This window comes from Gymnoscopelus braueri, assembly GCF_963280865.1.
Source record: "Gymnoscopelus braueri genome assembly, chromosome: 4".
NCBI lineage: Eukaryota > Metazoa > Chordata > Actinopteri > Myctophiformes > Myctophidae > Gymnoscopelus > Gymnoscopelus braueri.
In genome coordinates, this window is record NC_137605.1 from 29,208,546 (window position 1) to 29,266,277 (window position 57,732).

At 41.5% G+C, this 57,732-nt stretch overlaps 4 protein-coding genes across 7 annotated transcripts; 2 read left to right on the plus strand and 2 right to left on the minus strand.

The window, feature by feature from the left end:
• Positions 1-445: 445 nt before the first annotated feature.
• Positions 446-8,431, minus strand: pbx2 (pre-B-cell leukemia homeobox 2). Of its 2 annotated transcripts, XM_080425651.1 has the most exons (9): positions 8,045-8,431; positions 7,232-7,305; positions 6,576-6,820; positions 6,047-6,237; positions 5,404-5,539; positions 3,885-4,026; positions 2,423-2,452; positions 1,948-2,045; positions 446-1,242 (listed from the first exon to the last, which is right to left on the minus strand). In XM_080425651.1, exons 1-9 carry the CDS (start codon positions 8,281-8,283, stop codon positions 1,162-1,164), a joined length of 1,236 nt encoding a protein of 411 aa, XP_080281777.1. In that variant the 5' UTR covers positions 8,284-8,431; the 3' UTR covers positions 446-1,161. The 2 variants fall into 2 exon arrangements, with proteins under 2 accessions (XP_080281777.1, XP_080281778.1); XM_080425652.1 differs by lacking the exon at positions 2,423-2,452 and having other exon boundaries at positions 8,045-8,367.
• Positions 8,432-8,848: 417 nt separating this feature from the next.
• On the plus strand, positions 8,849-12,523 carry gpsm3 (G protein signaling modulator 3). Its single transcript, XM_080427757.1, has 5 exons — positions 8,849-9,454; positions 9,988-10,491; positions 10,816-10,984; positions 11,239-11,474; positions 11,655-12,523. Exons 2-5 carry the CDS (start codon positions 9,997-9,999, stop codon positions 11,787-11,789), a joined length of 1,035 nt encoding a protein of 344 aa, XP_080283883.1. The 5' UTR covers positions 8,849-9,454; positions 9,988-9,996; the 3' UTR covers positions 11,790-12,523.
• Positions 12,524-15,530: 3,007 nt separating this feature from the next.
• On the plus strand, positions 15,531-24,096 carry dnase2 (deoxyribonuclease II, lysosomal). Its single transcript, XM_080425497.1, has 7 exons — positions 15,531-15,662; positions 16,059-16,156; positions 16,462-16,633; positions 17,541-17,637; positions 18,313-18,477; positions 20,483-20,701; positions 21,167-24,096. The coding sequence occupies exons 2-7, from the start codon at positions 16,059-16,061 to the stop codon at positions 21,601-21,603; spliced, it is 1,188 nt and encodes a 395-aa protein (XP_080281623.1). The 5' UTR covers positions 15,531-15,662; the 3' UTR covers positions 21,604-24,096.
• Positions 24,097-24,286: 190 nt separating this feature from the next.
• Positions 24,287-52,551, minus strand: rgl2 (ral guanine nucleotide dissociation stimulator-like 2). 3 transcript variants are annotated; one of them, XM_080425495.1, is made up of 20 exons: positions 52,248-52,551; positions 49,456-49,625; positions 40,061-40,108; positions 39,424-39,507; positions 38,904-39,070; positions 36,216-36,272; positions 35,287-35,483; positions 34,542-34,651; positions 33,737-33,952; positions 32,520-32,623; positions 31,452-31,536; positions 30,079-30,138; positions 29,838-29,924; positions 29,684-29,716; positions 29,167-29,288; positions 28,982-29,065; positions 28,140-28,233; positions 27,510-27,734; positions 27,149-27,263; positions 24,287-27,007 (listed from the first exon to the last, which is right to left on the minus strand). In XM_080425495.1, the coding sequence occupies exons 2-20, from the start codon at positions 49,612-49,614 to the stop codon at positions 26,826-26,828; spliced, it is 2,229 nt and encodes a 742-aa protein (XP_080281621.1). In that variant the 5' UTR covers positions 49,615-49,625; positions 52,248-52,551; the 3' UTR covers positions 24,287-26,825. The 3 variants fall into 3 exon arrangements, with proteins under 3 accessions (XP_080281621.1, XP_080281620.1, XP_080281622.1); XM_080425494.1 differs by having other exon boundaries at positions 30,076-30,138; positions 52,248-52,550; XM_080425496.1 differs by lacking the exons at positions 49,456-49,625; positions 52,248-52,551 and adding an exon at positions 42,402-42,651 and having other exon boundaries at positions 30,076-30,138.
• Between the last annotated feature and the right edge of the window lie 5,181 nt (positions 52,552-57,732).

The following is a 57,732-nucleotide window of genomic DNA, read 5'->3' on the forward strand; positions in this document are numbered from 1 at the left end:
TTTCTTCAGTTTCTAATAGAGTTTTTGGGACTCCGTTATTGACACGAATTACATAAGCCCTTTGAAAAGAAATGTGAATTCAATAAGCATGACAATTCTTGCAAAGGCTCTGGCTTAGGGGCCCCCTGAGCTCTTGTGCCCCAGGGCCAAGGTCCAGTAATCCACCCCATGGACAAGTGTAGCAATAATACTATCCAAGTTACTTGTTAAAAAAAATTGTTTGCAGATTGCCCACGGTGTGAGCTACAACTAATGTGCTTGTAAAATAGCATATTATATTTTGTAGATGCAAACTGAAGCGAAAACATTCTATTTGGTACACTCACCAATCACAGCGTTTTATCACATTCAAGCAGATTTAGCAGGGATAGCCATTTGGCAGTGCAAGAGTCACACTCTATCGTGACTAATTGAATACTTAATTAATTTACCCATCCAATCACTGTGAAGTTTTGAATACAGTCTTTATTGTAAAAGAGGTAGAGAGAATACAGGTGTTTCACTGTACAGAAAAGACAGCACTGTTGATATACTCATTCAAACCGTTAATATGGACACAGGCACACGTCATCCATTATAGGGACATACAAGCCCAGTAGGAAAAAACAAAACAAACAAGAGAAACAAACACACAAAATCTTTGGATTTTCTCTATTGTCCTCTCATTCACCAAATGCATTCTCTCTAAATGAGCCTTAAAATGAAAACCATAAAAGACTTATAGCACTACTAATAAAACAGCAATAATATAGTGTGATAAAAATTATAATGCAGTTTTCCCCACACCCCTCCCCACACACACAGAAACACACACACACACACACTCGCACACTGAAGTAACATGTCAAAGTAAAGCAAAACTGACCCAATGCCCGATAATAAAACCACACGTGCATGCACGCAATACACACATCTGCATACTCATACACACACATGCACACTTTCACTCGACCATTCCCACACTCAGCTCATCATATTAACATAACAATAAACGACAGGGAACATGAAGTAAAGCATACGTACATTAAAAAGAGAACAAACAACAAAAAAGAACATACAAAAAACAACTGCAGCCAAGTGGGAAAGAGTCATATCATTCTTTCTGTCTTTTCCATCTGCAATCTTTCTGTTGCTGTCGTCCAATGCCAGTGGGCGAGGCAATCAGTCAGAGTTGTCAGATTGGTCACTCCTGGGTGAGGTGGCAGCGGGTGACGTGTTTCCACCCTGCCAGTTCCCGTTCGTCTGCCAAGTGGAAAGAGAACGTCATTTTCAGACAGGTGGTGACACATTCCTGCATGACAGTTGTTTGTGTATCTATCTACCTATAAAGCAAGACATCTCTGCATGAGTGTGTGTGTGTGTGTGTGTGTGTGTGTGTGTGTGTGTGTGTGTGTGTGTGTGTGTGTGTGTGTGTATTCCCTTTATGGAGATCCCCAAACTCTCTCAAGGTGATGGGTTGCATTTAGTACATTTTGAGGTATTTTTTTTACTTAAATGGAGTATTTCCAGTTTTCAGTACTTTTACTTCTACTCCATTACATCTCTGAGGCAAATATTGTACTTTTACTCCACAAAAATTATTTGAAAACTTTTGTTACTAGTTACTTTGTAATTTTGATTATTATTACAAAACATACATAAACCACTTCAGCCATATATACATTTCGTCCATTTGAAAATAGCCGATCTAAAAGCTCAGCTATCTGCTATTTTCAAGATTATTTGACATTTTACACATTTTGAAAAATTGCTTAACATTTTTAATTCCGGACTTTTACTTGTAACAGAGTACTTCAACCTTGCAGCATTGATACTTTTACTTAAGTAAAAAAAATTGTACTTTTTCCACCACTGGTATTATATGTAACTCAAAACAGTACAAAGACCCAGTTTGTGTAAAAAATAAATGTATAGATGTGTTGGAAGTGGAAGTGATGTTTAGTATACCTGCTGTGCTCCCACTTGGTAGGCAGGCTGCTCTCCATTCATTGGTGGAACACCAAGAAAAAGGTCAGCTGACCCAGACAAAGAAAAGGACCCGGACCCTACAGGGAGGGAGAACAATGTTATGCTAAAGGCCTGTACGCCATCACAAACTTAGGCAGCACTGACAGAATGAGGAGAGAGCGATATAGAGACATGGACGCAATTATTTTATGGAACACACTCACTTCTGGCAAAAGAACATCATAACTGATAAGATTATTATACAGACATCCTTTGTCATCCTACCCAGTATGGTACATTTATTTCCTCTCACACAGGTGCAGAATAATGCCATCAGCCTATTTGTATGCTGTAGTGGATTAACTTCAAAAACCTTTTAACAGTCAGGAGATGTCTGACAAGACAGCTTGGTGTGTACAGGCCTTAAAAGGAATACTTCACCCAAGAAATGACTTTATTTCTATTGTTTATTTACCCTGTGATGTCTTTGACTCGTGGAGAATTTCTGTTTGTAAAACTTTGGTGAATGAAGAATCCAAAAATGAAGAAAAAACTTGATGAATGGCCCAATTTAGCAACAGCAAAACAATATGAAAAATCTGTTCATACAGTCCAAAACACAGCTCATGTTGTGCGTCAAAGTGTATTCTGCCATAATCCGTTCAGTGCCTTTCCAAAATATAACCAAAGAAGAAGTAAATAAATGTTTTAAACATTTCTGGGCTAAACAGTCTCATGCTTGAAAGACGCACACGCCTGGGTGTTCGCGTGCGTGTGCGTTCGTGCATGTCACGGTTCAAACTGTAACGGAGTGTTATACAAATGGATAGTAGACATTTGGGACGCTTCTACGAACTGTGTTTTGGAGTTTACAAACAGATTTCTTATATAGTTTTGCTGTTGTTAAATTGGGTCTCTGATTATTTCCATTCATCAAGTTTTTTCTTAATTTTTAGATTTCTAGACATCACATGGTAAGTAAACGATAGAAATAAAGTAATTTCTTGGGTGAATTATTCCTTTAGGGTGCGGTCACACCGAACTTTAATGCTTTTCAATGGGAACGGAGCGGAAACGCTCCGTTCCCATTGAAAAGCATTGGCAGAATCCGCCCGCATAGGCAGAATTAAAGTTTGGTGTGACCGCACCCTTAACTAGCCTGGTAAACCCCCCCTCCCTCCGGAAATCTCATTTGCATTTGGTTTCAGGAAGGAGGGTCTGGGATTGCTCACAGAGTAAAGCTGCCCGAACTGCTGCGCATCCGAACCAATCAGCGGCTGCTAGGGGCGGGATCATCCAATCACCTGCCTAGTAGCTTGAAAAAATTAAACTCAGTCTGTCATCGATTCTGCGCCCGGAGTCTCAGATGCAAGTACGCTGTGAAACAAAATGTGTGTCGCAAGCTTCTTCCATTTGACGGAGTGAGGTTAACCCTTAACATGTTAGCCTGATTACTTTTCTTCTAGATTGTTTTTTTGACAGTCTTCAAGTAGGTAATTTTTTGACAAACACTGTGAAAAAACATAATTTAGAGTCTGAGCTTATAAGAATTATAATGGACTGGATGTTGCCATATTAAAGAGAAATAAAAGTGCAAAGATTTGGGGGTTGATTATACCTGTACGTCAGTAATTCATATATGGCTATGGGATAGAGAAAAAAAACGAAATAGAGTAAAGAAAAAACAAAAGTCTGGAAATCAAGGCTAGCAATTGAGAAGCCAACATTAACTAAAAAACTAAGAAACACAGCAATGACATTTTTACCAAAGCATTGTGATTGAAGTGAAAACAAAATACCATTATGGTATCGTTTTTAATATTCTAATTAATTACACAAACTTCCTCAAAACCCCCCCTCAAAAAACTTCATGGAGCCTGTGAAAAGGGAGTTACAATAGCCCTACTCCATACAAAACTAGGATTGCCTTTTGATACCTGTGGAGTTGGGAGTGTGCGGTGAGTCCTCATTCTGTGTTGCCACAATTGCGGTCTTCACGGCATAGAGGTTAGCCTCCTCCTGGAACTTGCCAATGTTCTTCTTGTAGCGAATTCTCTTATTGCCAAACCAGTTGGACACCTGGCATTGTATTGACATCAAAATGTCAGTTTGCACACGCACACGCACACGCGCACACACACACACACACACACACACACACACACACGTATGTTCATGAGTTACATTGTATATAACTGTGTATTTTAAAGAGTGTCTTTTGAGCTATAAATGTATTATTATGCCTTATGGTAAATCATCATGATGATGATAAATTGCCATGATAACCATAAGGTAAAACATGTCAATCCCATTCCCAGTCATGATTTCAACATTTTCATGAAGAAACACACAAACAAAAAAAGCGTTGTCAGTGCTGCCATCTACAGGTTGAAATTTCCACCCTGCTGCACCCTTTTGCCCTGCATAACATCACTCTTTTGGAGACTGTGGCATCAACAGTGACAGTGGGTGACTATTATTATGGATATTAGGCTACTTTGACTATTTATTTATTACTAGGCGCACTGTTGTAAAAGTAAAATAATTTTGAAGTACAAGAATTTCACTGTCTATACTGATGCTACCAACTGTACGTATTGTATGTGACAACAAACACCTAGCCTGGAATCCAGCCTTAGTCGCTCCGTTCAGCAGATTTTTTTTCCTCACATCGCTTCTCAGTCTGGTAAACCTTTTATTTCCAAGGGGCGGGACGGGCTCACGGGCACAAACGGGCTGCAGCTTGAAATCGGTCTGTGGTTCGGGGCAGGACTAGTGGCTTCAATGTAAAAGTCTGTGTGCGGGGCGGGACAGAGCTTTCCAATGTGAAATTCGAGTCACTTCCTGAGTTGCCCGCGTAGTTTGGAAATCCAGCTCAAACAGGATGATAGTCAGACTGAGAAGCGAAGTAATTTTTTTTTAAACAAATGCTGAACGAGCGCCTCCGTCTGGATTCCAGGCTAATAAACACCATGAACCTTTGCAAAGAACCTGTAGCGGTGGCAAAACAAATCAGCTTCTTAATCTAAACATGACGGGACTCTTACTCTGTCAGCATAGCATTTGCTTTAAAATGGTTTCAGTTCAGTCTGGCATACCAGTCTGCTAGTATGTCTATGCCCGCCCAGCAACGAGGATAAATCTGATATTCCATGTTCACATGTGGTTACACTCACCTGGAGGGCAAAATAAAGCCTACTGCGTCAACTGTTTTTACCACACCATTAGCCAAAATGCCGGCTAGTTGCTGTTCAACAACATTGGACACAGAACAATAGTTCTTGAGCTTCTCGGAAGCAAATACTATTTGACTCTCACTGTTTTAGGCCTACCTTAAAACATCTACTTACAAAATCTTTGATAACTTTTTTTTAAAAGCTTATTGTTATTTCTGTTTTGTCCAACCAGAAACAGCTACCAAGTTAGCACCGGTTCTTGTTAGGTACCAATCCCTACCTGAGACACAGTGATTCCACACGATTTGGCAATTTCTTCTTTGGCCTCTTCACTAGGGTAAGGGTTGGAGAGGTGGGAGTAGAAATATTCATTCAGGACCTCTGTGGCCTGCTTGCTAAAGTTACGTCTCTTGCGCCTGACAAGACAGAAATACATGAGAAAACATTTTTTATGTTTGTTTTCTGATGACATTGCTACTTCAACATCCATTATTCATGACCTGCAACACTCTTACATCGGTCATACACTAAGACAGTTCTGCTTATTCACTCCCACATTCACACTCACACGCATATGCTTAAGACATATAATAGTTATGCTGTGGCCCCAACCGCATGAATACCCACACTCTGGATTGTACTGTTCCACCAATGAAGTGCCATTAAAACATAACGTAGTAGCATTTTAGCTGGGTTCGGGAACATGTCAATGATAATTACACCAAAAAGTGTGTAAATTCTTACGGACAGTTATTACAGCTGTTATCAGGATCAGGTTAACAGCTGTTATCAGGATGTTATTCCCTTGACGCATACTGTCTATCATTCTCCGAGAATACCAAGCGTGCACACCCATCTACACACCCATCTAAACATACACACACACACACACACACACACACACACACACACACCACACACACCTTGCATCAAGGAACCGGGACCTCAGGATCATGACAGCTTCACATGTACTCTGTTTGAGCTGGGTCTGGATGGAGCTGAACTTGCGGTGGATGATGTTCACCATGCGCTCAATCTCCCTTGGGGACACAGGGCGCGTCCGGGACTGCTCCCTCAGTAGGTTCATGACATGGGTGGTGAACTCGCTGCATGCCTGGACAAGAAAAAAGGTTGACGCTATAATAAAATAAATAATAATAATATATGTGTGACCTATGTTGCATGTCGTTCCTGCTCTCAGTCTCTACCCTAAGATTAATTTCTCTCTACACTATCTAAAGATTAAAAAACTGCCTGACAAGAATTATCTGTAAAAGAAGGAAAGAGACGAGGGGAAAAAAAGGTCACAAACCGGGTCTTTTTCCAACATCACCAAATATGGCAGTACCCTTATTTTGTCTGTGGGTGATCAAAATTAGCTGACATAGCTTTCCCATTACAAAAAAAAAGGAAAGCCATAGCGTTAGCCCCCTGCAGTGACATTATAAGTACCTGTTCATATTTCTCCAGCTCGGTATGGTAGATACCGCGAATCTGGCTCAACTTGGTTTTGTAGTCGGAGTGCTCCAGTGAGCTGTCGGGTGACATCCCTCCCGCGCTGGTGGCCGCAGACACGGCAGCTGCAGCCCCACCCCCTTTCTCTGGTCCCGCTACGCCCTCCGCCAGCAGCATGTTGTCCAGTCGAATTAGCTGCGGATCCTGGTGCTCCTCCTCCTGGGCGTTCCTCATCGATAGACCTGTCACAAAGACAAGTGTCAAATTGAGAAGGATTTTGTAGGTGAGATGTCAAGATGTCAACAAGGAGAAAAATGAATGTGTACATTCTATGTGGAATCTATGTGGAATCAGAAGCTGGTTTAGGCACTTAATAAGAGGAGAAAATATAATCACATTATGTCTTAGGCAACATGAGGTTAACTTGTTATTACTGCATTATTATTATTATTCCAATGTGTTAACTACAGCAGGTCAAATTCTGCAAACTGATGTTTTGGTCATTGCTAATGTGCAGAATAATGTAAACACAGTATAGTGGACAAGAGCCCGAAGCACTTAGATTAAAGGTTAATGGTTAAACTTTGGAAGAGTTTGAAAATATAACCAACAATAGTTTACGACAGGGTCAAAACTCTTTGTCATAACGTTACCAGTTTTTTCCTTGATCTCGCACAAAACGCTGAACAAAGCAGGTTTCATTCGATGACAGTTCAATGCATGTTTCCTGTGCAGGAAGAACGACCATGGTGTTTAGCCAGCTTGGTAGAATGATTGGCTATAATAACTTTAGATCAAAACAAAACAACACAAATGAAGTGACAAACCAGCCTCCATTAGCATGCTTTAATTTAGCAAACATTAGCTACTGGCTAGCTAGCAACGTTAACATTTGCCCTTTAAATCCCGTCTTTTCATCTATGCGATGATGTCAAATAAAATCTACGCTATCAAGGGGTCAAACGACGTTGATAGCTAATATAAATATAAACATGACTTAACATACAAGCATTCAAAAAGTTAGCCAACAGCCCAGCAATGGCTGAGCAGTTAGCCTAAACTAAGGGCTAATTTATACTTAAAATAAATACAAAATAATAACGTCTTTTCAACTGAAAAGGTGTTGACTTGAGTTGCTTGGACGTTTTTTTCCAATAAAAAATGACGTAATTTTTGTCGAGCGGAGCTAACATTAACTAGCTAACAATAGCTAACATACTCTTAAAACAAATGCGTGTTGTTTACAAATGGGAATAACTAAAATAACTAAATAAACCACACGTTAGTGGGGAAGGGGAACAGACATAACACTAACTTCCTTTTCATTAACGTTATAACTCTTATTTATTAAAAGGAAACAATAGGTTGAAGTTCAGGAAACTTTGACTCTAGGGAAGGAGTCAGCTAACTAACAACAACAAAAAATCTAAATCAAATGACGTGAAATAAAAAGAATAATCACAAACTTTGCTTGCGCCTCGTCCAAACTTTGGTCGGTGATGGTCATTATTTGTTGCAAAATATCACCAATATCTCTGCGGGTTTCATGTCCATTCTCGGTGCCTTCGAGGCCCGGGTCTCCGTCCGAGCGGCGCTGGGAGGACTGGTGAACCGAGTTGAGGCCATGCATCCCGGGGTGGCCGCTGACGCCCAGGCCCCGGCCGTTGGAAGGCCCGTTGCCCGTGAGAGGCTGCTGCTGCAACATGTTCAGCGACGCACGATGGCGACGACTGCTGCCCAAATGTGCGCACAGGCTCACACACACACACACACACACACACACACACACACACACACACACACACACACACACACACACACACACCTCTAAAGCATTCTTGCCACCAGAGTCCCCTAGCGCTGGATTGTAAAAAAGGGAAAGTCGTATAGTATTTATATTATTTATAGATGGGTCTGCGTTGCGAAATATGTCGCAGCGGCAAATGAGTTCAAATGTTGACTGAACATCACATTCACACTTTCAAAAATAGAAATGTTGTATTTTGAGTGCGTGTGTGTGTGTGCGCGCGCAACACACGTGCACGTGCACACGCATGTCTTTGTTTGGTATGCACATTAGCCTACTATGTATGCTCTTTTCACAACACTGAGGTACATCCTGTACGCGCGTGCGTGCCATCTGTGTGCGCGCACGCGTGCGTTTGTGTGTTAACTGGGTGGGGACTGGGTAGCTATAGTGACCATGCAGCATTCTGATCTGATCCGGTTTCTGGTGGTCACGCACTCATTTGAGTAGGCCTACCTATAACTAAAATGAGTTAACTTTTATTTTATTTTGTATGATTAAATGTGACAGTCAGTCTTATTATGACAATTCTTTCACTTGTCTGTGTCTACTTCTCTTTTAGGTGCTAGTCAACAGGATGTGTGCCAAAACCACAGCAGTGTCAGAAGAACAGGCGCCTGTTTCAACACGTTACAGCTTGGTCTGACATATAATTCAAAGAGCACTGCAAACAGCTGCTGCCTTTTACAGCTAAATCAGTTTTAAGGTAATCCCTAATGGTAAACTAAACTCTTTCTCTGGGGAACAACAAGGCTATAATGACACACACTTTTGTCTATTATATTTAAAAATAGAATTACACTGAAAGATATGGGCCATATAGACTAAATAAAGAGGTGGGTAGGGGTAAGAAGAGGAACAGGAAGAGAGAAAGAGAGCGAGAGAGAAAGAGAGAGAGAGAGAGAGAGAGTTAAGCAAGCAGATGCATCGGCATGTGAAGCTACACTCATACCTTAAAGTTTTTCATGAAGATATTTGAGAACTGAATCAATGGAGCTCTACTCAATCTACATGGACTTCAAGTGATCATGCTTTTCACGTTTTCAGGGATTAATTACACAAGATAAAGGTAAGATAAATTGAGTTATTACATTGTAATTAGATTAAACTTCAAAACCCAATATTTGAGACAACTTTTGCATGTTCCTGCTATGGGGAACTTAAGTTTAACTTAAAGGAGTAATCAAGAAGACTTGCTTAAGTTAGACTTAAAGAATATCATTTATTTAATCAACAAGGCAATATGTAGTGAGTGAGCGTGTATAACATGATAGTATTGATCAAATTGTCAAAAACGTTGTTTACTGTCACAGCCCTTTGAAAACATTCCTTTCCAAAGGTTGGAAAATGTGACTGACATTCAGATTTTCAACATAAACATCTGCAGTCTACTGTCTACATGTTAGAACCTGTCAATCTGGTTTCAAATACATTTCCTCAGAAGGATTAAGCTTACAGCTGCATGCCCACAGTCTGTTTTGCAGTTGAGTGATAGCTAAAGCTTGATGTTATGTTTATTATTAAATGGGGGCATGTTGTCAGTGTAAATGTTTCCCACACTAAATTATCATTTATGTGTATCTTCCTATCATGTTTGTTTAGACAAAGCTTATGTCGATGACGCAAGTGAAAGCTGAAATGGCTGAAGAGAAGTTGGAACCTCTTGTCATCATTGAAGAGGGGGACGCTGAGGGAGTTGCTGAAAGACGGAGTGTCAGCCTTGATGCAGCAGTGGTTCTCAACAATAATGGAGACTCAGCAGTGAAAAAGGAAGATGAACATTCTGAAAAGGAGCTAAGTTTAGACATTGTATCGAGTGAAATGCCTTTAGAAGCACAGAGCCTGCCAAAGCAACATCCCATCACAGAGGAAAAGCAGAGAGGACTGCACGCTGGGAATGAAAAGGATGGAGTTGCGCAGAGGCCAGAAGAAATGGACAATGCAATGAAATGCAACAAAGTACCTGAGAAATCTACAGGACACACAGACACGGAGGCAGAGCAAGACATATCCGCAGCAACAGGCCATCAAGTGGACACAAATGGACTTACTTCCTCTGACCAGCTATCTATGGTGTCAGAGAGTCCAGTGGGTGCCAGAAAACAGGTTGGTGGATTCGATTTCACTTTGATCTAGAGTACTTCTGCCCCCACCTCACCTTTACAGTAATTCAGTTAGTAATTTATGTGGTGAACAAAGGACCTATTCTTAGATTTCTTGACTTTAAACTAACCACGGCACGCACAGAGGCCAATCTTTTGGCAGAGTAACAAGGAGTTGAACTTTGTGCAACAGTGCGTGTGGGTGTACATAGCAGAATACTTTAGCAGTGCCAACAAACACAGCCGGTACCACTCACTGTAAGTCTGAAACCTCTCCTCTCTCGCTCGTACTCTCTCTGCTTCCCCTGTCTTTCTTTCTTCTCTATAGGCTCATCACAGGTCAACTCCTGACTTCCCAGAGGCACTATATGAACTGCTGTGCACACTGCAGGAGGGAAGGAGGCTCAATGACCAGCGCTGCTCCTTCAGTCTGGAGAGTGGATTTGGAAGGAGGAGGTGCCACTCGGAACCTAATGCCAGAAAACCAGCCAAGAGAGGTTATAGGCCAAATAATGCAATAGTACAGTACATAGTAGACTGTAAAATCCTGAGTTAATTGAACTCTGAGACCCACACAGGTCCATGTTTACACTCTCGGATTTAATGTGCATCAGTTAATAATTAAATTTTGAGCTGATACTATAATCACATATTTTCATGTTTTTTCTTCGTTGAGGTATAGCCAGCATCTCGTCAATTGCCTGTAACACCTTCCTATTTTCTCCTTTGTCCTCCTCTTCATTCCCCGCAGTCATCTTCTCCTCCATGACTTCATTGCAGAGAGAGGAGTTCTATACGCTGGTGGCCACAGCCCAAGCTCGCCGCCTAGATGACCAGCGGGCTGAATTACAAAGGTCCCCACCCCCAAAGTCAAGAGCCAGCAGATTCAGAGGCAGTATTAGACAACTCACAATTGTGAAAAAGCCTGCTCCTGTCACTGCTCCTGTCAGCAACGATGACCTGTACAATATGATTCTCACCACACAAGTAAGTAGACTGACCCCTCTAATATTTTAGATGCTTTCCGTCACAGACAGCCTCTTGCCTTGTGGAATTTCAACAGTCTCTTGTAATGGACCCAGCAGAGGTATCACACCAGTCATTTCCATGAGGCATTACTCATTTCATACATGAAGGCATTGCATAACAATTCAAACCCATTTCCAGGCCCAAGGCAGGCTGGAGGACCAGCGCAGCGCAGCCCCTGGTCCCGTGGACGATGAGGACTTCTTCTCCCTCCTGCTGAGGGTCCAGGGAGGTCGCATGGAGGAGCAAAGAACCGAGCTACCGCTTAAAACCTGAAACAAGAAGATGGCCGAGCCTGGGAGCCCCAACATGTGGCATGGCTTTAGTTTAATGCCTTTTTAAAAAGGGATTGTCGTACACCTTTGTTCAAACATTTGTTTTTTCTAGTTCACGGCTTGTTGACCAACTTGTTCTATGGTCTTTTGATAATATTGCTCTGTGATAAAACTGTTTAGCAAAATGCTAATGATTGAGCAACAAAGCTATTCATGTGAATGTCGTCACTTCTGATGAAATTGCAAATTCTCTGTTGCGATGAAATTGCTTTACATTGTCCTTAGGCCATGTTTTTCTAAATTATTAATACCGGTAATAATGGTTTCGCTTCTTGACAAATTAAAACTAAAACTAAAAACTAGGAGGATCACTTCACATCAGCCAGTGAGGAGGAATAATCCAGTGCTTCTCAGATGTAGGACGATCCAATGATTAACAATGTTCTGAAGAACACGTGTGCTCCAGTCTAGAACTTTATTAATTGTTTGCAAAAACAAAGTCTAAGATGTCTGACTGAGTGGTTGTTTGTGTACAGTATATGTACAGAATATCCTGTTCCTTCAGAAATAGACTGTTATATCTCTTGATATTTCCCTTGTTGTACTGTATACTGTACTTGACAGCGAGTGGGTAAGCAGTGATGAGAAATAACACCACAGATTGAGTATCAGATCTTGTCAAGGCTGCATTGATTAACTGTATTTGGATAATAAAATATGCATCTGAGCCTTTTATACACATTGCATTTATTTCATGATGTTTTTATTGGGTGGTGAAAAAGGAGATTTGAGCTGCTCTAATTAACATATTGATAGAAATTATTATTTGCTTGTATTCTATATTTACTTACCCAATATATGGCAGTGGAAATGGTAAGTAAAAAAGTAAAACTACAGTTCCTTAAAAGGTTGCAAGGCCAGGTCGTTTTGATCAAAACACATATTGGGAACAAGAAATCAGCCAGCAGAAATCCAATTTTATGCAGCTGTTTGTTCCTCCCTAACTGCTGAGATTTGGGATGTTACAACTTCTCTTTTCTGGCACACAGTAAAATCTTTAGCGTTAATTCATCCATTTGTAACTCTGACTGAGAAAGTAACATTTGTACACATTGATGATTTTACTGTGTATGACATCCTTCAAATGAGCAGCTGGCTCAAGGGCTCACTAGATCCCGCAGCAGGCAGCATAAATTCTGCTGTATAGTTAATAAGATCTTCCAAGCATCACCTCCTGGCTGCTAGTTCCCCTGATAGTTCAGGATGGACAGAGGGGAAATTGAGAACCAACAACATTAAAGGACTACTTTGTTTTTTTTACAACAAGGGTTATTTTATTAGTTTGTAATGATAATAATTAAAATATGAGTGTTAAATCATGTATTGCTTTCTATCCTTAAAGTGATTTTAGTGATTTTTAACTGGGTTCAAGAGTTATAGGCCAAAACTGTTACAGCGCCACCATGAGGCTGATTTGAAAATGTAGGGTGGCATTTCTTCCATGGCCTAGTGGGGATGTGCATACAAAGTTTTACGGAAATCGGAGGCTGCGTTCATGACTATTTACCAATGGACAGAATGCCCCCGCATTCTGTCCCCCAGTTAAAAATCACTAAAATCACTATAACGATAGAAAGCAATACATGATTTTTTAAAACACTCATCTTTTAATTATTATCATTACAAACTAATAAAATAACCCTTGTTGTAAAAAAAAACTAAGTTGGCACCTTGATCAAACCCTTTTCCTTCACTCATTGCAAGATGCTCCATATAACAAAAATGCCTCAAATGTAAACTCAAACACCAGACAGGACCTCTGGATACCATGTGACAGTGCAGTTTCTGTGAAGACTGCTTTTGGAGGAAGTCCTAGGTTCTCTCACATCAGGTGCGGTTGATGTGAGAGAAGACGATGGGTTACTTCCTCAAATGAATATGTTATTGTATAAATACAGCTACTTTATAATCTACAGTAAATACTATAACAGTGAATGACTGTGTTGGTTTCAAGTGTTGGTTGTAAATTGTTTTTACGAGATAGTATGATATGTTATTCAATTAACATTACAGTGGTATAACAGGCAAAAGTATTAGTGGAGATTTTATTGTTATAATAGCCAAGTGTCTGGTCATTTTACGAGATAATACAAAAGGGAAAATAAGGGTTAATTCTGTAACAGAGAGATCACCATGCCTTCAACTGTTATATCAACAGAAAAGTTGGGGATCTTGAACCACTTACCAAGTGTCCAATCTTTCCAGATACGTTTAGCTTGAAAACCTGGTCTGTGTCTGACATATTGTGTTGTAGATCATCACATGTCTACAGAAAGAGAGAGAGAGAGAGATGGAGAGACTGACTAACCAAAGGCTTCAGGTCTCTTTCAAGAACAAGCAATTATTTAACACTGACAGTTATGAGAAATTGAGAACTTAAAGATTTGCAGAGTTGTAAAACAGAAGCAGGGAAACTTTTGGAGATTACTTTTGAGAAAAGATGTACTGCTGCACATGGGTGAATAGGCTATATGGGATAGGCCTATAGTTTGGTTATGAATGTTAATTTAAAAAAGTAATAAGGAGAACATTTTACGTTTAAAATAGTGCATAAGACTGCAAAGAGCAAGTCAAGATGTGAAAGAGTTCCCCTTTTGAGCTGCAACTAGCAAGCTGCCGACTGCAGTCAAATGTTTGTGGTGTGCTGGTGTTATTATAGATTACCATGGTGACAATGGCTGAATCACACACAATCTATAGCATATAAAAAAAGAAAGCGGGCACCCAGTAGAGTGTATACCTAAACTCCACCAGACCACCACAACTATGCAGTTGTCAACATATGCCATTTCCACTAGAGATATGACTTTTGGCCTTACTTTAAAACACAGAAAAAAGACATGGTGCAACGTTTCGCCACAGTTGGCCTTCATCAGGGGATGAAGGCCAACTGTGGCCCAAACGTTGTACCATGTACATTTCTCTGTGTTTTAAAGTAAACTAAACACCTTTTTTCTTTTGAACTGTCACTGTGTCCAGCACCAGCAACAAAGTGGATGTGAGCAACCCACTGTTTTGAAGTAATTTTGGCCTTCCCATTCATTGTGATCTTCACCTCTGATGTATTTGAATGTATAATTGGAGCAGCCTACTGATTATTCCCACAGTTTCATGCAATCCAGTCATAGTTTATAAAGTTTTGTTTTTTTCATTATAGAGAAAAACAAACAAACAAATGGAATGGGTAAAACATACTCTCTCGCCATGCCTTTCGGCCTGGCGGAGACAATAACAAATATTGTTAGGGATTTGTGAAGTCTTGTAGGCTACAAGGTGCATGATGCAGCTGACTGCTTAAAACGTGGAACTACCATCTCTGAAGCAATCTGGACAGAGGAAACCTGTTTATGTCCCTCTCTCAAGGACAGAAGGCCAACAATAGCCTCAAGAGGATAATTTGACCATTTACTGAACTTTATCTATAAGCATCTCATCAGTAATGTTCATTACTGCAATGGATAATGCTGAAACTAGTTTGCTCTCGCAGGGAATTGTTTTGATATAATCTGCATTATACTTTACGAAGCTACATGAAAAATAAAAACAAATCGCATCAAAGATTATAATACATTTGGTTTGATAAAACCTATATTACAACACTATGGATAAAACCGATAAAACATGCAAAGGAAAGGAGCCAACAAGAGTAGGCTGAACTCATGTGACGTCATCGGTCACTTGACCAAAACAAGGATGTGGTTGAAGTTTCGACTCGCATGGCTCATGGATTATGTTATAAGAAGAAGGAACCAACTCTCTCTCCATACACTCCACTTCGATTTTAATCAAATGTGGAGAAAGCCGTCTTTCCGAGGTGAGTAGGTCTCGACGGGTTTGTTTCACAACAGACATTTTTACCTGTTATACGATACGAATAAGTTACATGTCTCTTTTTAATAGAAGCCTTCAGTTGGAACAGGGGGGGAAATATATAGGTTTTTGTTTTACATTTATACTTGCAATTACTGATTCTTAAATGGCAGCTGTGATAAATTGAATAACTACACATTTTTGTAGGCTACTTACAAGCGTAAAAACTAATTCTGCAGACGCATTAAATTTCGTCTTTCTGTTAGAGCTGCACATATTCTAGCATATTCCGATTCTATATTCCTATTCTATTTTTGCACAAGCTTTAATAAATGTTGTACATCATTGTTAGGAAACGGACTTAACATTTTTGTCTCCCGTGTTTTGAAACTTCCATCAGATGTATCCATTCTTTGTCCTGCTGATCTTGTACCAACCGCTAGAGGGAGACACTTCACCAATCACCTGCTTCAACGACAATGGAGAAGCTGTTGATTGGTAAAGTTCTGATCAAGTCTAGTTACTTAGAATGTTTTTGATTTGCTCAAGTCAATGCAACAAGTTCAAGAGACAACCACAGGGGAGCGCTGAAACAATTTAACATATTTTTCTGCTTAAACTACACAATATAATTGTTGCTGTTGTGGAAAAGCCCACCATTGCAGGTTAAAGCAAGCAGAGTAATATAATATATTTTATTTATCCCCTTCAATAACATTCATTTTTAAAAGTCGGTACAAAAGGAAAAACCAAACTGCATCAGTATGACTGCCATTCTCTGCATTCTCTCTCTCCACCGCCAGGTTCTATGCTTACAAACTCCCTAAAGAACATGGCAAACAAACCCACTATGATGGACTGAGGTACCTGCTGATGGAGAGAGGAACTTCAGGATGGACAGCAGGGAAACAGTCAGCCAATGACACCTCTGGAGCCATCGGGAGGACTGTAGGACAGCTGTATCAGCAGCAAGAGGTCTGATTATTTGTTTCTTGATTGGCCTATCTATCTTTGCATCCGACGTGTAAAGAGAGCATAGATTAGATACTCAGATAGAAGTGACTTTTAATTCAATGAAAATTGTACAGATATTACAGTACAGAAATTATTCAGGTGACAGTCACAGCTCGCTGAAAGATGTTCAAGCAAGTAGTTACTTTTAATCATGGGATTCATTTTTTTTTTTTTGTCATTAGATGACAGCTCTCATTCTGATAGTCTTTCACATGTAATAATAATAATGCTCAAGAGCAGGAGTAAACACACCAGATAAAGTCTAATTGTATTACACAACATCAAATAAAAGTTAAATATGGGAATTAGATATACTAATTAGTGCAATTCAGATATTTATTTACAGGATAAAAAGAAAAAAACAATCAACATAATATATTCAGTCATAAGAATTCAAACTATTAACAATATGAAAAGATTACAGTAAATCAATAAACACAATACACTAAAGGCAACAAAAAAAACAGATCGTATAAAGAAGAGTTAAGTGAAGAGAAGTTCAAGTGAAAAATGTACTTTCTCATTTACTGAATGAATGCTGTTATTCTATGTGATATTCTGATAAATGTATCTCTTATTAATTCACCGATCATAAATATGGAACTGGAAAAGTTTGACTCATCTACTTGCAGTTCTGCTGTTTTCTCCTGACACCTGGTAAATCTAAGAACAAGATTCCCTCAACTCCTCACTTCCTCATTCAGTTAACAACCACATCTGCTTAATGTGTGTTTGCGTGCGTGCGTGCGTGCGTGCGTGCGTGCGTGCGTGCGTGCGTGCGTGCGTGCGTGCGTGCGTGCACATAAACACACAGGTGTACACATGAGTCTTTGTTTGGTTTGCACATTACTATGTATGCTCTTTTCAGAACACTGAGGTAGCATACATCCTTTACAATGACCAGAGGCCACCCAAGGACCTTGGTGACAGATGGCCTTATAATAGGCAAGGGGGGCATACTAAAGGTGAGGACAAGATCATTGCTGCTATGATAATCACATAATTAAGCTTTGAGGCTATAAGTGATTTGACTGAATATGTCTAAACAAAACACAGCACTCCGGCCCATGGGGTGATTTGGAGAAAAAGAAGAGTAAAAATATAAATTAACAACAAACAAATAGCCCACTGCTCCTAATAGTTGGGATGGGTAAATGGAGAGAGTTAATTCCAGTTATGTACAAATGTACTTGGCAAATACCCCAACAACAACAACAATACTTTCAAGAAGCAGAAAATGCGGCATTGTGCGCAAGTTTGCCTGCCGTTACCAGGTTTATCGCACTGACAATGTGTCACAAATGTACAGTGGGCATATCTGTGCGCCCACCACAGATATACAGGCAAGTTGAACTTTACTGTATATTGTAGATTACAATATTCACGGCCAGCAGCCACTGTCTCTCATCTGTGCTGGCAAAGCTGCTGTACATATGAACCAATGGAGATGGCAGGTAACTGCCCACTGTGTGTAGTAAGTAGTAACTAGTGCGAGGGCCCTACTTCACTTCTTAACAGTATTACACTGAAGACTGCGAGGCAGCAATTTGATACTCTTTTATCCAAAGAATATTGGACATGGCCTACACTGAAGTCCAGGGGCTGTTCTCAAACCAACCTTTCAATGCTTTCCTTCCCAGGGGTTGTCCTGTTGGATAAGAATCAAGGGTTCTGGTTGGTCCACAGCACGCCGGGTTTCCCCCCGGTGCGACAACAAGGACACTACTCGTACCCCAGCACTGGCATGAACAATGGACAAAACTTCATTTGTGTCACCTACCCGCTGGAACGCTTTCAGACCATCGGTAAGATTGGGATTCGATGAATAAAAGCGTTGTAAAGAGGAGGACCTGCTGGCTAGTAGAGATGAATGTCCAGTGCTCCGTTACATCGTTATGAGCTGATGATGTTACCTGTGGTGTTTTCAAGTATAAAACATTGGAATCTTTTATTTAATTAATCGAAGGTATTGATTCCAAATCTAGATATATTGTTGCTAAAAATCAGTATTTCCTCAATAGTACAAAATACAATCATTATATCCTAAACTGCATTGCCATTAGCTTTGCATAAATTCTGTTATTTTTTTGGATATCTTAAACCTACATTTTGTGTTAATGACTTTCAACCGGGTGTCCCTATTGTGGCCATGTGCTTATAGGTGAAACATTAACTCTCTCAGTGCCACGCCCCGACATATCCCGAGTTTTTCCCGAGTACCCTCAGTGCCAGCACGAGAAATCCCGAGTTTTTACTTTTGACTGTGGTCGCGTTATTCTGTTTATTTTTCATGATCACTTTCGCTTCCTGACTACATCAGACTCACCCGGAGCCGGATGTAAAAAAAAAAAATTCAGTTCCGGGTCACGTTGTTTTTCTCCGGTGATTTTCGGCCAGAATAGGGAAAGTCAAGTTTTTTCACACGGTATAAAAAGCGAACGGAGAGGTCCACGTCTACTCTCTTTGGTCTGGGTGACGATCAGTCATCGTAGTCGTGTATCGCATCGTAATTTAGCGCGATCAACGATTGTCGAAAATGTCAACATCCGGTTCTGACCGGATATGACGTGAGCCTGTTTGGGAGGGGGCGAGTGAGCCAGCGAGATCATCAATGTGTCGATTTGTTGCTCTCTACTGGTAGAACTGTATTATGGGTTTAAAACCCCAATCAGATCATTTATTTGAATGAAAAATTACAAAATTACAAAATAAAAAAAAACGCAAATTCCTGGCAGTTTGGGAGTACTTTATGAAAATACTCTTGGCACTGAAAGAGTTAATAGAAATGTAAAGAATTTTCTAAAATAACAGATCTACAAGTTCAGTGGTTAATACGGCAATCATTTTGTCACGATAATGTGATCAATATGTCAAAAATAATGTCTTTCTCCCTTTTAGAATGAATCCGAGTTGTGTTGTTGTTAGATAACACTTAATAATCCAGTCATGTGCCAACAACCCTGATCCTGAACCAAGAATGATTTGCATACACTGATGTCATTAACCTTGTGACAGAACCGCCACTTCAATTCACTGGCAGACCCAGCAGTTAGTACCGTTGCCATAGCAATGCTATGGTGTAATGTAATTGGATGGAAATATGTAACCATAGAGACGTCCTATCCTCTCTATGGATAAGCTAGTGGAGATGAGGTGCATTCTGCGTTCAGCCACAGACTCTAATCTAGTCCATGCGACTCACAACGAGCACATCGTCGCTGCCGCGTGAAAACCTTGTATGTCCAAAACCGTTACTTTTCAGAAAATGGAAAAAAGAACCTGTGTTCCAATGGATCCAATGGAATTAACAGGTGAAAAACTGTTCCATCAGGTGACGTTCAGCTGTTGTCTGAGCAGTATGTTCCAGCAATACTTTACCACAGGTGTGAAATGACGCAAAGAGATCTGATCAACTGTCGCCATAGTTGGTGTTTGTTATTAAAAGACAGCTTGGTATGTCAGGGCCTTTATAGATTCTAACCAGTGTGCAGCTGCTCTATTGAGCATAGGAGCATAGTATCACAGTAACAAACTACCTACCTACCTACACTTCAATATATGCATGCTATTGAAGGTTTCTGATAACAAGAAAGATTAGACAGAGTAATTGGCTGACTGATCACTTCTGGCATAGAACCAACTTGCTGGTCATATTAACAGCCTATTTATTGGACAATATTTGTAAAAATGTAATGTGTTGATCTTTTCGTATGTATGTATTTCCTTGCTGAATAAAGCAGACCTGGCTCTGAACTACTGTATGATTAAAGTTAGAATGGGGAGTAAAGTGTGAAATGTTGCCTATTTCAGGTGAGCAGCTGCAGATCAATCAGCCTCATGTCTATGACTGTGATGTCCCTGAATCCTTGGCGTCCATGGTGCCTGCTTTGGCTGCCGTTTGTAAGAAGAAACAACTGACCAATCACACCTTTCCACATGTCAACCCTGTCTCCAATCGCAGTGTAACTCTGACCTCATTGCACGGCACCAACTTCATCAACTTTGCAAAAGGAGCATCCTTTGACAATGGTAAAGCCATAGGCGACATTGAAACATTTTTCCCTGAAGGTACCCACATTTTCCCGTTGTATTTTGTATGTTTGTTGTTACACACACTAGTTTGTGTGACATTTATTATTATATAACTATGGTTTAATCCTAGAATCTTATTCTGGGCGTGTTATAATAGGTTAACATTCAGCGAAAATAGGCAAACGTTCAGCAAAAATAGCCAATCTACAATCAAGTGTATCGACTATTTTTGGCGAAAGATTTGGTGTAGCGGGAAAAAAAGTATAGACCCCTGGGGGACAGAAGAACGTAGGGCTAAGTGGTTAACAGCTTTATAATAAGCTTTGGTTGTTTTTGAAAACACAGTGGCTTCACAGACCATGAAACAATCATGAATGAGCCAGTATGATAAAACAATAGAAAAGTCAGATACAAACTTCACTCCTGTTGTATTCCTTCCTACACCCTCTTCTGTGCCATCAGACCTGTACCACTCCTGGGTTGCCCCTACCCTCCAGTCTGACCTACTAGTCCAGTTCTGGGTGCGCTCCGTAGGCATCCTCCCGTCTGACTGCTCCCGAGGCTGGAAAGTCCTGGACATCAAGCGCCTCTCTCCGGGGCAGACCTTTACCTTCACGGCCTCCCAGGATCACTCCAAGTGGGCAGTGAGCACAGAGCCAGCTGGCTTGGGGACTGGAAGTTCCGGTGCCGGGGGTTGGGTATGCGTGGGGGACATAAACCGCAACAAGGCAGAGGAGAAGCGAGGGGGAGGCACGGTGTGTTTACAGGACCCGGTGGTGTGGAAGGCCTACCGCACGGCTGCGCTCGAGTGTGAAATGTGTGGGGGAGAGACGAGCAAGTGTGACACCACACTGGACCCTGGTGGATATTATGTCAGGTACTCAACTGGGTTTGATTAAGCGGCTGGTGTGACATGATAAGGATGGAATCTTGTCAGGCCTACTGTGTGTTTGTAAGATAAACTCTCAAATTATTTTATACATGTGGTTGTTGAAATTTAAATGTGATATCGATAACATTTTTATGAATACAATTAATATATATAAATGATAGAAAAAAAATATATATAAAAAAACAATACATTCAACAGAGCTTTTAGAAAGCTGCCCCCCCCCCCTCCCCCCCAAAAAAAAAGATATATAATTTATGATTGTGAATGTGAATTTAAGAACATTTAACGGGTCCAAAATGAATGATATCAATGTAAGCTGTTTGCTCTTTTTTTAAACAAAATTATTTTTTACCGTTTTTTTTTCTCCTCAATTTAGTCATATCCTACTGACTCACCTGCCAGTGAGGAGCATCTAGTATGTAAACCCTTCGTCCTACTCCTCCCACCCAACACTCCCTGGTGATAGGTTCCGCCCCCAGCTCGTAGGAGTATGTGCAATGACCAATGTCACCCTCTCCGCCCGGCTTCCCTCCCCTGAACACGGGCCAATTGTGTTTGTGTAGACGCTCGACAAAGCCGGACGCACCTCGGTGGATTTGAACCCGCAACCTCCGTGGTGGTGGGCTGGGACTTTACCACTGCATCTAGACGTTTTGTTGATGGTATAACACAGGGGTTTTCAACTGATTATGAACCAGGGACCACCACCCTGACTGAGAATCAACCTGGGGACCACTAGCTGTTGTGTTGGGAGGGGGGATATGGGCGTGGTGTGGGGGGAAAAGCTTGAAATTAAATAATGACTGTTAAGGGCTTAATTTAATTTGTTAATTTGAGGTGAATTAAATCAAGCCCTTAACAGTTATTACATAACTGAGATATGCTAGTGGTCCAGAGCAAAAAAAAAGATTGAGAACCACTGATCTATTCCTTTTCCATGGTTGCCCTTACTCGGTTCCCTTAACCTTCTATATTACACTCATGTTAACTGATTCATTGCAACTTATGTATGAGCGAGCAGACACATGCGATTGATTATGGGCACATTTCCTAATAATGGTGACTCAACCAGGCAATCCGCTACAGTTTCCCTTGAGATTCTAACTCCCATTTCTGTGGTTGACAGTTCTTGACATCCGACTTCCCAGTAACTGACAACATTGACGCGTGATATACAGTACGTCACCAGGTAATTTACTGCACTGTAACTAGTCTATAAAATAAAATACAAATACAAATACATTACTAAATGCATGGTCAGGGATGGCACATGCGATACCTTCACGGACCACCAGTGTTCCACGGACCACCAGTTGAAAATCCATGGTATAATATATTCATACCTGTAACACGAAAGATTCATCACTTAATAATAATAATAATACATCAAACTTATAGAGCGCTTTTCAAGATAATCAGATGCTTTACGAAACAAAACAAAAAACGTTGTTAAAGCACAAATTCTAAGAAATAGGGTCTATAAAATAAAACTAACAACAGTTTAAAAATAGGTGAAAACAACAGAAATGGGATTAGGTGAGAAAGGCAAGTCTGAAGATGTGGGTTTTAAGGGCGGCTTGACATGACGACTGGGCTCACACCTCTGGATCATGAAATATGCAGCTTGTGCAATGAACTGGAAACCACTTGAGAGGGTGTGAGCTTCGAGTGGGGGGGAGGTTGTGTGACATCTAGTGGCTGAATGTTATCTCGCAGTGGTTCTCAACCTGGGGGTCACCAAATCATTTGGAGGGGTCGGCAGATGCTTTTCCCCCCAAAAAAAAAAATCTGAATTATTTCATTTGATTCCAGTCAAAAAGGTTGGGAACCACTGACCTGTAGCACCTTTAGGGCATACTGTAGACTTACTAGAGTTACAGTAAAAGGAAGAGATGTTGTGATGTAGAAGGGGGAAGGTGTAGTGCGACATCCAGAGGCTGATTATTATCTATAGTACCTTCTAAGGTAACATACTGTAGTCCTACAAGAGTTACTAGGTAGCGTTGAAAATGTTAAAATAAGATGCATAGGATACATACGTAGTTTTTTTGTTTTGTTTTCATAAGCACCGTTGCAAACTCTTTCGCAACTCTTTCATCATTCCTGAACTGGTTTGTGAGACGTGTCCTCATTAAATATTGTGATTCTTCCGAGGTACATGTATGCATTGCTTTAAAGGAACTGGTACTGCGGAATACCAGAACAATAACATTAAAATACAAATGGATAGTATTCATTGCATATTCAAAGGCAAACTCTGAATCATAGTGAGTGTGTTATTTAGGGTGTATTACCTGTTTATTGATAGTCGATAGGTGCCACGAATGTGTAGGGACATTTTATATTTTCTTTTGTATTGTTTTTTTACAGGCTTTTAGGCTTGCATTCATTATGTTCATTCACTTGTTCATTATGCAGATTCGTAATGACTTTAATACCACTGTCAAAAATTAAGATGCTGGTTGTCTTTAAATTTTAATAAAGTTTGTGCGTAATAGCACATTATTTGCATGTTCGTTTACATTTAACTGCTTCATCCAAATAAATGTATTCTGAGTATCAGATGTTAAAGGTAGCTTGAAATCTTAAAATAAATATACAAATATTCAGTTGCAGCAAAAATAGCCTCTATTGGGCACATTATTTAGGCATTTACAGTATATGGAAACATCAATCAGCAGCACTGGGACTAATAGAAAAGTACATTTATTACCACAAAAATAGGATGTTATGTATGTAGTGCATTAATAGCTTTGAAGTCAGCAGATACAGCACTGTGTAGGTGACCCACATTTCTTACATTGCGCATCCACATACTGTATACTGTATACATTCCAACGAGCACCCTGTATAGAAAGGCACTGAAACAATCAGTAGCATGCTGCTGGTAATTGCAGTGTGCTACAGAAGTAGCCCAGAATCCTCTCCCTGGCCATACCATGCCCAAGCCTCAGCCTCTAAGGAGCCTTCACCAGCGAGCGGGTGGTATGACGGCGCCAGAGGTCACTGGAGTTCATCCATGTTAAGACTTATTTCCACCAAATCCACCCCTCAAAGGCCTGTGTGTGTGTAGAGGTCTTTGTTCTAACTGCACTATTTACATGGCATTTTATGCTAACTCAAAAAACCAGCATGAAATTGAGGCTCTGTACTCGGTGTGCAAGTGTACAGGTAACAAACAATGAAGATAAGCCGTCTATCCAGATGAGGATATTAATTTAGGTTATACTTTGTCGCTGTCGGGTGGAAACCTCGTATATCCAAAATTGTTACTTTTCAGGATTCAAATGTAAAAATAGCAGATCTACAAGCTACTTTTGTGTGACACTGTAGTATGACAAGTATGGCATTCTTTTATGAAAAAACATAAAAAGTTAAAATGTGGAGATAAGAGGTTTCTGCACGACGGCAACAACGTAATAACTTTTCCCCACTGAGAGTTAAGCATAGCTTTAATTAAAATCCTCTCCATTTAACACATTCTAACTACTAAGAGAAGAGGGCGCAGCCACTGAGTAGTGCACAAGGACCAGCACTAAGGCCTATTCTAAGATGCTTGTCTTTTGGTGTGAGAGGGAACTGGATCAACCGGATGACACCCCACATGAACATGAGAACATGCAAACTCCACACAGAAAGGCCCCAGTCGGATTTGAACCCAGAACTATCTTGCCGTGAGGCAGCAGTGCTAACCTGAGGTAGCACCCGATTACCTTTCTGCATCAAGGAAAGAGTTCAGAACAAAGTCCAATAGCTCACACAGGTTAATGAGGGGGGATTTTGAGAACATAGATTCAGACAGAACAAATACACCTTCAGAGGAACCACTACTTAGAAAATCTAAATATTAGCTTATGTTGTGTTGTAAGGTTTAGCATTAGGATCTAATGGTAGAATGTTCTATCTGTTCAATAGGCACACAATAGTAGTTCTGTATGTTCTTTGTTTTATCTGGGAAGTTTTAGTTCATGTGTTACTTCTGTTATGGTGCATTTCAAGTGTACAGTTAAGCAACGTGACAAGCTTTGAAAGTGCTCTTTGTCTTTAAGTTTCTGCTGGAATGATTATTTTATGTGACACTGTACATAGCTAAAACATTCATGGTTATAGACATCTGGACCTCTGAAATAATATTTTTTGCAGGCATACAATTTACTGCAATCAAATAGAGGAGGCTAATTCAAAATAGCCACCTAACTATCAAATCGATGAGCAAATTGTGTTAAATCAAGAATTGATTTGAATCGTGAATCCAAGAATCAAAATCAAATCAAAATGTGAGATTACTGACAATTCCTACCTCTAATGCATGATTCATACACAATTGGTTCCTTTCGAATTCAGACACATGGGTTGATAGCTCCTTGTCAGTGTAAACACAATCTTGACATTATATAGACATATAATACATACGTATATAAAAATACACAAAACATTTAGATTTCTCATACAACCTATTAAGACAAACTTCAGGGTTTTGCTATAGGATGATGTAATGTAGCTTTGCCAATCCATGTCATCCTCATTCAGATGCATGCCATATGGTGAGGCCAGCTTTGTCACCCCTTGCATAATTCTGTAATTCATACATTCATTTCATGTCATTGACCCTCGGTCAATGACATGAAAAATGAAATGTGATTTTTGGTCACAATTCTGGTTTACTTGGACTACACTGAGGTCTCAAACTGCACATAAATGCACATCATTTCACTATTTAAGTTCTCTTTTTCCTAAAGTAATATCACTCACAGTTGAGGCTGAGGTGCCTAAACACCACAAGAATTAAGTGCTGTTGGTAAATAGGACAATTAATATCCATTGCGTTAGAATGGAAAACATGCCGATGTATGAGTCAGCACCAAATGCTATATCAGTTAGACTTCCATTGCTCCTCCTCGAGATTCTTATTGTGTGCTGTCACCTGAAAGAGAGGACAAGCAAAATATGTCCCTGCTGTATATAACTGGGCAGCACTTTATTGAAAATGTCTTTAAAAGTACCTGTTATGGAGCTGCTCATGAAACAAGTTGAAACACATCCTGTGTGCTCATTTTGGTAGAACAAGCTCAGAGGGAATGTGGGAAGCGTTCCCTTTGGGGAGGAAGGCATAGATCATTTGGATTTTGCAGGGTTGAGGGACTCGAGGCCATGTTTCTGAAAGGCTTGTCTGTCCGTCTCAAGACCCTTGAGAACAATGAGTTGGTTGATGTTGGGGATAAATTGTTGTTAAAATAGAGTTCTGACCAGTCTCCTTGTCTTGGCCTTGATTCGCGGGAAAGTGGCGCTGGTCTCTGTGCTGATTGGCTGTAAGCCAAGTGGGGTGTTCCCGCCTTGCCTCCTCAACAGGAAGTCAACACTTGATGAGGTCATGGCATAGAAGACATTTCCTGTGGCGGGGATGGCCAACTCTACAGCCAAAGAAACAATAAACACATCAGTATTCAAGTTAACCAAATGCTGTGATGAAAATACCATCTGTATTCTAAAATGTATGATTCATTCTAGCAACTAAAATGATCTTATTCTATTGCTTTGGGTAACGTCAGCACCTTTTCCATCAGGCAGAAGTTGGATTAGCTCATATCTGGATAACTCTTTGGGGTCCTGATTGTGCTTTTCTAAGGCAGAACTGATCACAGTGGGGGTCTTGTCATTGCTTGTCACCTGAGGAAATAGAAGAGAATGACAATGAATGACACCAGACAGCTTGACTAGCACTAATGATATCCTGGGTACATTTTCTCCCGGGGATTTTATGTCCATCATTATGGGATGCATGCAGACACGATTAAAAGGCTTGAGTACATGAGTGTGTACAACTTTTGAATAAAACATTTTCTACTTTCATTGTTCCTTGTAGAGAAAACATTGTTTCAAGTGGAAAAAAATCGAATGTTCCTGGTTTATTACCAGTATGCTGCGATACAAGTTGCCATCTTGCAAGTCCATCCGTATCCTGATGATTCGCATATCTGGCCCTGACCCATGGTTGTTATAGGAGGGATTGTTGCCACAGGAGACGGATCGACGGTGTGATTTGACGGGTGTGGATGGAGTCAATTTGACAGGAGGGGTGTCATTGGTTGGAGGGGAGGAATCAACATCCAGACAGGACACAGAGGGAGACTTCATATGCTGGAATGAACAAACAAACAAATAATATTAAGGAGGCCATTTGAGGACATGAATGGTATGAGAAGACATTATCATGTGAGGCTGTTGCACAGATGTGGGTGCAAGCAAATAGATGTTACAAAACATGTTTTTCCCCCCCCTAAACGTCTCCTGTGTACGTCTTTGTATGAGTGCAGATCTGGGTCAAGTAATATTTGCAATTCCTTTTCATGTTCCGTCAACATGAAAAAGCAAGAATCATGCATTTGAAACTCAAATGAGTGTATTTCTCATCATCCGAGTTGTCCTGATGTGCTAGATTCACGCATCTGCTACAGCTAGCAAGTAAACGCAAATAGAACTATTTAACTGAGGTCCGTACAAAATGGATTATTAATATTAGATCACTTTTGCTATTACACTTACCCTAGCAAGTTTGGAAAGTAGGTTGTTGACAGGGGAGGGGAAGTCAAAGAGGCTATCACTGTCACAAGTGAGGCTTGTCCGCGAAGTGCTCAAACTGTCCACACACATAGAATCACATCAATACATTAAAGGGCTGTCCACACCAAGAAGAATAACTACAAAGATAACTATCACAATAACGATGTAAGCATCCACACTGAAGAACAGTAATATTTTGTAAACATGTCGAACATTAAGTAAGTAGTAGTAAGCCTTGCTGGGCCATGAGGCCCATAGGGCAGGAGCCTATCTCCTGTATCTGTAGCGTGAGCCAGCTTGATGTACAAGTACACACGCCCTGGACCTAACGCTAGTATATCGCAGGGACCCCAATCCAACCCTGGATTGGGCAGGGAGGCATTGGGTCCTATTTTTAGAGTCTTTGGTATGACCCGGCCGGGGATCGAACTCCAACCTCACAATCTCAGGGCGGACACTCTAACCGCAAGGTCACTGAGTTGGTCGAGTATTAGGGCTGTGTTAAATATGACACCCTGTAAATTCTGATGGATTTTGATTGGCTGTCATTGTTTCTATCATTCATCAAATCGTTCTGAAAGTAATCCCAACGATATAATTCCTCACTGTCATCGTTATAACTGTGGTGTGGACTCTGTCATCCACTTGAGTTTTAACACATTTTTAAACAAAATATTTAAAGTTATCTTTATGGTTATGGTTCTTGGTGTGGACGACCCTTAAGTCACATTATGAACACATAAACGACTGATTTTAGATATTGTATTTTGAATGTAAATGGATGATTATTTAGCTCAATGTTTGTTCATATACAGTATACTTACTCTGGGCATTGTGTAATAATCACTGTTGGGTTCAGGCCTCTAGGGCTAGGCTCACTCATTTCAATTTCATTGGACAGTCTGTAACTGCAATAGACATCATCCAACATATCAGTCAGTCTCAATAGGATCATTAATATGTTTGAAAGAAATGTTATTATACCTGTGCTGAAAAATCTGTCATTTACCTCTCCTCCTCTGTTAACACAGGTACACTTTGATACCAGTGAACAAAGGCCGCATCGGAGTTGAAAACACAGTTTTTACAGGAAGACTGAAGGAGCCGTATTTGAGCTAATACCTCAAATTCCTGTAAACAAAGAACAGTATCGCCGTAAGCCTCAAAACAGCGTATCACCTTACCACCAGTATCACTTAAGTTGCTTAATACCTCCCAGGACACAAACACCAGTGCAGAGTGCCTCTCTGTTTTGATGTATTACAAGTACAACAGATGGTGATACAGTAAGAATCGACTTTTGACCCTTCAAACTGACCAAGTAGGGTTAAAAACCATTGCAACACATGTTACCAGAATCACCTTAGCTTTCAGAACCAACAAAGCACCAGTATTTTGTGATTAAATATTATCTCACAGGTTTTTTTTAGGGATTATAGGCACTTAATATTTTCCATAAATCAAAAACACATCAGATCCGGCTCTTGGCCCAGAGAACCAGGGTCAAGGACAAATGCAACACTTACCCGCCTCCTTTTGTCAAAGTTGATGTAGCCGTTCTGGAAAAGGGAGGGACAGGATGTGTCATTGCAACTTGATGGTCACTTGCATAATCAGTTAAGTAATGGCCATTGGCTCTATGACTTGGTTCCTATTGATAGACAAATAAGAGGAACTCACTTCTAGCCTGTCTTTGACCGCCGTGTCGAGCATGGTGAGGTCTGTGAGGAAGATTCCAAGGTAGGGCACTGTGCCTTGGGCACTTGACTGTGGGCAAACATGTAGTATTGTATCAGCCACAAAGCCGGCTACAGGGTTTCCCACAGACATCTATAAGGGCCTGCCCTACACAGTCAGAGAGTTCATAGTCATCGTGCTTTGTTATTTGACCCAGGGCTTATTCACACACACCACTTACCACCGTATGACGTCTGTTGTTCATCCTAGTACTATCCAGGTTAGCAAACTTCGACGAACCCTCCTGAAAAATGAGACATTACATTTGGTCAAGATACTAAGCAATATAACAAAAACAAAAAGTGAACTATTGCTGCAAAGATTTTGTCAAAGAACAAAGAGCTAGTATTCATCTCAGAACCTAGATGGTAGAATTTGTAACCTTTAACAGACAAACTGAAAGATTGAGGGAAGCGGCTTGTTCTTTGGAAAATCAAAGCCCCTACAGAAGGTAATGATGTTTTTCAAAGACTTCAAAGCACCAAGGAAAGTTTTCCAAATGAAAGCCCTGGGCATGTGTTTAGAATAGATGAATTCCCCAGAGGGTCTATGGAGAAAATCACAGCTAATGCAAAGGTATTGATGCCTGTGCTGCAGCATTATAGAGAGTCAAAACATAGCTAATCCTGCCAATTTCTCCAGCTCTCTCTCTCACAACGTACCCTAAATACAAAGTTGAGATGGATGCCTTACAAACTAGAGCGCCAGGGTTGACAAAATAAAGGTGATCACACACAGCTAGATTTAGACTAGGCACTTCACAACTGAACATTGTAGTATTGACTTGAGGATTTGGGTTATTCAATTTGAATTTGGATAATGTAAATCCTTGTATCTACCTATATACATTTTACCCATCATATCTACTATAGCACTGACACTTAGTGGTTATTATATGGCTATTCAAACTTGTGAACTGCCAGTTGGGATGACCATTCAATAGTAGAACACCAATTTTAAAATGCCTTCTCAGAAACCACAGTAAGGCCATTTGTAACTTAGCAGGAGGCAGAGAAGTTGGTTCATGCTTTTATCTTTAATCGTCTGGAATATTGCAATGCACTTTTAACTGGCTTAGGGTACGGGCACACCGAACGTAACTACCGATAAATGCTGGTTGTGCGCGGCCGCCTGTTTTGCGTGCGGCCGCCTGTTTTGTGCAGCCACAACCGCGTGCACTCGATAAAGTTTAACCTAATTTCAACTGAAAATACTTGCTACAATGCTCTGCTTCACACTAACAATAATACACACTTGGAGCTGTTCAGCACAGTCACCATTTTGTAGCTATTGATAACGGAGCAATTCAGAGTTCAACATCTAGCTCAAGGTCAACATTGATAGACATTGTGATTCACTTTCAACACAGAGCATGTTGGGTTAGTATTTTAACCAGCAACACAGACCATGCAGAACCCAGTCCACACAGTCTGTATTAGTAGAAATGACTTATTATGTTAGTATGGAAACCACGTGAATTCTCAGATAGGACAAATCTATGTGAATTACAGGATGCTGTTCCCTGATGTCTCATTGAGCGTCTCCATGGCAACTCACCTCCTTCAGTAGTTCTCTGCTTTGTGCGTAGTTGTCCTTCTCCGAAAATATGTCTGACAGCTCCTCGTATCGTCTCACCGTTTCCCTGTCAGGAATCAGGTGGTGGAAAATATTACATTCACACAAAATATTGCACATCGTTATTTGGGTTGCTTGCGTAGTCTCTACTCACATACAAATGGTGCATGTCATCGGCAAATAATGTGTCAAACGATGTTTAAATGTGAACCAAAGTGAGATGCCAGCACATGATAATGCAGCATGCACAAGTACAACGGTTTTCATCCCTTTCTCGATCAGGGTCCACATGAAAATCTTGAAAGCGTTTACGGCCCACCCATCTGACCACTTAACACGGCAGCCGAACGAGCGTGCACTCGATTGTGTTCCGGCTCGGATCAGTGGAACTAACTTAATAGTCTACTTTACAGTAAGTTCCTATTTAACAATGTCACAATGAAAACAACATTTTCAAGGTTTTAAAGGGACTACACCATGAATTTTAACTTTTTCTTATTTTTTGTGTGTTTTTGGTCTCCCCTACCTCTCTTCTATCCCCAAAAATACCCCAGTTTGAGCACTCAGGCTTTCACAGCAAATCTGGGGTTTTCTGTGAATTGGTCTCAAAACAGGCCAAACTGAATTGCATTATTATTATTTTTTATTTTTTTACTTTTTCCACACAGAACCAGGAGATAACATACAAACTGGCTCAATAGCGCCCCGTGCCAAATCAGGACAATGTGGTATTGCAGGTGAAAGTGCTTTATAAGCCAGAGAGAAGTTAGTTGGAATGAGTATATCTGAGGCTTGATTTAGGCTCAAACCTTTTGAAAAACGTTTGAGGGACATAAACAATATGATATTAAATATTATTTAATTATTTTAAATTCATGGTGAAGATCCTTTAAAGTAGAAAAAAAAAGACCATGATTTTTATTAACATAATGTTTTAAATCTTAATGTTATATTATCATAAAAATCTTAAGGGTTTTTGCCCATCATTAGGGGCCCACTTGCACTATCCTCCCGGCCCACAGGTTGAGAATGGCCGCAGCATGCACACACCTGTCAGTCTCCTGCCAAGTCCTGCGCAGCCTGTGTATGGGATTACTCTGCAGAGCGGACACAATGGCATACAGGGACGAGAAGTTCTTCCTGGCTCTGCACTCCTGTTGAAACCACAAGCGTACACTTTACAATACATTACATGCATGCCAAGTAAACACACATGCATGCAAGCATGTGAGTTTCATGTGCGCGTCTCACATGTGTATGCGCACGCACATACATTGACTTAGAGCACACACACACACACACACACACACACACACACACACACACACACACACACACACACACACACACACACACACACACACACACACACACACACACACACACACACACACACACACACACACACACACACACACACACACACACACACACACAGTAACAGAACACCTGTGTGCAGGCCTTTGTATAGGATTGAGTTTCGCTGTCTGATGCGCTGAATAATGCACCACACTACAAGAGGCTCCTCCTATAAGGAACAGGGTGAGCTTGGGACAGTATTTTGGTGATAAACAAACTATGCCACATAAAACAGAGTGTGCTACGCCGTTCAAGGGTAGCTTGATTTCTCACCCAGAGAAAGAGAGGTTTGGAAAGGAGTCAGCCTGCCCATTTGCAAGTAAAGGTTCATTTATACTTAATCTTGAGGCCACGTCGCTTGTTAAAAATGAAAATGTGTGTGTGTGTGTGTGTGTGTGTGTGTGTGTGTGTGTGTGTGGGGGGGAGGGGGGGGTTCATTTGGAAATACGTAATTTGTCATATGCTTTGTTGGTTGGGGTGGTCATGCGACAAGGTTTTAAGCCTAAGAGATCTGCTTGTTGCAGGGTTAAAATATTCTTAAGTACAAGTGCTAGGGTGTTTTGTACAGTAAATCCTATTAGCGGGTCTGGGATCTAGTGGTAGGTAAACCAGATTAACTCGGTTTGCCTACATTTTCATTAGTGAAATAAAGCTTATCTACATTTGAAAGCTGATATGAACCTTAATGTTACACATTCACCATAAACATGACATGAGGGGGAATCGGATTGATGTACTGTAAGTTCCATGACAATTGGGTTTTGCACAAAAATAAAACATTACACTCTATCTATTATCATCCCACCACTTAGAGGTGCAAGATAACAATACAGGATAACCTTAAGGATTATTTACAACACATCCAGTACATTTTGAACTATGACCTTCGAGAAGTACGAGTTACTGACCTCTGCCACACCGATCCATTTCTCCAGCAGCCGTGCTCTCTGCTGGCTACGTAGGCTCGTGGGCCAAAGGCAGGACGCTAGAACTGCGTTGGCCAACTTGTTGAACTGACGTATGGTGGCCCGGACAGACCAGCAAACCCCCTCCCTGCCTTTCTTATCCCTCTGAGACCAAAGGGAGCCGAGACAGTGATACGGGACCAACCGCACAAACAGTTCCTGAGAGGGAGAAAAAAGTATGAACCTAATTTACCACAGCACATATCAAATCATCTTAGCATCAGTTATGTAATGCAGTGGTTCTCAAACTTTTTCATGTCAAGAACCCCCAAATTAATATGTAATTGGCCACAGACCCTCATCTGAATATTATGTGCCAGAGTTGTGAGCTTGTAGATTGTCTATTTTCAAATAGCCAATGTATAGGCTATGGTTGTATATGTTTTAATGCTATAATATCTACCCCCCTGGAACCCCCTCAAGGACCCCTGGGGGTCCCCAGACCACACTTTGAGAACCACTGACGTAATGAACAATGGATGGTGTTGAATGATTCATGAATACACATCTTCAGAGTTAACCATTAAAGTAAACCTATATACTTAGTTGACTAGACCCAGGGGTCTCCCCATGGCCCACTCTTTTTTTCCCCTCTACACCAAATACCTGTATATTTGCATTATAAAATAGCAGATCTACAAGCTCACAATGCATAACGTTGCAATGCGCTGTGAGCTTGTAGATCTTCTATTACCATCGAATGTTCGCCCCACAACAGGGAGGTTTGGGTTCAAGAGGTAAATCTCACTGTCTCTATCCTGGTGAGCTGCTCAGCAATCAGCGCAGCGGGGAATCCCAGGACGTTGGTGGGGTCAAACGTAGAGGAGTTGGAAGGAGCGCTGGTGGAGATCGGTGGCCCTGCAAGAAAAGAGGCTGCTCAGTAAAAACGTATGGATAATAAAATGTCTCAATGGCAGACGAGGACAGACAATCCTGTCTACCTTCCCTCTTCAGTGCTTATTTCTTCATTTTGAAGCAATGACTACAATCAGAATATATAGCTTCAGCTGCAGATTCTTAAAAATAACATCAGCTTTAATTACACATTTGGTTGACCAATTGTAAATGTTATTTTCTTTTTTTTTTATCAGCTAAAACTTTAATTTTGTAACTGCAACTTTGGTTAGTATTTCTTCTCCTATTTTGGTTTTGCATAAGGATAAGGATAATTCCTTTTAACAGGACGTTCATGAAAGTCCTTGCGGGCTTGTTTCCAATGAGGGCCTGTGAGCAATTAGGGGTTAAGAGTCTTGCTCAGGGACAAATTTCATTTCATCGACACATATGCTGGCGTGACCTGGAATCGTACCTGGGGCAACCAGGGCCTCTGGCTCCCTAGGCGGGCTCACTAACCACTCAGCTATGGCCGCCCCTTATCCTATTTAAATTTATTGTATTGTGTTTTTTTTCCTCCTTACGGGAATACGTTGATTCTCATATTATTGATACAGCCTGAAAAAATAAATAAACAAGAAAGAATAAAGATGTAATACCCCTATGTGACTCTGAGAGCAGGGCCTTCTCACTGAGCTCCTCGGCTATCCTGAGGAGGCGAGCACAGAGGTCAGCCCCTGAAGAGGAGTCCTGGGGCAGGAGGGGAGCAAGTCGCAGCAGGCGAGAAGGCTCCCCAAGTGCATGGAAGTCTTCAGGATACTCTGAGAGCCACGTGCTGAACACTGTACACACCGCTCTGCTTAGGCACAGGTTCAAGAAGAACAAAGAGATGAGAAGATTACAAACAAAAGAGACTGAACATGGTGCTTATTAGCACTTAGCAGTAGTGTTTCTATCACGTGCGGCCCATCTAGGAATAAAGGAAAATGTATTTGTCTCTGTACAGTGACTATGATTCCTTACTTATGTCTGCTCTAACGATGGTGATCTGGGCATTTAATGTATTTATTTTATTCAGAAAACATTTTTTTCCGTTTGCACTGATTGCAAATTAAGGATTCTAGGCATCTAAATGCCTAGAATGCACAAAAACATAGATGCACAGAAGGAAGCACTCCCTAGAAATAATAACATAAAATGTGCTGTAAGACAGATCCATAATACTGTCCTAGTACTGTCACATCACCCCAAAAGATCCCTGCAGACGTGTGATATCATCGCTGTCTGGCAGAAACCTTGCATCTCCATAGACGTTTTTTTAAATATCTTTTCATAAATGAATGCTATTGGTCATCCTTTAACCACTTTAAAGAGTTTGCCTGTAATGACATGCCCCCAAATAGGGATACCAGGTTGAAAGTGGTTTAGCCTGGTCTGTGGGATTGGTAAATAGTTAACCAATGAAAATACACTGGAGCTACTGTAACACAGGTTCTTTTTTCCATTTCCTGAAAAGTTAAAGTTTTGGTCATACAAGGTTTCCGCCCAACAGCAAAAATATGTTTTATATGTATTTTCAAAGGCTCACTTGTTGAAACATTGTCTGGTCTGGCTCTGTGCGTTATCTCCTGGAGGATTCTCCAATCTACCAACAAGAAATAAAAAGAGAGAACACAATTTTTGTGGGAAAATAGATTGACTTGAAAGCGTCAGTTACATTACTGTGTCATAAAGGCCAATAATGCAGTTCAGTAAGTAATTTATGCCACAGTCCCTCAGGAAAAATGTTTTGTCTCGATTCTAACTTTTCCCACTCCTTTGGGAATGCTTTCCAAACCATTGCTTCAAAATACTACTTTCATTCTTCAAGAAAGACTGTTTGACAGAACTAAAGGCTTTATTAGCACTTAAGACAAGGCTTTCATGTTGCTAAACCAAACAGTAGTTCTAATATCAATTTGTACACAGTTGCTTGTGATAACATAATCAGCTAAATCAACTTTGCTAATTTGCTCGGAACTGTTGATTGTAGCATTAAGACCAACACAGATACAACTTGTAGAAGCTCACCACCTCTTTAGCTGTAAGGGAATTGTGCTTGCTTTTATATGTGGTAAAATAATGGCCCAATTTTATTGCCGTGTTATTAAGTCTGAAGAACAGCCTTATATAGCTTGAAACGTCACTATTGGTTTATGTACCAATAAAGTGCAATTTATGCTGCATTCACACGGGCAGATACAAAGATACAGTCTGCCATTCATTCAGCGACATGAAAATACAAAGCAACATCCGACGTTTGTAGCTAATACAAAAGATACAAAGATACAAAGCTACAAATTGAAGTTGAGCTGGGTTCAACTTCTAGATGCAAAGACTACAACTGTAGCACCGATGACGGACGCACGCTTGATGACGTCAACGACCGTGTTGAGCAACACAGATACAAAGCGACACATGTGCTGTGTATCTGTGTATCTTTGTATCTACCAATGTGTGGACAATCTTTTATGTTTTTTATTGTCTTCTTTTGGTCCAGCACCTGCCTTAAATGTTTCTCGGATGTGCACGTCTACTTTTGTTTACATTGTTTACTGTTATTAAATCTGTCATAGTCATTAAACTGTATATTAACTAGAGTTGCACCGATACCGATACCGTATCGGTATCGGCTACCGATATGACTTATTTCACGTATCGGATATCGGACATGACATAACCGATCCACGTTCCGATAAAAAAAAGCCAGGGTATGGCAGCTGCAATACCCTGCCATACCCAATTGACGCCTCTGATTTGTAGGTATTTTCTTTTGGTGATAGATCATAGTGTATTTGTTTTTTTTCTACTGTTATTGTACTTTAAAATATTCAGTAATAAATGTCTTTAATTGAAAGGTAATGCATTTTTTTTTGTATTTAAAGTTTTGCTCGGATATCGGCATATATATCGGATATCGAAAAATATCCTAATTGATATATCGGATCGGAATTGAAAAAACCTGTATCGGTGCATCTCTAATATTAACGCTGTAGCCTGACACTTAAACATTGTATTCTTAGTAAAACAGACCTGAGTTGGCTCTGTACTTTCTATCTACACCAAATCTCTTGGCCGAAAATAGCCGATCTACAAGCACCCCCTCCCCCCCAGAATACGGATGCTGGGGTTCAAGTGGTTCAAATTGTGCAATAGAAACCAGCTGAGTAGTTGTGAAAGAGGTCAGAAAAGTAAACTGATAAATGACTGACAAGGCAAATAAAAACTGACAAGAAAAAATAACAACCCTGATAGTCTGTTGACACGGACAGGAAACATGGTCATGTGACGAAGTATGAATTAGACCGAACCAGACAGGCATAGTTTACTGGAATCTTTAACCACTTGAACCCCAGCATTCCTATTCTGAGGGGAACGTTCCCCCAAAATAGCATATCTACAAGCTCACAACACGTCACAACGTGTTTTTACTGTTGTTTTGGTAGCTTTCACAGTTTGTTTTGGTAGCACAAACATGTCCCCGTCTACCAAAACAAACAGTGAAAACACCAAAATACAGCGAGAGCTGATAACTGCTAGCCCTGGGATCCAGCCTAGAGTTCTCAACGGGCCTGAAAATTAAGGCCCGGCCCTAAGTGGGTCGGCCCGAGGCTCAGCTCGGCCCGAACAATTACCAAACTTTTGGGCCCGAAAACCAGAAAAACCCGAAAAGGTGTCATTGTGTGCTTAATGTCCTCAAAGTCACGCATCCAACAAAACTTTGAACTGAGCAGATAAGACCTTCCGTTCCAGAGATAATGGCCAAAACATAAAAACGTCGGGTCGGGTAGGGTCGGGTTCGGGCAGAATTTGAGCCTGATTCACTACGTTCGGCTAATTTTTTTTTCACACTTCGCTTATCAGTCTGGCCAGCCTCCTATTTGACTCATATTTCAATTACAAGTCAGGAAGTGACTCGAGTTTTACATTGGACAACAATGGTCCCGCCCCCCTAAAGACCAATCAGAAGCCGCAAGTCGCTTTCACACACAAAAATAAATCCGCCGAACGTAGCGAAGCAGTCTGGATCCCAGGCTAGATAACTGCAGGTATAAAGGGAAATGATTGGTAAAAACGTATATTGACACAGGGAAAAGTGACATACTATGCCTTTAATGGACTCTGAAATTGTATTTAATTTTGTTCATTTGTTGTACATTTTGAAAACGCTGCAAACAAGTCAAAATTAACCTTTGGGAAAAAAAATGATAAATGTGGGCACAATATAACTAGCTACCTGTCACTGAGGATGTCCAGCACTCTCTTGGTGGTGGTGAAAGAGCGATACGTGGAGAGGAAGATGGTGATGAAGGTGGTGTCTCCCATGGAGAAGGAGTGGAGGAGATGGCGCACCAGTTTCTCCTCTGTCCCTGCTTTCACACTCTGGGAACGAGAGGTGGCAGACTGGAGAGAGAGAGAGAGAGAGAGAGAGAGAGAGAGAGAGAGAGAGAGAGAGAGAGAGAGAGAGAGAGAGAGGGTAGGAAACTGTTGCTTTAGTGACAAGATAAATGTCCACCATTCATCGCCATTTGTCCGTCCGTCCGTCCGTCCGTCCATCAATCTGTCTATCGTTTATCCGTCCGTCCGTCCGTTTAGCTATCTATCTATCTATCTGCCTGCCTGCTTCTCTCTGTTTGTTTCTCTCTCTCTCTCTCCCCCCTTGTCTGTCTGTCTAGCTAGCTAGCAGCTAGTATTGTTGTCAGTGTCATATGTCTCGGTCAGTCATGGTTGAATTAATTCTTAAGGGACATAGTTACCATTGGACTGGTGGGGACCCCACGCTGTGGTCTGACCACCACCGTGTAGATGATTCCATCCTCCTCTTCCTCCACCACAGTGGACTGAGCAATTAAGAAAAACACCATGGTCAATGCTTCACCTCAATATCAACTTTGTATTCAAATGTGCTAGCAGTGCCCACATTTTGAAGTAAGACATGTATTTTAAGCATGAAAACCACTGTTTCACTGCCACCACTAATTGCAAATGCTAAATGATAAGTGCAATATTGCACGGTACAATATTGAGTGTTAATCTAACTTGGAGATTGTACAAATAGAACCAAATGGACCCTTGTGGGTACACTCTCAGAGTAAAGTTAACACAAGGGATTTTACTGTGTGCCAACCAATCTAAAATATTATACCTATACTGAAAACAATTAAAATTAATGTCCTATGTGGAAAAGGGCAGCAATTAAAATTGCTTCAGATTGATTAGTGTCCTAATAATGCACAATGTGTCTTGGTATGTGATTCTGGCAAAGTGGATTTTCACTAATGCTAATACCCTGTTATTCCCTGGTACTGGTATCTCACACACCAGTATCAGTACTGGTGCATCCCTAGCCTCAGTATATGTTCCATTTGGGTTAGGTAACTGAGTTGTCCTTACTAGGTCCAGAGGACAGTACCATGTAGTCTTCATCGGTGATGGTTCCACCTGAGGAAAAAGCAACATTTAACAGTTGGCTTTATAAAGGTAAAATCACACACCTGTCTCTTTAGGTTCAGTGATAAAGCACTGTACAAGTGGTCTGGTATGTTGACAAGACTCGGTCACGTTATACTTGACACATAACTGCAGAGTATGCTGGCCATTTTCCAAAACATATCATGGCTTCTTTGATTTTCGAGGCAGACATTGGATTCCATTCATTTCAATAAGGTATGAAAATCTATTTGCAGATACTTGTTTAAGAGACACTTTAAATATCATTGCACAGTTACATTTTCTTAGTTACTTTATCATTGTATTTGAATGCATTTGAATAAAAGTCAGAAAAAAAATCAGAACATATAGTCCCTGGTTGAAATATTGCTTAAAGGGGAAGACCACCCATTTTCAATATTTAACTATGTCATTAATATAGCATAAAGGAGTTGTGTGGAAATAAGAAAAATTTTAAATGTTAAAAATTTTAAATGTTAAACCCAAATTGATTTTGGGTTTAACATTGCAAATTACACCATGATGAGTCATCGCGGTGTAATTTGCAATGTTAAACCCAAAATCAATTTGGGTTTAACATTTAAAATTTTTAACATTTAAAATTTTTCTTATTTCCACACAACTCCTTTATGCTATATTAATGACATAGTTAAATATTGAAAATGGGTGGTCTTCCCCTTTAAGGGGGCAGTCACACCGAACTTTGATTCTGCCAATGCGGCCGATTCTGCCAATGCTTTTCAATGGGAACGGAGCGTTTCCTTTTTTTAGGAAATCCGCGAATGGCAACCAACCGCTACATTCCCATTGAAAAGCATTGGCAGAATCCGCCACATAGGCAGAATCAAAGTTCTGTGTGACTTCACCCTTAATGAACAAAATTAAAACATCCTGACCTCTTAACTGTGCAATGATGTTTAGCCAACTATTATTCAGGTAAGTTCAGTAACGTTTTAACAATTTAACACAAAAATAAAGCCATCAACAGGTCAGGAAAATGGTCTGGTTATGTACAGTCAGTATACCATGACTGCTATATTTCTTTAGGATGTCACTAAAATATTGCTTAATACAAAACATTGACTCATAGCTTTACACCCACCCAACAGCGTGCTGGACACACACTCAAAAGGAGGTTGATACCTAAAATTCTGTTGCGTACGATACATCTCCATGATATAGCAAAGTGCAGTTGACAACTGAATCAAATTGCCAAAGCAGCAAAGTGCTCCCACCAATATATCCTTTAAGTATGTCAATATTGATGGTAGTGCCCATAATTAAAACATTAATCAATATCACTTTACACTTCTCCTGACATTGAAACCCATGCAACTGTGATTTTCCACAATGAAAAATGCATGAGAACAACACAGTGACATCATCAATAGTGTCTGACATCACCAAGCCCATTCCAGACAGTTTATGCAGAGGAAAGCTTCATGAGCGAATAGTTTCCATGTGTCATGTTAGTTACATTAGCAACTAATTGGAGATGAATGATTTGATGATGAATAGCAACACACAACATTATATATTAATGCCCTTTTTAATCAATAATAACTACTTAAACTCATGTGGTGCATTTTCTGTCCATTCCCCGCCTCTTCACATAACATACTGTACATTGTGTGGATGTGAGAAGGAGTTGATAGAAAATGTATCTTTTCTCATATGATGCTCAAAATAAAGGTTCCAACAAACAAACAAGCAGATCATATTGACTATAGCCACTAGAGTTATACAGTTGCTCATAGTAATATCCTAATGAGGTCATCTGACCGATTTAATTAGCTGAATAAGAATACAATATAGAGGGCGGCCATAGCTGAGTGGTTAGTGAGCCCGCCTAGGGAGCCAGAGGCCCTGGTTGCCCCAGGTACGATTCCAAGCCAGGCCAGCAAAATGTGTCGATGAAATGAAATTTGTCTCTGAGCAAGACTCTTAACCCCTAATTGCTCACAGGCCCTCATTGGAAACAAGACCGTAAGGACTTTCATGAACGGACCTGTTAAAGGAATTATACTTATACACTAGACCGATTAAATTCCATTACTAGAGTTGATCAAAGTTCACCACTTACAGCAGCCTTCGCTTGCAATCCAAAATAATGTATCCTACCTCTCGTCTCCTATCTCCAAATCTCTTTGCATAATATTGTATACTGTACTTCAAACCAGTTAAACTGCTCAGTGTCTGTGCTTGCTTCTGCAGTGAATGGGAATTTGTCAGTGGCTCTTTCCCACGAAAGAAAAGAAAGGGGGAAAAAAATCACACAAGTTACCTCCGACACAGCATGTCCAGGCTGGTAGCAATCCCCTAACTTCCTGGAAATCTTCAGCAGAAACTGGCCAACACCATCTATCCCACTTCCTGTCATCAGTCTGGTAGTTCCTTTTCTTTTTGTGACTATCTTTGTTACACTGCCTGTTGACCTAATTCTGTACTGTATGTTTGTCTGTGTGCCTTTGCCGTCTTGTGGCTTCAGTATGTCACACAAACACACACCTGAAGCAGGAGCTAGGTCCGGCCCCTTTGAGCCTGCATCACCTGGACACACCCATAACACACACACACACACACACACACACACACACACACACTAGTCACACAGATAGGAGGGAAGTCGTATGTGGTGACTCATTTACCCCACTATACACAGTCTCTCTCTCTCTCTCTCTCTCACTCGCAGATGCACACACGCATGCACACACACACACACACACACACACACACACACACACACACACACACACACACACACACACACACACACACACACACACACACACACACACACACACACACACACACACACACACACACACACACACACACACACACACACACACACACACACACACACACACACACACACACACACACAAAGAGTGACAGAGACACAATGCCTTGCAGCTATTTCCAGAACAATACCCCCTCTCTTTCAATCTCTCCCTCTTTTCTGCTTCTTGTCCCTTTGTAGATGACCTTCCTATGCTGATAAACCAGTTTGACAACGTATCCTCCTATACAAAAACAGACAACATGGAAGCAAACTCATGAGCATGCACGCGTAATTAACCGATTTATAAGCCTGGCCCATCCTTTAGCACAAATGCTTTATATGTCCCATATATAGACTACAAATTAGCCATAATAAACAATGAGTGAACTAATAAAGCCGGAAGCAAGCTGTTTGTTTAAGGAGCTAATGACACTGCAGAGGGAAGCCATGTTTGCACACAGGTGGAGACTTTCACAACTGTGTGTGGGAGGAGGATTAGCTTATTAGCATGTTAGCTATCTCATACCCCCTGTCAGGGTACAGGCAAGTATTTTGTTGCTAGCTTGTGTTAGGTTAGGCCTACATCAACAGAAGTTATGCAACATTTTACTCAAATCAGTATTTTATATACTTTCTTAAGTTTCTTTTGAAAAACACTATTATATAGATACATAACATATTTTAGTTGTCAGAAGCAGGAGCAGAATACTTTTTATTGTCAGGTAAGATTCAAGAGGGTCTATTGGTCACTCACTCAGACATGTATCCTACAACAAGCAGCAAAATGTTGGTGTGGCATGCTCCGCAGACTATGTCAACAATAATACAGTATAACAACAACATAATAATAGTATAATAATCTAATCAGTTTATCCTTCCTGTGATATCACATTCACAAGGTTGGGACGTCCAAACGGATGGACGGACAACGTGAAAATACCATGCCTCCGGCCACCGACTGTCTGCCGGTAGAGGCATAATAGTACAGAAATACAGGGAAGGGTCAAACATTTTTAGCAGCAATGGGGAGTGCACAGAATATGGGGGTAGAATAATTTAGCCGCCAGTTATATAGAATATGCAGTACTCAATCTTTGGCCACAGCACTTCAACAGACTGGGACTTTAAAACTAAATCAATATAAATTATTTTTTAGCAGTGGGGCTCAACAAGTATTGCAATGTTGGTCTGTCCATGCGTCCAATTTATGTTGAAAACTACTGGCTGCTGGATTGCCATGGAATTCCCTGTGCACCTTCATGAATCCAAGAGGATGGCTCGTACTGTATGTGGTGACCCCATGGCCAGTCCTCTAGCACAGGGGTTACCAAACGTTTCCATGCCAAGGAGGACCCCCAAATAGCAATAACCTCTGGCTGCGGCCCCCACTATTGGGAAATGGCCAAAAAAAGAAAAGAAGAAAAAAACATGTTAAAGAAAAAAAGGAGAATTTGGGGAAATGTTTGAGTGACCCCATGACCTTTTCTTTAGTGCCACCCGAGGATCAAAGAATGATACCTTTCATACAAGATATGTCCAAACCAAACTACTGAAAATGTATAGGACGCTGGGACCGCCCCCTTAGACAAACAAAAGCGTGACATATGAACTGACCAACCACGGACCTCCTTAGACAAACCACAGACTTCCGTTAAAGCCTAACCAATCAAGAGGCCTTTTTTTTTTACCTTTTCTCTGGCAAAACCTGAACATGGCTTACTTGTGATTCCATCACTAGAATTGATGACTTAGGGCGGATTCACACTATGGTCCCGGGTGCGCACCCTGGACCACTTGGCTGATGTTGTGATAGTGTGAACGTTGCGTATCGTTCCCTGAAACGGATCACCGTACCGTACCCGAGACCGCCTCCGGAGGTAGTCTCGGATCCGGATCATGCGTATTCGGGTATGGAACGATGCAATGTGAATCCATCCGTACCAACAGGAGGAAGTGGACTGCTAATCATATATCATTTATATATTTTTATAATGACACATTATTTTAGCTGGGTTATACCTTCTCATAGTTCTACTTGAATGTTGACAAGAAATAATAATCCCGCTAGTGTTTGAGTAGCGCGAGCCGTGAAAAAACATAAACAAAAAACACATGTTTTTTGTCAATGTTGTCAATGAACGCTGCCACTAGGATAAATATGCCAAGGATTAGTCGGTGACGTCACTGCTAAAATACCAAGGATGCATTAGTGACGTCGCTATCATATTGATAATAACAGAGACGCGAGAGACAACGTTACATTTTGAGGTTTCAAAGACCAACGCACACACTGCTTTGGTTGTGTATTGTTGTTCTGTTATTATTATAACTCAAGACAACGTCAGGAACAGTCAAACTTTATTATTCACTCTACACTCTGACAAGTGACTCTTCTTCTGTGAATGACATTCTCTAGCTCCCAAAGCCCCATAGTCAACAGCGCCCCCATGAGGCACATATTTACCATTACTGTTAAATTAAATGGTCTCGGGTGCGAAAGAATCTTGGCCAATGTGAATACTGGCCCAGCTGGGAGAGGCCAATCGTACTCGGGAATGGTTCGAATCAATCTGACCCAGTCTGAATCCGCCCTTAAAGGAGGAGTTCACCCAAAAAATTACTTATTTTCCATCAATTGCACACCCCATGAAGCCTTGAATTCATGGATTTATTTTAGTTTTTGTGGCATTCCTAAGCCAATAATTTGATGACCGGGTGTGTATCCGTTAGGAGACACAAATAATCTACTTTGTGTCTCCTACCGGATACATTAGCCGGTAGGAGACGGGAATCAAATTATTGGCTTAGGAATGTCACAAAAACTAAAATAAATCCATGGATTCAAGGCTTCATGGGGTGTGCAATTGATAGAAAATAAGTCATTTTTTGGGTGAACTACTCCTTTAAGACGGTCGGGCTGACCTCATGAGACTAGGTTTAAGGAGTAGCACAGAGTCGCTTTTAGGCTCTTGTTCTTGTTTTCCCTGAATGTACAACAAAACAGACAGAACACAAGGAACGAGTGGAGGGGAATATTTATATGTTAGGTCATCAGTACCGCAGACAGAGCAACCATTATGTACTGTAGGTAGTGCCGGGGTATTCAGGCACATATATAGCAGAATGATTAAGTGGTGGTAAGCAGCTAGCTATAGGCACATAGATAATATAGAATTGTAAAAATGAATATAATTATAACTTATTCATATTCAGCACTGAACTTCCCCCGCCAGACATAATGTTCTGTCTTACTTTCAAATGAGAGCAAACCTGGTAACCCCCCACAGACAGATGTGTTGTTTTCTCTTGGCTCATATGGCAGTTTTAATCAAGCACCTCAGGCTGTCAAATGGCACTAATCATATAAAATTCATAAAATGAGGTGTGAAAATACATTGAAAATAACATAAGCTATTTTTTTAAATCCATACCACCCTTATCTCAGACATCGCTGGATGTATTGAATCCCTCATTAACTACTACTGCATATTCACTGGAACATGCATTGAAGTTGCATTCCAAAACTAATCTGAATCTGGGTCAGAGAAAGCTGCTTTTTGATGTAGAAACATTTGCCAAACAATCTGCAACTTGTAGTTCAGCTACCTCAAAGGCAAGAAGATAAGGATCATGATCTAGGCTACTGTACTGCGGGTTGAGGGCTCTTCCGTGAGAAAAATCATGATAAGAGAATGGACTGGAATCTCCAGCCATCGTCTACTTTATAGCTCCTGTGATTAAAAAGAAAAAGAAAAGAAAAAAAAAATCCTTACTTTTCCACACTTGCACCATCGTGGAATAGTTTAACCATTGATTTGTTTATGTTCCCCAAAAAACATGAAACTTCTTTCATGACTCAACGCTCTCCTTTTCTTCATATTTCCCTGCACCGCCCCCAATACAGGAAGTACATAATAAGCGGAGACAAACACAGGAAGCAGGACGTGCTGTCGTGTTGCGATGCTATTTTTCTTCCCCTCTCCTTCCATCACAACTCACAGCCATGCCTTTCCTGAACGTGTACATTGACTACTGGAGGGCACGAGAAAACATGGCAGGACAGTCTTTCTATCATCACCCCCTGTCTTAAAGGGTAAATGTTCAAATCTGCTTTTCTTTCACAGCGCCTTTATCCAAAGTGCTTAACAATGTGCATTACATTTACCCATTCACACACACACACACACGCACACGCACGCACACGCACACACACACACACACACACACACACACACACACACACACACACACGCACGGCAGAGGCAGCCATGAGATGTGCTTGCTCATTGCTGTCTTGCTCAAGGACACACTAACCCAGGGGGAGCCGTAGATCGAATCAGGAACCTTCCGATTCCCAAGCGGCCGCTCTACCTCCTGAGCCATTGCCGCCCCTTCTTTACACCGTTTTAAATTCCACTTCTGCCTCCAGACTGTTGCAATCAACAACTCTTTTCAGTCTCCTTCCTTTTATGTAAGCCCATGTCGTCATGCTTCCAAGACACAGCAAACCTTGGAACAAACAATTATACCCAGCTGACACCATCATTGTTTCGAATCTTACACAAGTCTAACCTCCGAATGAGGGTCATAAATATATCTTCAGAAAGATACCCATTGTTTTTTGGTTTTGTTTTTAGTGTTCCTTAACCCTTACCGCTTCCTTCCTATCTTTCTCTTGGCTCTTCTTCTCACACTATAATAATATACAATATACTGTAGGAATCCAATTCAATCAAACCAAATTGCAAGGTGTTCAACGCATAACCCCTTATAGAGAATGTATGCCCTCATGGTAATGTAATAATGTAAAGCCTGCGTTATACTTGGTTGCGCATTGTGTCACATACCGAAAAAAGTGGCACTGCGACACACTGTGAGCTTGTAGATCTGCTATTTACGGTGTGCGACACCAGCGCACAACTAAGTTTGTCGTAGGACTGTGTCGCTCACTGACAATAAACTGACTTTCAACTGAAAAGTGTGATGCATGTTTTCACGTTTTAAGCCGAAAAATCTTCGTACAACAAAGTATAACTCATGCTCATGCATCCATGTCTCCCCTCATTAAATAATGAGCAAGTTGCTGTATTGGATTCCTCCTGACAGACAGTCATTGGGGATTGCCTATGATACAGTATACTGTTTGCAATGTGGCAAGGGGAGCAGGTGTTCAAAGAATCGACCTGCTGACCGGCATGTATATCATTTACCGTGAGGCCCAATAGTTGTGGTCTGAGCAAGAAGGAAGTCAGCTCAGCTGGAGAGTTGAGTCAATGCAATGTCTTTTTTTAGCCTCCAGGGAGTTTCTTGAGGCTGTGTGTTAAGTAAGACCAAAGCCAACAAGCAGATCATGTGCAATTGTTGTCAATGTCAAGCAAAGGGGCAAGAGTTGTGTGTGTGGAAGATGCATCAGTGTTCAGCTGAGTGAAAATGTGTGTGATTAGTATGGACAGAATGGAGGATTCAAGTCCAGAGAAACCAACTTTTGCTCTACAAATACAATGTAAAACTTTTCACTATACACGGTAGGAGACTTGTGAAGAACTGGTGGTGAATTGCACATATAAAATGGTACGGTCAAATACATCATTAAAGAGGTAAAAAGAACTTACTCAATGACCACCTCGAAACATGGTTTGGCTCATAACCAAAATAAAATAAAATAAAATAAAATAGACGACTAACCTTTATGAAAATTCGGGAGACCACGTTACATACTTTATCCAGCACTCATAACAATAACAACTTTTTACCCAAGCACATGGAGTTTTCCTTACTTTTGAATTGTTTGAAAATTGATGATGTCACCATTCTTGTATTGAAAAAGGTAAATTATCTTACACAGAAGTTAAGATGAATATCTGAGCAGGTTTGCACTGTCCTGTGTTAGTACCATACCGTATGGTACAGACACAGGATAGTCCAAACTTTAAATCATCTTCAACTGTGTAATTTAACTTCACTTTTACCTTCTAACAGGTTGTACTAGATCGGCAATTACATTCAAAATGTGAGATCACTCTCATCTACCGTATGACACAGGCTATGAAACCAGTAATTTAGTGTATGGAACAACAGCATTTGAGTTGACATCATGCTTTGGTGGTGACTACACCATTCTTCTTCTCAGTCCCTTTCATTGAACCAGTATGCCCCTGGGGTTTGATGAAAACCAACCAACCACATCTGCTGTTTACTCAAGAAACTGGAAGTTGAGCCCTGTTTCTACACAAAGAAGCCCATTCTAAATACTTTAATCTGTGTGTTAAACAGAAAAACCAGTACATATAATTGACACTTCTTTGCAATGGTCATATTGCAGCATATGAACATTGTTATTAGCCATTGGAAAAATGTAATTCACAATAATCCAATGTAAGCACATACTGAAAATCCAAATGCATAATGTTCTTACAACATTGCAATGTATAACAAAAAACTAATACCTAACGTACCTTGTGAATTCTACTAGTATTTCAGAGCACTTGCAGCTTTCTCAGGCTGTTGGATATATTACATGAGCAAGTGCAATGAAAACAAAAACAAATCATACCTGTGAAACTTCCATTTCATTGCTGACGATCCCTCTCCCTGATTGGTCACTTAAAGTTCTGTTGTCAGGTTGTAATGATCGGTAACCAATGAGAGGCACATCTCCTGACTCCACCCCTGGCAGGTCCAAACCACCTGTTCGCAGACTTCGGGGGAGCATAGTGCCAGCTGCTACAGAGACAAAGATCACGCACATATGTTTGCAGGCGAATGTAAGGATGACATTATCATTGTGGTACAGATTGCACTTAGTCAGTTAACATTAATGAAATCATCTTGATAATTTTTGGAGAATGTGAAATTTATCTTATTTTATTTCCGTACATGCAGAAAAGGAAATAAAACAATAATAAAAACAAAATAAGAATAACAATGAAAAAATAATAATTCTAAAAAAGAGGAAAAACAATATACACAAGTTAAACATTACATATTACAAAGGGGGTATGAAGTAGGCTACACTTATTAATTCCTGCCCTTACTAATCTAATATAAATATATATACACGTATGACCCATATATTATAATCATATACCTCTAAATTATCCTATTATCTACATATATGTACCTATATAATACACTTACTATGTGATTATGAATAAATGACAACAGGTAGAATGGCAATGACGCGTTGAGAAAAAGTGATGGACACACATTAGAGTCATACCGTTTAATTCAAAGTGAAATCAATGGAATTTGCTGCATGTTATTTTTTTTTAACATATAGGCTATGTCAGACACAGTTTTGGTTTATACCAAAGGACTAACCATTTTCAACCTAGCGACCCTATTTTGGGCATGTTTTTTCTAAAATAGAAGAAAATGCCGTTCTATAAGCTCACAACACAAACAGGGCTTAATTGGTTAACAGGCCTACTATTGGTTAATAGGCCTACTATGTAACAATGTTGTTAGCAAGAAGGTCAGTCCGTCCCTTAATTTGTATGGAATTTACATTTCACTGGGACTGGGCCCGACACTGGTCAGGATTTGAATGGCAACCAATGTTTCCCTTTTCCTTGTCCCTCTTTGCTAGTTTGGATTGCCCTGAAGATACACATCACGTAAACACAGCATTCAGGAAGAGAGGGAGAGGAAGGGGGGTGTGGGAGAAAGAGTGAGAGAGAGATAAACAGGCAGACATGCAGACAAAGATAGAGGCAGAAATTCATAAAGAAGGGGATGCAGATATAACCTGCTATGGCTATTGGCTATATAAAGTTTACGTAATCACACAGTATATGATGATGCATGGCTGTAGTATTGTAACAATGAAATTGCTCTTTCAGAACCTTTTTTGCAAGTTTGCATAATGTGGATGACAAAATGTAGTACGCTCTACAATCATTGGTTTTCAAACGTATTAATTTCAAGGACCCCCATAAACTCTGAGAGTGCACAAATGGAACCGTTCCATTTGCAAACTCAGAGTTACAGTCCTGTAAGGGCCCTTTTAGAACGACCTCAAGGAATCCACCTGAGGGTCCCTGGACCCCAATCTGAGAACCACTGCTCTACAACTACATGTTTCCCTGATCTTACATTAATAATGCATTGCAGAATGTTTTCAATTTGACCACGGGCAGAACTCTGCAACACTATTTGCTTACCGATTCTAAGTGTATAAGTACAATTAAGACCCTCCAAATGTCTAGAAGATTATGCATCAATGTTCCTGCTTATCGCCTATAGTCAAGTGTATCCAGTTCTGTCATCAAGCTTGTTAAAACAACACGTTTTAACACAACTCCTAACAGCAGCATGGTGGTAACATTGGTGTCTACAGACACCAGATCACATGACTTGAGGAAACTAATTATGTTCATTGCCTCAATGCTTGAAATAACAAATGGCATCATTGGGAAGATTGGGAAGCTTTGTACCACGACCAACGGTTTTTCAGAGATGTGAATACCTCCTATTCACCAGTGGTGGAAAAAGTACTCCCATTTTTTACTCAAGTAAACGTATCAATACTGCAATGTTGAAGTCCGGTATTCCACATTTACTTGAGTAAAAGTACTAAAGTATTGGTATCTAAATGTACTTTAAGTACCAAAAGTAGAAAGTACTCATTATGCAGAATGTCCCATTTCACAAGTTTTCAAATGTCTAAAAATCTTTTGAAAATAGCGGATCTGAGCTTGTAGATCGCTATTTTCAAATGGTCGAAAGTAATATAGGGCTGAAGTGGTTAATGTTATGTTTTGTAATAATGATCAAAATCTACAAAGTAACTAGTAACTAAAGTGTTTAAATATTGTAGTGGAGTAAAAGTACAATATTTGCCTCTGAGATGTAATGGAGTGGAAGTAAAAGTACTGACAACTTTAAAAGTAAAAAGTAAAGTATTGTACTTAAGTACAGTACTTGAGTAAATGTACTTAGTTACTTTACACCACTGCTATTCACTGGCTCTGACTAACCAAAGCTACAACAGCCTGTGTATGCTAACAGCTGAGGTGTACACAAACTGTAACTAGGATACAGCAGACAGTCACACCTCACAAGGCTCCCTTCTCTAGTCTATTCAACACATTCAGCCATTGGGTGGTGCTGTGTTGACTCCTAAAATTGAGTCACAAATGTAGCCGACACGATTCAAACAAATGCCGTTTAAACTGTTAAAGTTTGCGCGTAATGACCAATGAACTGCCCCGTTTAACACAAAACACGAAATAATTATGTGTGCGCTTATTACAGACCCCAATGTTATTATGCTGCTGGCCCCCAGTATTAAAACAAAAAAAAGAAACGATGAACGTACAAGCTGTATAATTCCATGCAACTTACTGATAGCCAAATCACATTCGCTGGATGTTGTGTACGCAAGTACGCAACCGTATGGTCAGCTGAATGCAGACTGCATTGGATGGCTGCTGTTTGCTGGCGATGGGAGACGTGGAGACACGACAACCGTTTCAGATGAGAGGAGAGGAGAGTCTCTTTCGCCCATCCGTCCAACAGCGACGACGAGGGCGTCTCTCTCTCTTCCCCCTGCTATCAATGTCCCCCTGCAGGCTGCTGCCCTGTCAAACCTTTATCAGCTGATAGCACTTTGGTGAGGCTGCAAACTCTCTCTCTCTCTCTCTCTCTCTCTCTCTCTCTCTCTCTCTCTCTCTCTCTCTCTCTTTCTCTATAAAGCTATCCCTATCTCTTTATAAAGCTATCTCTCTCTCTCTCTCTCTCTCTCTCTCTCTCTCTGTGTCTTTTCCTCCCCCCCCCTCTCTCTCTCTCTCTCTCTCTCTCTCTCTCTCTCTCTCTGTCTATGACGACGCAGTTCCTTATTGTGCACTCTATGCTACGGTCACCTGGGCAAAGTGTAAAGTGTACAAAGCCTATTTTATTATTATTGTTGTTATTATCTATGAATTGAATACACAGGACCACAATGGAAATAAGCCCACAGGGCTTTTTGTGTTATCCTTTTAGCTCCTTTTAGCACCATTGTATAATATCGTACCACTGTACTATTTGCTAATACTTTGCTGTTAATAAAGTATTCAATCAATAATTATTGCTATTATTATTAAAAATATATATTTAACTACTTTATCACATCACATCACATCACATCACATCACATCACATCACATCACATCATATCATATCATATCATATCATATCATATCATATCATATCATATCATATCATATCATATTATATCATACAGTCATGTAATGTCATGTCATGTGTAACACATCATCTGTCAACCCAAGAAAGGGTAAAATAGGACCTGCTTCTATGCAGAGTCCAACCAAAGGGGCCAAGAGATTAGGTTATTTCACCTGAGGTGTAGTGCATGCTCGCCACCTAGTGGTACCAGTAATTCACACTTCATCATTTTCATTATGCCAGGGGCCATTTTGATCCGCTCAACAATATTACCACATGCTTGACTAGTGTGAGTCATGAGTGCCTCAGACAAAAAACAAACAAAGTGAAATTACAAAGAGCAGGATTGAAAATAAACAATCCCAGTAGCCTGATTATGTCCACACTCCTGTAACCGAAACAGAAAAGTTATAATGTGTGTGTGTGCGTGTATGTGCGTGTGCGTGCGTGCGTGCGTGCGTGCGTGCGTGCATGTATGTATGTATGTTGTCAGGTCGTCTTTGTAAATAAGAATGTCTTCTAAATTAAATGACAACTCATAGATAGCAAGATAGGTCTCGAAAATATATTATATAGCCTTATTTATATAATGACATACCAAGTCATATAATGACATGCCTACATATATGGGTGTATATACGGGTTTGTTTATAGTTATGTCTGAGTCACATGGCTGTGGTCCTCCCGTAGCCAATTTTTATATAGGATACCCATTTTTTATTTATATTTTTATACATTATTTTTATAGCAACTTCTAAAGTAGCCTATATTTTTGAAAGAACAAGATATTGTAAGTAGACGGTCTGGTTTGGTCAGCAATGTTTCTGTACTGGCTCAACTGGTATGCTACTTGAGCAGTGCTATAAGTGATGGCCACTGCTGATTGAACATGCGTCGCCTGCATCGCACATATAGACGAGCCGTCGCTGCTTCAAGTTCATTTGATTGATTAATAGCCTAGTTGTCTGTCAAGTGTGTTATGTTCACAGAATCATGCACACTACTATGGAGGTGAGCTGAACAGGTCCGTCTTTACTGAGTGCCAAAAACACGTACGCCGGCAGCATACATTACAAGCCGGGTTAACAACAACAACGTACTCACTTACGGCCTCATGCATTTCTGTACTTCCTGTCGTAAACATCACCAGTGTCGTAAACCTTGTTCATCTCAGACCAGAACCAACAGTACATTCATACACAACATCCCCCCCCCCCCATAGAAAACCATAAATCACAACCCCACCACCCAGTTACATAACAACACACCAATGCCTTATGCATTCAGAAATCGGTAACATAGTCCTTGAGGTAATCCAGTTGAGCTGGCCGTGCCTCGGGCACCACCGAATGGTCATCAGGTGCCGGAGGTCGCACAGGGGGCAAGTCCATATCACCTGCTGCAAAGTCAGTGTTAGCCCACATACCTGCGGCAGCAGGCGGTATCACAGGCATGGGATCCTTCGGCCCCATAGTAGAGGGTGGCAGCACTCGCCGAAGGCGGCTGGCATGCCAGCGTGACCCATCGGACAGGCTGAAGGTGGCTGGCCCCAGCTGGTCGGTGACCTGCATAGGCGTGGCCAAGAAAGACTGCAGCTTGTGGTCCCGGTGAGGGAGGCAGGCGTGGACCCAGTCCAGGGCTGCGAAGGATTGAGTCCTCAACCTCTGCGTCCTGACGAAACGCTGCTTCATCTGACGTTGCCGGTTGGGGACTCTGTTGCGCCCTCGAGCTAGAGGTGACACCGTCACGGAAGCCCTCAGCCGATACAAAGGCTGCAGCTCTTGTCCCGTTTTTTGGTGTCTGCCCCCCCCCCCCCCCCGTTCGCCTCGGGGTGGTAGAATGCTGTACGGATGTGCTTAATGCCCTTGTCCTCCAGGAAGGCGCCAACTCTGCAGAGATGAACTGGGGCCCATGGTCCGTGGTAATGGCCCAGAGTGGCCCAGTGGGAGAAAACCGAGTCCAGGAAGTCAGTCACCACACGATTGGTAACAGTCCCAGTGGAGAGCACCTCAGGCCACTTGGAATGAAGGTCGTACACCACCACTGGTGGTGTGGGACTGCATGGAGCTCCCCGCAGATGTCGAGCTGGAGGTGCTCCCAGGGCTTGGCTGGCCAGTGCAGCGGTTGTAGCGGCGGCGGGCGGGTGGGCCAGTTTTGCCACTGACAAGGCAAGCTGTACAGTCCTTCACTAAGGCCTCGATGTCCCTGTCGATGCCAGGCCACCACACCAGGTCACGACAGTGCTGCTTCACCCTTACAATGCCCAGATGACCCTCGTGGGCCATGGTCAGGATATATGCTCGCAGGCAGTCAGGTACCACGGTGCAGAGCCCGCGGGCTATGCAGACGTCCTTTCAGCAGGACAGCTCTACCTTGATCCGGTGAAAGGGAACCAGCTCGTCTGGGACTTTTGTCGGCCACCCAGAGCTGGGAGAGCACCGGGTCCTGTTCCGAGGCTGTCTGGAGCTCTTGGAGTGAGACTGTGGACTGGAGTGGAGAGTGGAGCATCTGGATGAAGCCCTGCTCAACGGAGTCCGTACCAAGATCTAGTGAAGTATAGGTCTGCTACGACATTCTCTCGACCTGGAGTGAACTGCAGGGTGAAGTTATACCGCTGGAGCCCAGCAATGGATCCTGAGTGGCCTTTGCCCTGTGCCAGATGTTGCGAGCAGAGCCGCGAGTGCCTGGTGATCCGTCCGCAGTGTGAAGTGCTGGCCATACAAGTACATCTGCCAACGCTCGCTCGCCCAGGTGCGAGCTAAGGCCTCCCGTTCCGCCACTGAGTACTTCTGTTCTACTGAGTTGAGGAGGTGCTCAGTGCCGTCGTGGATCTGGGATAGCACAGCCCCCAGCGCTGTGCTGGAGGCGTCACAGGTGAGGCGCTTGGGACTTGCGAGGTCGAAGTGTGCAAGCACAGGAGGCAAGGTGAGCTGGGCTTTGAGCTGCTGGACGGCGTCTGAACAGGCGGGGGTCCAAACCCATGGCACGTCCTTCTTTAACAGCTCGCGCAGCGGGGCTGTGGTGGCCGAATACTGAGTGAGAAAACGTAAGTAGAAGGCCGTCATTCCTAAGAACGAGGCCACTTGGGCAGGACAGGCAGGCTCAGGGTGGCGTTGCACAGCCTCCACATTAGACTGGAGTGGACGGAGGCCCTTGGCATTCAGGCAGAACCCCACAAACTCTATCTCAGGCACGGAGAAGACACATTTGTCACCGTTCAGAGTGAGGTGATGGCTGGCAAGGACATGGAGGACTCGGCGAAGCCACTCGTCGTGGGCAGCAGGTGTTGAGCCATGAACCACAATGTCATTCAAGTAGATCACTACCCCAGGGATGCCTGCTTGTATGGTGGCAATGATTTTATGAAAACAGCTGGGGGCAGAGCTGAGTCCGAAAGGCATTCTCGTGAATCGAAACACCCCCATGTGTGTGACGAAGGCAGTGAGATTCCGGCTGTCAGGGTGTAGCGGAATCTGCAGATAGCCCTGCCAAAGATCCAGCTTTGTGAATATGGTGGAACCATGGAACTGTGTCGTCAATTCTTCCACTGTAGGCAGCGGGTACTTGTCAGGGATGACTGCCTTGTTAACTGCCTTGAGGTCGATGCACAGGCGCAGCTTCCCTGTCTTCTTCCGCACAGCCACCAGATTTGAAATCCACGGTGCTGCGTTTACTGGCTCGATTATGCTTGCTTCCAAGAGGCTGTTGAGCTCTCCAGCCACCTCGTCGCGCAGGGCAAGAGGAACGTGTCGCAGTGACAGTGTCAGCCCCAGTGTCGAGCAATAACGGCAGGTACACGACATCAAGCTCCACAGTACACGCTTTGAACGGCCGGCGAGCAGCACTCACAGAGTGTATAGTGGTCGTGGGTGCAGGGTCAGGAACTGAGAAGAACGGCAAACCTGGTGGTTTTGTTTCCCACAACGTTGACAACGCTGCCCCCTGGCGGGATAGTTCTGGGCTCTGGAAGCATGTAATGAAGAGCCGCAGTTACCGCAACGCTGTTCTGGGGGGCGCTGTTGTCCAGTATAGTTTATGTGGGAAGTGTTCTGAAGAGGATCAGGGCTAGTTGAACGTGATGGGGACTCGATCTGCTGCGCTGTGAGTGCAGGCAGTGGAGATGAGGCGGAAAAAACCTCTGCTGCCTCAAGTTTAAAAGCTATTTCCACAGCCTTATTGAGAGTCAGGTCATCTGGGGACATTATCAATTTCTCACGAACCTTTGAGTTGTTTGTGTGCTCGGCCAGCTGGTCTCTAATCAGTTCATTTTGTAATTCTCCAAACTTGCACAGGCTGGCCAAGCCCCTCAGATCGGCAAACATATTGGTGAACTGACTCACCAGAGCCGTCGGCGCTGGCGAAATAAAATCCTACAGCGGATAACACTTTGTGGGGCTGCGAAAAGGCCGACCAGGAATGTGACACAGTCTGCATATTCTGCGGCGGTCCCGAGAGTGGCGAATATCCGCTGTCCTTCTGTACCAAGGCAGTGGATTAGAATGGCTCTTTTCCGCACGTCGCTTAGATCCGTCAGTCCCAGAGCCGTGATGTAGGTTTCAAACGACTCATGCCAGTGAGTCCATATAGGAAGCTTGCCCGGGAATGACAAGAAAGCGGGAGGCGGTGAGAACGTCATCTCCATCTTCGTCGTCAATGTTATGTT

Bases quoted from the DNA above. Each gene is read 5' to 3' on its own strand.
- pbx2 (XM_080425651.1), bottom strand. From the start codon at position 8,283: ATGTTGCAGCAGCAGCCTCTCACGGGCAACGGGCCTTCCAACGGCCGG. The intron at 6,821-7,231 runs GTAACGTTATGA...TCTTTGTGACAG, and splicing joins CGAGATCAAGGAAAAAACTG to GTCTATCGATGAGGAACGCC. The intron at 1,243-1,947 runs GTATACTAAACA...TCCACTTGGCAG, and splicing joins ACCAAGTGGGAGCACAGCAG to ACGAACGGGAACTGGCAGGG.
- rgl2 (XM_080425494.1), bottom strand. From the start codon at position 49,614: ATGCTCCCCCGAAGTCTGCGAACAGGTGGTTTGGACCTGCCAGGGGTG. The intron at 36,273-38,903 runs GTAGCTAGTTAT...TCTTGTTGGTAG, and splicing joins CTGGACATCCTCAGTGACAG to ATTGGAGAATCCTCCAGGAG. The intron at 27,264-27,509 runs GTAATAAACCAG...CTATTTCCTCAG, and splicing joins ACTTGTATCGCAGCATACTG to GTGACAAGCAATGACAAGAC.
- gpsm3 (XM_080427757.1), top strand. From the start codon at position 9,997: ATGTCGATGACGCAAGTGAAAGCTGAAATGGCTGAAGAGAAGTTGGAA. The intron at 10,492-10,815 runs GTTGGTGGATTC...TCTTCTCTATAG, and splicing joins CAGTGGGTGCCAGAAAACAG to GCTCATCACAGGTCAACTCC. The intron at 11,475-11,654 runs GTAAGTAGACTG...ACCCATTTCCAG, and splicing joins ATATGATTCTCACCACACAA to GCCCAAGGCAGGCTGGAGGA.
- dnase2 (XM_080425497.1), top strand. From the start codon at position 16,059: ATGTATCCATTCTTTGTCCTGCTGATCTTGTACCAACCGCTAGAGGGA. The intron at 18,478-20,482 runs GTAAGATTGGGA...TGCCTATTTCAG, and splicing joins GGAACGCTTTCAGACCATCG to GTGAGCAGCTGCAGATCAAT. The intron at 20,702-21,166 runs GTAAAGCCATAG...CTGTGCCATCAG, and splicing joins AGGAGCATCCTTTGACAATG to ACCTGTACCACTCCTGGGTT.